The sequence below is a fragment of the Curcuma longa genome, chromosome 8 (genome assembly GCF_044706935.1).
Source record: "Curcuma longa cultivar G26 ecotype Majalengka, Jawa Barat chromosome 8, ITB_CL_G26_1.1, whole genome shotgun sequence".
NCBI classification, from domain to species: domain Eukaryota; kingdom Viridiplantae; phylum Streptophyta; class Magnoliopsida; order Zingiberales; family Zingiberaceae; genus Curcuma; species Curcuma longa.
Genome location: NC_133868.1, coordinates 12,469,682 through 12,541,770, shown reverse-complemented (window position 1 = coordinate 12,541,770; position 72,089 = coordinate 12,469,682). Strand labels below are relative to the sequence as shown.

At 34.2% G+C, this 72,089-nt stretch overlaps 3 protein-coding genes across 4 annotated transcripts; all 3 read right to left on the bottom strand.

The window, feature by feature from the left end:
• Positions 1 to 1,125: 1,125 nt before the first annotated feature.
• LOC141833375 (putative RNA helicase SDE3) lies at positions 1,126 to 15,179 on the bottom strand. Its single transcript, XM_074720797.1, has 3 exons — positions 14,274 to 15,179; positions 2,520 to 2,747; positions 1,126 to 2,276 (listed from the first exon to the last, which is right to left on the bottom strand). Exons 1-3 carry the CDS (start codon positions 15,120 to 15,122, stop codon positions 1,341 to 1,343), a joined length of 2,013 nt encoding a protein of 670 aa, XP_074576898.1. The 5' UTR covers positions 15,123 to 15,179; the 3' UTR covers positions 1,126 to 1,340.
• A 16,365-nt stretch (positions 15,180 to 31,544) lies between these two features.
• On the bottom strand, positions 31,545 to 33,639 carry LOC141833458 (uncharacterized). Of its 2 annotated transcripts, XM_074720908.1 has the most exons (7): positions 33,323 to 33,639; positions 33,193 to 33,243; positions 32,691 to 32,908; positions 32,471 to 32,591; positions 32,306 to 32,391; positions 32,117 to 32,208; positions 31,545 to 31,949 (listed from the first exon to the last, which is right to left on the bottom strand). In XM_074720908.1, the coding sequence occupies exons 2-7, from the start codon at positions 33,214 to 33,216 to the stop codon at positions 31,690 to 31,692; spliced, it is 801 nt and encodes a 266-aa protein (XP_074577009.1). In that variant the 5' UTR covers positions 33,217 to 33,243; positions 33,323 to 33,639; the 3' UTR covers positions 31,545 to 31,689. The 2 variants fall into 2 exon arrangements, with proteins under 2 accessions (XP_074577009.1, XP_074577008.1); XM_074720907.1 differs by having other exon boundaries at positions 33,193 to 33,639.
• A 16,177-nt stretch (positions 33,640 to 49,816) lies between these two features.
• Positions 49,817 to 67,607, bottom strand: LOC141833217 (RNA polymerase II C-terminal domain phosphatase-like 1). The gene is made up of 16 exons (XM_074720602.1): positions 66,836 to 67,607; positions 64,452 to 64,928; positions 64,026 to 64,236; positions 63,673 to 63,830; positions 63,516 to 63,586; positions 63,320 to 63,425; positions 63,161 to 63,244; positions 62,508 to 63,074; positions 62,364 to 62,424; positions 60,082 to 60,212; positions 59,908 to 59,961; positions 53,186 to 53,282; positions 52,599 to 52,831; positions 52,380 to 52,463; positions 50,538 to 50,639; positions 49,817 to 49,894 (listed from the first exon to the last, which is right to left on the bottom strand). The coding sequence occupies exons 1-16, from the start codon at positions 67,091 to 67,093 to the stop codon at positions 49,817 to 49,819; spliced, it is 2,772 nt and encodes a 923-aa protein (XP_074576703.1). The 5' UTR covers positions 67,094 to 67,607.
• Between the last annotated feature and the right edge of the window lie 4,482 nt (positions 67,608 to 72,089).

Sequence of the window (72,089 nt, the reverse complement as noted above, 5' to 3'; positions counted from 1 at the left end):
ATGATTCCAAGCTTCCACTACAGTTGCATTATCAACATGCTCGGGAGGTTCCTCAGTCAAGAATCGAGCCAGATTTAGCGTGATCAGATAGAAAAGCATCTTCTGCTGCCAACGCTTGAAGTTCAACCCAGTGAACTTCTCTGGTCTTTCACCATTAGCAATTGGAACATTATCAATCGAGGTGAAGGTCATAGGTTGAGTCTGTTGGACCTCAACTTTTTCTGTGACCATCTCAACAGAACATAAATCTGTTTTAAGATTGTTACAATCTTTGCCGGAGAGATTAATTCTTTGCTGAATTAAAATTACAAGACAATTCAACTTATCATGTAGAAATGGCTTGAACTGATAATTTCAAACTGCCAACAGGGGCTGGTGTTTTCCTGATCACCGGTGCTGAGTCAACCGAATGGCCAAGTGGTCGAGTGCCGAGACGCCGAGTGGATGATGTCGAGGCCTATGTTCAACGCAGTTTCCTTAAAACAGATTTGTCCCCTCCGACGGTGCTTAGAGGTCATGAAAAATGAGGCTACAGGTGATGTTCAACGCAGTTTCCTTAAAACATATTTATCCCCTCCGACGGTGCTTAGAGGTCATGAAAAATAAGGCTACAAGTGGATTTGCACTTTTTCAGATTATTCTCTTTGCTCAAGACTTGGAGTCTTATATATAGAATTTTTCAGCTATACGTTGCATTCATGCTATTAAATTGCATTTATGCATGTTCATTCGCTTGGATAAATTTTGCCCTGACCGGTCTGGCATTCGACGCGCGCAAGTCACGCTTGCACATGAGTCACCTTGCGGGTAGTACAATCCGGGCCCTGGATTTGTACCCCTGCGCACCCACGCGTAAGAGAGAGTCTCTCCGCATGCATTTATTCACAACATCAATGCTTGTGACACAATATAAACCAACAACTATGTCTTGAAAATTCCAATATGAGTTCTCATCCACAAAGGAGCTTCCTCCTTCTATCACTTTTTACTTCTATTCAAATTTCCAACAATACCATTGGTGGGATTAAGGTCAACATGCTAAATGTTTGAATCTAGATGCCAAGTAAAACTACAAAAGCAAGATAAAAAATGCTGATTAATTTGCACACATTGCATGAAAACAAATAAAGAAAAAACAATCTAACTGGAAGACTTGTACATCTCCTCTTAAACTCCATAGCAGTCTTGAGGTTTGCATATAGTCAATTGTCTTGATTATGCCACGACATAGTTTCAGTTCTCCCACTAATTACACCCATTCAATTCATCTGAGGATCAATATACACATACAACTTACTGCATAGATGAAATGACATGATAATTTTACTATATACATTCTTCTAGCCAGATCTAATGCTGGCTGCATGATTAGAATCCATAGAAGAGTAGGGCTCAATCTCCATAAGCCTATGGAACAATGATCTCACCAGTCCATTCCGTCCCCTCCCTATTCTTGATCTCACCCAACGTGGAGAGTCATCCATTGAACCTGTAATTACGATGACAGTCTTCTCACAAACTAGATTTGCAAGAGCCACAATTGCTTCAGGCTCCATCGAAGAAGATGCATCCACCAAGAAAATGTGACTGAAATGGTTGGCTTCAATTCCCGCATTGTGAAGTCTGAAGCTACTCATGTAGGTGGAAGAAACAATGCTGAATTCTCTGAGCTCATCAACGGGAGGGCAAGTGAAGCACTCCCTTTCAAACAAGCATGTTGGCATAATGTCATCCGGCACAAGTGACATGTCTCGGAAGGCAGCATTAGCTCGGAATAACTTATTCTCTGGAATCTTGTTGAGCAAACTCCTCATCAATGCATCACACGTCATGTTCTTCGGAGCACATATAAGTATTTTGGAGCTAACAACATTCCTGTGTATTTGGATGACTGCTTCTTGAATAAGTTTCCCAGTGTCAGTGAGCTCCTCCAACTTGTTGTTGGCAAGGGGTCCTTCTATGAGATAGGGTACAAGACCTTTACGGTTTAGGATTCTTCGAATTACAGGATAATGCTTAATGGAAGACTGGATGGTTGGATAAACCATGTTCCCATCCGAGCTTGCATAATCCATAATGCCTTTGGGATTTGGGAAGAGGATCATACACAGCAAAGGATTTGTTGCAGCTGAGATTGCAATATGAGATCTTTTCAAGCAAACTCTATTGAAGGAGAAGCTAACATTATACTTTTTCGTTGATGAATGTTGTTTGTGAAAATCGCTTCCAAACTCTACTAAAACAGTTCTGCTCTTTTCCACACAAACAATGACTCCCTGGTTTTTTGGATAAAAGGAAAAAAAGAAAGCAAGATATCTAAATGTTAGATGATAAACAAAGACTACACATGAATGTCGCAGATGAAAAGATAAAATTGTCTTGAACGTTGTGTGTTAAAGTATAGCACCTTCAAGACTTTCTGTAGGGCACATAAAATATCTAAATATCATATATATTGCAATGCTGGAAGTATAGCTCAACATTTCCATTGCACATTAAGAAGAATCTGAGAAACAAACCTTGAAAGGTCCAGCAGATATCTGGTCTGAGGGCTGCACAAAGACAAAATCTCTTGATAAAAGATAAGGCCTTCTTTCAGGAACAGCTTCAATGTCGAATGCTACCAAAGAATGTTTATCATTCCAACTGTTTTTTGTCTTAGAAGTCTCTCTCAAATTATGAATTTTAGAGTCTTTCCTTTCTCGCAACTCGAGAGTAACTCCTTCCAGTAAATAGTCGCTCCATTTCTATGTAAAAAGATCAGCATGGTAAATCAAGACCAATAGGATGAAAGAAACTGAATTAAACAATACATCAAAGATGGAAAACTGATTGGAAATTTTTGAGGTAATAAGCTATATATAAATGCTATATTATGGTAATGAAAAAAATATGCAAGGGTTCTGTGTTGACAATATTTCAGTTTGGTAAGAATGAAAAAATACCACTGTACCAACATTACAAAAAAATTGCTTGGAATTTGCAAATTATACAACAAGCCGCAGGTTTGCTATTCAACATTCCCAATCTTTGGAAATAATGTTCTAAAGTGTATAAATCAAAGAGAAAATGAAGGAATAGAAAGAGAGGTGGGTGATTGTTAATAGCAAACATAAGTGTAGATAATATGGATCAATATATGCACCATTTGACCATGTTAATGAACATTGCATCTTTTGATGGATACGGACCAATATTTGTAAAAGAAATTGTGGAAGGCTACAAGATAATTCTTTTTGACTACATCCTCTTGGGTTGAAGAATATCTCTATATGTGCTTGAAGGAATTAGTGATGCTTAGCTGTATTGGAAAAAACATCAAAATGGTAAAATAGTCCAAAACACAACCACACAAATTATTTTTGCAATTTGAATTGCCAAAAAATAACTCCCCCTGTAATGGTGAACAAATAACTTAAAGTGGACTTCCACCCATTCTCTTTCCCTTTCATGTTTAAATCTGAAGAGTATAATGTTATCCTCAAAGCATAGTGCTAACCTATCATACCTTTAAAACACTTGTAGATCCACTTAGCTACCTTCCTTAGATCTGAGAGCAATCTTTTTAAAACTCCAACTGCATGCATAATGTCTCATTTAATACTACCATAGTATACATGCGTGATCCAATCGAAAAGGAATATAGAATCTTTGCCATCTCTACTTCTGAGATCTCACTAGTACCTTTAGTCAACTAAAAATGACTGGATCAGAGAGTAGTGACTGCCTCAGATCTTTATGTTGAACCTTTCTAAGACTTTGTTAAACATATTTCTCTTGTAAAAGCCACAATTGTCTGGCTTTTCTATCTTGAGTAATTTCCATACCTAGCATGTGTATGGTTAGCACCAAATTCTTTATACTATATGATCTACTAACTCTTTCTTCAACTAATCAATCATAATATTATCATACCATATAATTAACATATCATTCACATAGAGGAATAGGATATCAAGATTACCATGTGAGTATAATCTAAAATATACACATGAATCAAAATCTTCTCTTTAGTAGCCTAAGCTAGTAAACGGGAGTTTACTTTTTCATATGAGTTTCTAGTTGTATGTTATAGACCCTACAAGCTCTTCTTCAACTGTATGTTTCTTCCTCTTATCTTAAAATTCATATGGCTTCTCCATGTATATCTCCTACTCAAAGTCAGTGCAAGAAAGCGAACTTGGCATCACACTGTCCAAGCTCATGATTCAAGTTAGTTTCCAGACCCAACACAACTTGAATAGATGTTATCTTCATAAGTGGAAAAAAGATCTGAACAAAGATGATGTCCTTTCGACTAAACCCTTTTACAATTGATTGACCTCGCACTGAAACAACTTGTTGTGACCTTTCTTCAACTCAATCACCCATTTGTTCTTTATAGATTATATATCATGTGGAAACTCAACTAAATCATATGTTATTCACCATAAAGAGATTTCATCTCTTCATGCATAATTTTTATCCAAAGATCTTTATCTGCGTAGCATTGTACCTCTAGCATTCACTTTGGCTCCCTTGCTTCTATATATAGGATAAACTTTGAGTTGTTATGCCTAACGATTGAATGTCATGCTCTATTCAACCTTTCTCCCTTGAGCTACATCTTTTCTGACTATATTGTCACATTTTATTCCACGCCCAGCCACTTATATATAAAAACTCTAGCTCAGTTATTGATTAAAGAATAAATTATAAATGAGTAGAAACTGCTGGGAGCTCTAGTGTTAGAATTTGTAAAAAAAAAATGCCCGACGAAGTCGCGATCGCGAGGGGCGCGATCTCTGCCTCCCTCGAACTGGAAATCGTGAGGATGCGATTTAAGGCCGAAAACCTTAGCCGCGATTGCCCTCCGCCCCGACACCGCCGCCTCTGCCCTAATGCGCCACCGCGAGTCGCGACGCCTTCTGCCCGCAACGCCTTCTGCCCGCAACGCCTTCAACCCCAACGCCTCCTGTCTTCGTTGCGACGCCGGCTTCGCGAAGGCGATCGAGTGGCGAGGGAGAGGGTCGCAACGAAGAATCCCAAATCCGTCTCTTCTTCCTTTTCTCCTTGCCTGTTCCAGCCAACGATGGTTCCCGCCGACTCTCCAGTTTCGTTGTCCTTGCACCGCACCGATCGACTGGAAACCAACACGAAGTACCTTCTGAGATCTGGCGTCGCGATCCGTGGCGAACCCTAACCAGAGAAGAGGAAGAAGAGTTCAGTGAAGAAGACAGATGCTTCGGACGCAGTCGATGTGGGAGGGGCGTACCCAAAGAAGAGGACCTTTAGGAAGTTCTCCTACCGCGATTCCTCCCACTGCCAGGATGATAGAATAATATTTGTTTGAAGGTTGGGACTGTCCAATAGAGAAGATGAAAAAGTGAAGATGTTCTGCTGGTTAGTGGGATGGAGTCGCTAGTTTTTACTAGAGATGAAGGTATTAGGAATGGAAAATATTACGAGGAGCGAATATTCGACTTAAGATATTGGTTCGAGTGAAGCACGCTATTTGTTAACATTCGGAGCTTGGTAGACAGAAAGTGGGTACATTCTATCCTTAAACTCTTATATTTTCCCTGTGTATGAATATACAAAAAAATTAAATGGATATATATATATTTAAACATGTTATAATTGTTTTTAAAAGGAGGATTTAAAATGATCTTTAAACTATTGAAACGGAGTTAAAATAATTAAATTATTAAAGGGTAAATAATTGATTTATTTCCTGTTCGCACATAGGTTCATCTAAGGGAATTAAAATGGGAAAGGATGTTTTCAAAATTTAAATAGATATTCTGACTTACTCTGCCTGTTGATATATGTCTTTATACTGCTTGATCTTTTAATTCTCATATTATTGATATTGCATCTGGTTGATACTTATCCTTACCTACAATCTTATAGTGATACCTAAATGAATGAATAGATTTGATTTGATTTGAGTTGGTCGTTTAGACCAAATCAAGAAGATACATACTGAGAATGTAACAATTATGATAATTGATAAAAAAAAAAAGATATAACGTGAAATGAGATAAAAGAAAATGATAAATATTAAAAAGTGTTAACTATGAGCCTAGTTTTATACTAGAATACTAGACCATACACTTGAGTAGTGGTGGTGTAATGTAGCCCTCGATCTAGAGCACTTGACCGCCCACATCCACATATTATTGTGGTAGAGCAGAAGCCGCGGTCAATGTTTATCCTGTCTTCTACCGATGAGGGTTGTTAGCCCGTACGTTAGATAACATATGCGACGATATATTCTGAAGAGACTGCTAGCCTAGATTATGAGATTGAGATTATGAGATTATTCTACTCTGATGATATTGGCTCCCGTTGTATTGCTTATGCACATGTTGACATTGATTATAATAATTATTCATGTTGAGATTATACTAATGATAATTTGATATAGCATGATTAAATAACTATGATTGAGAAATTATCATAATGGATGATAAATTATGATAATTAAGTTGAGATCCAAACAATGATAACTGAAGATAGTGATACAGATATATATATATATATATATATATATATATATATATATATATATATATATATATTATGTATAAATGGAGAACTTTAAGAAGAACTTAAAATGACATTAAGAATTATGATCTACTCTATTTCCTTAGCTTCTTAAATAAGATTAAATTTATGCACATCTTTTCTGATTACCCTAGTACATTCTTTGGCCTTCAGATTTACAGGCACAGACTTGATACTACCTTGGCTCAGTTTCTTTAGAGTTGCTCAGAGACTTGACATGTTGATTTTCAGTTTGGGTTACTATAGCTTATGGTATATTATGTCTCTTTTATTGTACTGGTTCCTTATTATATTGTCACCAAGTGAGGTACCTCCCGGTGTGCGAGAACGACACCTCTGGGGCGTGACAATTTTATTGGTATTAGAGCAGTTAGATCTTTCGAAATTGGTCGTTGCATTTTTGGTCTATCTGATACCAATTTTATTGGTATCAGAGTTAAGTTCGCGATTTCTATTCGTGGGTTTGGGTTTCAATTGTATTTTGGGATTTTGTTTTCTACATATGATTTATGCAAGTCAAGTTGTATCGCTGAGCTATAGGATTTAGAGGTCCTTTCTTTATTCAAATATCCTAAGTACAGTTGATTATTGAAATTTTATTTGATTTTTAAACGCGATGCCACAATGCGGACTTACCCGTGGTCGTGGTTGGGGCAGTAGTCGTACTCGTAGCCGCATCCGTAGTATGGATGATGGTAGTAGTCGAGGTCGAGGTCGTGGTCGTACACGTCGACGTGCCTCGACTACTCAGAGGGTTGATCATGGCTTGCATAAGACACCACTCTCCCCATCAGAGATGGTACCAGAGGCTCAGACTGGGCCCAGTGTTGGAGTTGATGGTCATCCTGAGGGACAACCTAATTCTGTGAAAACTTATGCGGTCGACTCAATCACCCCTACACCATATATTATGATGGAGAAGGCTCGCATTCCTTTGCTTGCTAGTTTAGCAAAGGATCGTTTTACTCTATTCCATGGGGGCACCGATCCTTGGATAGTACGTACATGGTTGGAGGATATCGAGGGTGAAATCTGTCGATGTGATATTGAGATTCCACTTATAGATTGATAAAGTTCAATGTGACTGTCAATGTCTAATGGTTGCCTTTAGGTAAGACGCGTGGACCTTTCTGGACATTATTTTTCTGTGAAGAATTTTGGTTAGCCTGTAAAATATATTCTCTAGTGATCACATTACCCTGGTATAAATATTTTTCTTGCATATAAAGATTTTCACTTGAGTTGGTCTTTTAGATCTTTGTAAAAATTTCTGGTACTAGCAGGGTGAAAACATGGCCTAGGTTTTTTTTTTCTCTTTGTAGGGTCGTAAGAGAAACATTTTCTTGGATGTTAGTCCCAACACAAGAGAGTGATACCGGTTTGGCTTTGATGAAATTTTGCAAGTAATCACTAGATAAAACAATGTGGGCAAATAAGCGATACGTTAATTACCCATGATGATGTTTGCATTGTTGACTCTAGCAGTTTTCCTGCTTTGCTTTAGGCATTCAGTTTATTCAGAAGTTGCTTATTGTACTGGGAGGTAGCATTGTTAGTGAACCATAATAATTGTGCAAATGTGGTGAGGGACCTTATAACAGCAGAAGATTTTCAGTATATGGTGAAAGATGCATAATGAAGGGTGAGACCGTTACAACTTATAACAACACATATTACTTGGGTGATTAAGGATTATGTTCGTCTTGAACAAAGAATGTCTGTTTTAATGGTTGATATTGTGATGTTTGATTAGATTTACATTGTGGAAAGAGGAAATAATGTATTTTAGTTTAGATGGCTTTGAGAATTTTCAGTCACAATGTTTGACTCAGTTTCACAGCTATTTAGGTTATTGGAATCAGGTAGAATATTAATTTCGGACACTAAAAATGTTTGGAAATTCAACATTTTTGGGCATAAGTTAATTGGTAAACAACTCGAGCAATTAGAACTTGACACTTTGCTAGTACAAAATGGCCACAAGTTTAACACTAGTCATTTCACAATATGAGCTTGTGACTTCCAAAAATATTCAAAAAAAAAAAACTTGAATTTATGGGATGCAAGCCGATTTACATTCCTAGATTTTTATTGTGTTGACACAGAATGACCACTAGCAGATTTGTAAATCAGCATGCGAGTGAAATTTGAGAAATGAAATTTTTTTTCTAAGTTCTTTTGTTAACACAAGTCTTAATATAGATTCATAACTCAGAATAGGTTAAAAAAAACTTGAATAATTGATTTCTGAATCTATTGGTTGTTACGGGTTTAATTTTAGCACCACTCACCTATGCGACATTTAGACAACTTATGCCTGCAAAGTTACTAAAATATGTTTAAACCTAATCTGCTAGAGACACACAAGCAAAGTTAAGAGAGATTGAGAGGGTTCAAGAGATATATAAAGAGAGCTTACTATTCTTGAGGATGATTTACAAATGATGGGAAGAGAGCTATTTATAGGCATCCTCCTCTCGAAAAGACGGTTGGGATCAATTTGATCCAACGGTATAGTTTACATGTCTAGAAAGATCCTATAAAATATCCAGATATTGTCATGATGAAAAGATTTTCTAGAAGTATCTAGAATGACCTTGAGGAAGCACCTAGAAGAAAAAAAAAATATGGGCCAAGAGGTGGCAAAATGGTAGATTAAGAACCTCTTTTGGCGTTCGGGAGAAAATAAAAGTGTTAGGATTTAATAGGGTTGAGTGTTTCGACACTAGATTAAAACTATATGGGTAAATGAAGTTTTAAAAAAAAATTTAGGGGTGCTTCAAAAATAATTAGTAATTACGAGGAGGAAAATAAAATTCTCTAAACTAAAACATCAAAACTGGTTATCTTATAATTAATTTTATTTATCTTATGATTAATTTAAATTTAATTGGTTATATGAATAATATTCAATTATAATTATAAAATTAATAACTAGTGAATTAACTTTTATTTATACAGTTGAATTAAAATCCTATAAGTTATACATTGATAGTATAATTAAAAGGAAGCCATAACACTAGCATAATTGTTATATGCTATATTTAACTTTTATTTAAAAGTCTTCTTAGTTGCAACCCGTTATAATGTCCAAATGTTTCAAATGGTATTCAACCATGCAATTATACATGAGTCAACTAAAATTGATTTCATATGGATGGTACATTGCAATCATGAGATACATTTGATATGGTTAACTCTTAATCTATGAGTTGTGGTTTGCAATATGTAATTGGTCAAAAAGGAGAAAAGTGATACAAAATTAAGTTTAAAATTCTGCATATAGTAGAATGATTTGTCATCCTAGGTTGGTCACTTGTAAAAGAACTTGTAGATATCTCCTATTGAAATCATGAGAGCTTTTGGGATGATTGGGGTGAATTATTGAGTCCGTTCAGAAACAGAGGAATATGCTTCCCAGAAATGTTTCTGCTACAATGTTGGAGTCAGATGTTTAAAAGAATTCTTGACAAATCTAAGCCTTTGTTGTGTCCAGAAAACCAAGCTTTCAAGTTGATAAAAAAATACTAATCTCTAATATAATATATAAATCTCCTTATGAAGAAATAATCCATAATAGACCAATGTAATTGTATGTATGGGAGTCTTAAAATCTAGATTTGCTAGATGACATCCAGGGAGAAATAGATCTTTGAGAGAAAATCTAGGTTTCTTTATTATGAGAAGTTTATCTCAGGGTTTGGAAGATTCAGTTCTATCATAAAAACATCTTGAGTAGAAGGCAATTGTAGGATAGCTACAAATATTTTGCTAGTCAGTAAGAGATTTGGATTGAAAGGGAAGTTGACTCCCAGATTCATTGGACCTTTTCAGATCCTGGAGCGGATTAGTGTCGTTGCATACTGACTTGCGTTACCCCCATCTTTAGCAGGAGTGCACAATGTCTTCCATGTCACTATGTTGCGAAAGTATATCCCGGACCCGATACATGTTCTCAAGGATCTTACAGTGACACTACAGCCGGATGCGACATATGAAAAATTTTCTGTCCGTATTCTGGATCGCAAGGAACATCGGTTGCGGAACAAAAGCATCCACTATCGTGAAGGTTGGATGGAGGCATCACTCTAATCAGGAAGCAACTTAGAAGTGTGAGGATGACATGCGCACCAATATCCTCATCTGTTTTTCTTAGTTATCAACTTCCCTTAGTTACTTTAATTTGGGGATCAAATTTCTTTTAGTGGGGGAGGATGTTAGAATTTGTAAAAAAAAAAAAAAAAAGGCCGACGAAGTCGCGATCGCGAGGGGTGCGGTCTCTGCCTCCCTCAAACTGGAAATCGCGAGGATGCGATTTAAGGTCGAAAACCCTAGCCGCCTCCTTCCACAGTCGTGATTGCCCTGCACCCCGACGCCGCCGCCGCCACGAGCCGCGACGCCTTCTGCCCGCAACGCCTTCAACCCTGACGCCTCCTGTCTTCGCTACAACGCCGGCTTCGCGAAGGCAATCACGTGGCGAGGGAGAGGGTCGCAACGAAGAATCCCAAATCCATCTCTTCTTCCTTTTCTCCTTGCCTGTTCCAGCCGGCAATGGTTCCAACTGACTCTCCAGTTTCGTTGTCCTTGCACCGCACCAATTGGCCAGAAACCAACGCGAAGTACCTTCTGAGATCTGGCATCGCGATCCGTGGCGAACCCTAACCAGAGAAGAGGAAGAAGAGTTCAGTGAAGAGGGCAGATGCTTCGGATGCAGTCGATGTTGGAGGGGCGCACTCGAAGAAGAGGACCTTTAGGAAGTTCTCCTACCGCGATTCCTCTCACCGCCAAGATGACAGAACAATATTTGTTTGAAGGATGGGACTGTCCAATAGAGAAGATGAAAAAGTGAAGAGATGTTCTGCTGGTTAGTGGGATGAGTGTTTTTTACTAGAGATGAAGGTATTAGGAATGGGAAATATTACGAGGAGCGAATATTCGACTTAAGATACTGGTTCGAGTGGAGCACGCTATTTGCTAACACTCGGAGCTTGGTAGACAGAAAGTGGGTACATTCTATCCTTGGATTCTTACATTTTCCCTGTGCATGAATATATAAAAAAATTAAATGGATATATATATTTAGACATGTTATAATTGTTTTCAAAAGGGGGATTTAAATTATCTTTAAACTATTGAAACGGGGTTAAAATAATTAAATTATTAAAGGGTAAATAATTGATTTATTTCCTGTTCGCACATGGGTTCATCTAGGGGAATTAAAATGGGAAAGGATGTTTTCAAAATTTAAATAGATATTCTGACTTACTCTGCCGGTTAATACATGTCTTTATACTGCTTGATCTTTTAATTCTTATATTGTTGATATTGCATCTGGTTGATACTTATCCTTACCTGCAATCTTATATTGATACCTAAATGAATGAATAGATTTGATTTGATTTGAGTTGGTCGTTTAGACCAAATCAAGAAGATACATACTGAGAATGTAACAATTATAATAATTGATGAAAAAAAAGATATAACGTGAAATGAGATTAAAAAAATGATAAATATTAAAAGGTGTTAATTATGAGCCTAGTTTTATACCAGAGTACTGGACCGTACACTTGAGTAGTAGTGGTGTGATGTAGCCCTCGGTCCAGAGCACTTGACCGCCCACATATTATTGTGGTAGAGCAGAGGTCGCGGTCAGCGTTTATCCTGTCTTCCATCGGTGAGGACTGTTAGCCCGTACGTTAGATAACGTATGCGACGATATATTCTGAAAAGGATGCTAGCCTAGATTATGAGATTATTCTACTACTTGATGATATTGGCTCCAGTTGTATTGTTTATGCACCTGTTGACACTGATTATAATAATTATTCATGTTGAGATTATACTGATGATAATTTGATATAGCATGATTAAATAACCATGATTGAGAAATTATCATAATGGATGATAAATTATAATAATTAAGTTGAGATATGAAATTAATATATAAACTTGTTACCTGATTCCAAACAATGATAACTGAAGATAATAATACAGATATATATATATATATATATATACATATATATATTATGTATAAATGGAGAACTTTAAGAAGAACTTAAAATGACATTAAGAATTATAATCTACTCTATTTCCTTGGCTTCTTAAATAAGATTAAATTCATACACGTCTTTTCTAATTACCCACTTAGTCTTTGGCTAACTGTCTACATTCTTTGGCCTTCAGATTTGCAGGCACAGACTTGATACTACTTTGACTCAGTTTCTTTAGAGTTGCTCAAAGACTTGACGTGTTGATTTTCAGTTTAGGTTACTGTAGCTTATGGTATATTATATCTCTTTTATTGTACTGGTTCCATATTATATTGTCACCAAGTGACGTACCTCTCGGTATGCGGGAACAACACCTCCGGGGCGTGACATCTAGAATTTTACTTTAGGTAAATTACAAGCCTTCTTTGATCTCTCTATCAAGTCCTTATGGCACAGTAAATAGAAGCCCTACAACCAAATATTCTCATATGATTATAACATATATTCTTTTCTATCTAAGCTCACTCTAATATATCAAACTAACAGAATTGATGGGGGAACTATTCGATTGATGGAGGAACTATTCAATTGATGGGGGAACTGGTCAATAAATACGCTAGTGCAATGTCTCCCTTCAAAACAACTTAGGTGATTGTGTCATCCTTTTCTCCACAATGGTCATTCATCCGCTCAACAACTCTATTGTGTTGAGGTGTCTTAGATATTATCAGCTCGTGTCCTTTTGACTTGAACACATGATGATTACATGGGACTCCATTTTTTTTCTATTTTGACCATCCATATCCTATTAATGACACATTCATCAATTTTTCTTTGTATAATCTATCCAACACTTTTAAGACTCCTCTAATTGCCATATACATCCAACTTAATATTCCCTTACCTTTCCTTTTCTTATTGTCAAAACTATAATTCATATATTATATCTTAGCTCCACTTGATTTAAATTTTTTTACTTCCTAAATTTCTCTCCACAATTTCAGCTTAAACTTTATTCTATCTATACTCTTATTAAATAAGACAACATAATTTCTAAATAAAATACACCAAAGTTGCTTATCTTCAATAGGAATAGCAAGTTAATCTAATATTACTGAAAAATAATCTGTGTTAAGCTAAATCTTTCTGTAAACCTATAATTATAGGAAGCTATTTTTACTTTCAATATCCCTCACACTAGTAATTATATTATTATTCTTATAGCATTCATTACATTGATATAATTGCTATATATTTCCTTTAAAATCCATCATAATAACTATGTAGAAAGCCTGTCACAAACCTTTTTGCCAATGAAAAGTTATGTTCAAATGAGCATATACATATTCCTTTCTCAATATTTCTCCATTAGTTATCTCTTTTAGAATGAATCTATAGTTGATCTTTTGAGCATATAGTCAAATTATGTTTCAATAGGTCATTTTCCATATCTTATTTTTCTCACGCTTTCTAAGTGTTTCTCATGATTTGACTCATCAACTTATTCCCCCAAATAATTTGAACAATATTATAGATCACCTTTGCCCTTGCAAATAAGAATTAAAAACCTTTTCCCCTAACCACATAGTTTTTTGTTTTTTTTTTTGCAAACACGTTAACAATATGTGATTCAGAATTGATAACCTCAAAAGGTTAAACTGTTAGGAAAGTGATCAACCTTCGTAATAGTACTGCTAAGAAATGAGGATTCAATTTGTGACAAGAAAGTACCTCGAGTTCATAGTCTTCTGCGTAAAGCAAAATACGGAAATAATCAGCATAACTGCGTGGGGTTAATGGCGTCATTGCAGGCAACTTATCCATCTTGATCAGTTGCTCGATATCCTCAGGAATCTCGTATGTTTCAGCGAGTGTGCGTTTTTTGAAAAATGGAGAAGCCTCGGATGAGTGGGGAGTAGTAGATGATGAAGAGTCGGAAAAGTAGTCCCAGTTGCTTTTGTAATCATGATGGTTAGTCTCAGGTGTCTGTGTCTGTTGCTTCTGGAAAAAGGAAGCAAACGTATCTGTGAAGTCGGAGGTAGTTGATGACAAAAGCGAAGATTGGTCATGGTAATTCAAGGTCGATTGACGCTTGATCCAGACTTGAGTGGAAGTCCCATGCGATGATGAGGCAGGGAGTACAGAAGAGCACTTCGATGAAAGAGGATCGGCGACTGCAGGCAGTTTGGATGAGACTGAAGAGGTCAAGGGAGAAGCAGAAGCATCTAAGGAGGGTTTGGAGGGCTTCGTCGAGGCCTGATGCATGACCCAAAAGTGAGTGGAATCAGGCACCTTGGCAGAAGTCTTCCCATTCAGTTCAGGATTTCCGTCTCTTGCGTCAGGCGTGTGCTTTTGTGTGCTCGTAGTTGATCCCGCCGATCTCCTACTGGCATCAGCCTGTTGGAACTGTGAACTGAAAGGTAAAGTCTTCGATTCCGATGGGCGAGAAGAAGACTGTGGACTGAAAGGCAAAGTCTTCGATTTCGGTGGGGGAGAAGAAGATCGGGAAGCTCCGGAAGAGTGCTCGGAAGAAACTTTTGGAGCAGAATCGTTAGGCAACACACTGAAGAAGCCCCCCATGCTCGAACTCGATCTCTAGTCTGGAGAGACTAACAAAGGAGAAGACCAGAGATTTAGCGGAGAGGGTGACTGCTTTTCCTTCTGCATGAGAATATGCTTCAGCGGACTTAAAACAGTAAGCCTTGGCGGCGAAGGAAGAACAGATCGCCTGTTTTAATTCGATTACCAAACATACAATAATGATTTCTTATTGCTCAACTTTTCGATGATCATATTCTTGCATTGCCATCTATTTGTGTTCGCTGTTGTAGATGTAGATGACACGCTTCGTTTATATTTAATGTCAACCTCGAACATATTCTCGGCTTGTTTTTTTTTCCGATTATATTTACTTTATATTTAATGTCAACATCGAACATATTCTCAGCTTGTTTTTTTTTTCCGATTATATTTATTTTATATTTAATGTCAACATCGAACATATATTCTCGGCTTGTTTGTTTTTCCGATTATATTTACTCTTCAAATACTGTCTAATCTTGCACTCTCACCAGCACATAACGATATTCAAAAACAACAATAACGCGTCGTCGCGTCATCACCTACCTACAATTGTTCTACGCACTACGTTCTTCCGTTATTTTTTCGAACTCTAACTTTCGCCTCTTTTTTTTTTTTCGTACGTAAATAAGTGCAAAATGAGGTTAGTATAAAAGAAGTCAATAGAGAATATTATTTCTCCTAGAGTTCATACATAAACGAATTGCAAAAGAGGTTTAGTATATGATATATCTTTGTATATCTGTTTCAAATATTAACCGCGCGAGAAGTGTGTCGTCCAAAAAGCACGCTGTACAAGCCACACATTCAATCGGGCATATGCCAAGATAGCTTAGTACAATTTTACATAGGATTGGATTTCAACTGTGCATTTATTTTAGAAATATCTCTGACTGAAAATATTTTTAAAAAGATTGTATAAGACTTCAATCATGCATTTACTTTAACATTCTCGATTAAGAACATCTTTAAAAAATTACATAAGATTTTAATCGTGCACTCACTTTGAAAAATTCTCAATTAGTAATATCTCCTGAAACATTATACGGAACTTCAGTTATACCCTCACTTTATAAACATCCTTACTTTGAGGATTTCAATCGTACACTCACTTTGAGAATATCCCTAATTAGGAACATCTCGGTAGCAAGCCATGCTACAAGAACATCCCGATAAAAAATATCCTCAAAACAGTCCACTCATGTTACAAGAGCATTCCGACCGAGAAGATTCTTATCAAGACATACTCCTCCGATCTAAAGGTTCAACCATTCTTATTAGTATAGCAACTTCGATATGGAGTTACTAGTAACTATCATGGACAAGACCAACAATAGTAGATGTGACTCACAATGGCTTTTGCATAGAGTTAAGTGTACGACGTCAACGACACACCTCTAACACTCCATGCTTTTGACGTGCGTAGGCAGATGTGGCTCCATGCGGCCCATGCTTCTGAAAATCTACAAGCAAATGTGGCGACCCACATGGACATTGAGATTTGGCAGTAAAAGGGTGGGGTGACGGTGGTTGAAGGTAAGTTTTTTTCTCTATGAGAACACAATCTATTCATTCGTACTCTTCTACGTTCTTCTTCTCAACTGAGCACTAACTTGACCGTCAAATGGATCACGCCAACCACATCGACACCCACTAATGTGTGTTGATGTTCAAGTACAAGAGCCGTCCAAATATAGAGAAGCAAAAGCTCTACCAATTCAAACCGACAAGGAGGGTGTGGTCAAGTAGTATCAATCAACATCAATATAAAAAGTTTTAAAAAATTCAATAGGGAATTACTTTCAATGTTGAGAAGCATCATTGTTTCATAAAGCATGCATTTGAAGACAAGCTAAGAGAGAAAGAATGAACCTAATCTTATATGTTAAGTATTAGTATCAACCATTTTGGTATGTAATATATAGCCAACATTGGTGACGAGAATGCTATCTGGGCGCCTCCTCCTTACGCGACCCGTGAGCGTCTCCTCTGACACATCGCCGTTCCCGCCGGCATCGCGACGCCGTCCGGCCACCGATGGCCGCCGGACCGGACCCGATGGACGGCCAACTCACCGGCGGTCCGGATGGGCCCGGATTCCGGCCCTGATTTGGCCGGCGGTGGCCGGAATCTCAGCCGAAATCGCCGCCAGAATCGGGCGGCCGATTCCGGCCAAAATTTGGCCGGCCGCCGGCCGAATCGGGGCCGGAATCTGCCGCCCGATTCTGGCGGCGATTTCGGCCGAGATTCAGGCCGCCGCCTGTCAAATCGGGACCAGAATCCGGGCCCATCCGGACCGCCGGTGAGTTGGCCGTCCATCGGGCCTGGTCCGGCGGTCGTCGGTGGCCGGACGGCGTCACGATGCCGGCGGGAATAGCAACGAGTTCGGCGAAGACATACTGTGCATTCCCAAAAATGGACGGTTCAGATTTGGCGCGCGATCGAAATGGACAGTTGATTCGAAGTCGCGCACAGGCGCTCAGGGAGGAGGCGCCCAGGATAGCGTTTCTCACATTGGTGAAGGTCACAAAGGTTAGTCAAGAGCATCTTCAAATGCTGAGGACTAAGAATTTATTGTTAATTAGTACACGGAGAAGGAGATGGAGAACTCATTCATGAAGGCTTATGGATGTGAGTTTTCAATTTGACCATGAAAAATTATGATTATAATTAGAATATATCTTTTGCTGATCTTGCAATGATTTTAAAAAGTTCAAAGCAAGGGTTGGCTAAATGATAAAATTAAGTTAAGTACATTATAATCAGTAAAAGAAGAAATTTGGATTGACTAGTTCATTGTGAACTTAGAGTACTTCTGAACTGTTATTGGCCCAATTACAATGTACTATGACAACAATTAAGCCATTGTACAAACTAAAGAACTGCAATCTCATCGATGATCCAAGCATGCATTCCAGTGATTTTGCATAGTTAGGGTGTTTATTAGGATCGGAGTTATCACAATAAAGATAATATCAATGACATGTTGTGATCGATACATCAAATGGCTAAAAGGGGAGGAGTGAATGATGACGACAAGAATTAAGTTTTATTATACTAAGTGGTGTCAGTTATATGGATATATCATTCTGTGTTATTGAGTTTTATCCCCTATTATATCATAATATATATTTAAATAAATGCTATCTTATTTTATTATTGTTAATCAAGATTTTTTTATCTTTCTCTTCCTAATTTGATATGTGTGTCATAGTTCCACATCGCCTAATTGGAGTATTTATTAATCGTTTAAGTACATATTTGTGTCATCTTAAACATGTCTCTTGGAGTTTTTCTTCAATAGGTGTAACCTTGGCTTAATCTCTAAGATTTTTATTTCTTATCTTATTAATCTTTGTATATATGTACTATAGGATCTATGCTTCTTATCTTATTTATCTGTGTATATATGTACTATAGGATCTATGCGGTCAAGAAGGGAGGTGAATCTCGAACATTCACTTTTTCATTCGTTCGATCGAATCTATCAAATTAGTATACAGTAGAATACACAAAGTAATAATAACAAAGCAAAAGGAAAGAACTTGCAGGATTTACTTGATTCCTAACCCTCAGGGTTGGTACTCCAAAGCCTATGTACGGGAGGCGCCCGTCCAATAGTGGTCTTCTTTTCAAAACTTTTTCAAAGGCGGAGAAACCCGTCTTACAGTTTAGAATAAGCATAAAGATATGAAATTACATACAAACAGTTTGTTAACTAAATACAAACCAACTTCTTTTATCGTCGATCAGTTCAAAAGCCCTTAAACACAACGCACCCTGTTTGGAACTTTTCTAGTCGCATGCATAGAGATTTGGTAACGTTCACGAGCATACTAGAATATGAGAGTGGTATTAGAATTGAATTTTTGAAGCTCTAGCTGCAGCTGCTTAGAAAGATCCTTCCAGGCACCTAGAGCCCTTTCGGGGTCCCCAGCTTGACTTGATCTAATCTGATGCCATCGGGCTCTATCCATCACTGCGTCTTATCTTGGTCCAGTGCCTGAAATCATTCAGGGCGCCTAGACCATCCGAGCACCTGAAAATTGATCAAGATGCCTGGAGTTGTTCCAGTCCAGTTCGACCCTAGTCGAACTCAGTTCCCTCCAGACTTGGTTTAGTTATGTCTATCTGTTTCCTTAGTCCTATATTCTAGCTACAAGTACCTACAAGACAAGTATACAACAACCAAGCTAGCCTAGCCTATTCCTGTAAATCTTCCTGACCTACTAGTCTTACCACCTAGGGCTCACTTCCTCAGAATTTCTTTTTGCCAAGCTTTCAGTCATCTTTGATCCACTTGGACTTCCTACTCAACCGTGATCTTAACCCTCGGGACTTTCCGCTAGACCTCCGACCCTTGACCCCATCTAGACTTTTGCTTGTTGTCCTCGACCCACAGGGCTTCCTACTTAGTTTCCTCAACCCCTAGTGCTTTCTATCAGATGTCCTCGATCTGCTAAGACTTCCATCTAGTCCCTCCACCCAGGACTTCCTTACCCAATCCTTCCAACCATGACTTCCTTGCTTAATCCCCCTGACCATGACTTCCTTACCCAATTCTTCTGACCAGGACTTCCTTTGCTAATCATCTGGTCCCGACTAGACTCTTATTAAGTTCTCCTCACTAGTCATGACCTGACTAAATGTAAATCACATTCAAATATCAAGTCTTGTTTAGATTAACCCTTGGTTAATCTGTCCAGACTTAGGTACATTGTTAAATATTAAAATCCTAGAGGATGATTGCACCAACATATGCATTCACCTTAATATTCTCATCTTTGCAATTCTTATCTTTTACTCATATGCTCGAGTTATAGCTCAACATTCAACTTCATATAATATAGCCGGTCTAACCATTGTTTATAAAACTTTTCTTTAAGATTTAGAGCATTTTACGATCACAAAAAACATAATATTCTCCTTCATTCCAATCATCCTGCTTGTATTTTATATAAGACATCTCTCTTAATCTCTCTATCGTGTTGTAAAAATAATCTTAAATACTTAAAACTATTAGATAACTCATCATTTTCTATTTTAATAATTTTTATTACGTCTAATATTACAAAATTAAAACTTTATATATCTGTCTTTACTCTACCAAATCTAAAATCTTTCATTTTTAACATTTCTTGCCAAAATTTGAGTTTACATTTACACCTTAACATGTCTCATCTACAAAAATAATATTATATGTAAGCAACATGCATCGCGGTAACGTATTTTGGATGTGGTCAGTAAGTTCGTCCATGATTAGTATAAAAACATAGGGACTTAGAGTTGATTCTTAATATAACCCTATCTTTATGGGAAACACTTTGGTTAATTTGCTTGAAGTCTTCACTTTTGTTATTACATCCTCATACATATCTTTAATTCGTTCAAAATATACTATGCTAATATCTCTCTTTTCTAGAATTCTTTGTATAATTTCCTTTGAGACTCTATCATAACTTTTTTCTAGGTCGACGAATATTTTATATAAGTCTTGCTTTTGTTTTCGATACTTTTCAATTAGAATTGCTTGAGAAGATGTATAACTTCTATTATTGACTTTTCAAGCATAAATCTAAATTAATTTTTGATCATTGTGATCACCTTCGTTAATTTTTTTTATTACTCTTTTTTAAAAGTTCATAGTATGACTCATTAGTTTAATACATCTATAATTTATACAATTTTGTATGCCTCTTTTATTCTTATATAAGAGAACTAGAATACTTATCCTCCATTGATCAAACTTTTTTTTGATTTTCAATATCAAGTTGAAAACTTTTGTAAGTCATTCAATACTTTATTTTCCTAAGCACTTCTATACTTCTATCAGAATATTATCTAATCCAACTACTTTTCTATTTTACATCTCTCATTTAAAGCTTGTTCTACTTCTATAGTTTAAATTCTATGATAAAATTTAAATTTCTATACTCATTTGACTTACTTAAATTACCAAAATTAAGTTGGTTACCTAAATATTCATTAAAAAGTTAATAAAAATACATCTTTCATCGCTGTTTTATTTCTTCATCATGTACTATTGTAGAATTGGTGGGATCAAGAAAGGGGGTGAATCTCGATCATGCTTTTCTTTTCGTTCATTCTATCAATAGCGTTAGTAGCAGTGGAATATAAAATAATATTCAAAAGAACAGAAGACACAAGGATTTTTTACTTGATTTCCAATCCTCTAGGATTAGTACTTCCAAGGTCTATGTAATCAAGCATGAGTCCACTATGTGTATCTCCTTTTCAGAACTTTTACGAAAGCGAAGAAACTCTTACACTTTTATCTATAATCACAAATAGATGAAAGATTAAGCACATATGTATAATAAAAGAAAATTAAATGTTACAAGCCGATTTGGAAGTCCTGTGAGCACAGTGCACCTCTCCTAGAACTTCCCCGTTTCGCTGACTTCCAGTCACCTGGAACCAATCCGAGTGCTTGGAGGTCCGATCGCCTGGATCCAGATAAGGGCACCTGGAACACAAAGTTTCAGCTCCTCCTTTCTTGCATTACAAGTTAGTGCAAAACAAAATCTGGCAGGAAAGAACAATAATTTTAATAAAGTATTTTGGTCTTGACTTCGAATTTTCAGTGAAACTCTGGGTCAGACTGACGCCTACTGTTCCCCTTACCGAGAATGCGCCCTCACCCACTCCACTTGGGCGAATTTGCACACTTAGATTAGCTTACTAGTAAACATCACATAACTTAAACCTTTTGCCATTTTCAAAACTAAGGTTTAATCATCTGGTGCTCCTTGCACCAATAACTCCCCTTTTTTATTATGACAACCCAAGTTTTAAGTTAAGAAAAAATATTTATAGTGAAATAAAATAAACAATTAATGTAAGTAATAAAGCAGTCAATAATCATTTTTGACTCCTCTATTTTCAAGACCCCTCCTGAACTTGTGCTTGGGTTAAAAAAAATATTTGAAATTAATGTATTTTTCTTCTCGCCTCCTGAACTTGATATGATTTTGTTTTGTAAACTTGATGTAAAACCATTAAAGTCCTATTTAATTTTGAAAACACTTTAAGAAGTTGATACTTATTTTTTAAAAATTATTTTGAATTAAAATTGAAATATCTATCTCTCCCCCTTCCACATAATTAAAAAATAATTAATCACATTTTTAAAAAAAAATAGGTGTGAGTCTAAGCATGTTATATATAAAAAATATTTAGATAAAAAAATATCCTTTTGGGCACATGTTCAATTTAGGTTTTAGCTACCTACTAGAAGATAGTAACTTGACCAAGTTGGTCATGTTTAAGTATATCATTCCTGTTAGCTTATGCTAAGTAGAAACACTTAACTTGATCGATTATTTGTGTTTATAGCCCAAGTTTTGGTTTAATACACAGACTTAAGCATCTGAAACTTAGGCTAGAATCCTATGCATTTCACACCATTCTAGGTTTCACAATATACAATCAAGTTATCTAATATGCTTTGTGAGATGCGTCAAACTAGATCTATAGGCTAAAACATTCCTTCTTACTTTTAAAAGCTAAAATTTAAAACTAAATTTTTCAAAAAAAATAAATTTTTTTGAAATTATTTTGAAAAACTAAGTAATAATAGATTAAAAAATATGAGTTTTTAAAAATTAAGAAAAATTTAATCTGAATCTATTAAACACCGTCCTAATTACAAATAATTATTTAAACATAATAACTGAAGTATTGAAATAGAGATACTAGTAAATCAAAGGTTCAACAATAAGGTCAATAAAAGTTAAATGAAAAAAAATCGAGATCTACTAGGGAGGTGATTGAGGATGACCCATGCTCCAAGATCTGAACATATCCATCAGCTTAGAATGTCTAGCCATACTCCTCTCCTCCTGACTCTGAAACTGATTGGTCATAGACTGATGTTAAGAGGTGACAGACTCATGTAGACTATGAACTGACTCCTCAAGTCTGATCACTCTCTGCTCCAGAGTGATAGGAGGTGAAGGTAGAGGAAGCTGGAGAAGGTCAGCTAGGTCAAGATCGTCGTCCTCCTCCTCCTTGGCGGTTGCGGCTGGCGGTAGCTGAGGCTGGTATCCTCGTCTCTAAGATAAAACCTCATCCTGTCCTAACATGTCAAACTCACTAGCTAGTTTGACTTCACTTGTAGTGAGATCAAATCTAAATGATGCTAGGAGCAATGTTAAAATATGACAATAGGGTATATGTATCCTTCTACTAGTGACAATACCAGATGAAAAAAATGGTAGCATGAAAAATATGTAAACTAATATCTATGCCTAATCTATGAATCAATGCATATAGAAGAAATGTATGGAATGGTCGTATCATCATGACGTCCCTGGTAGTCGGAGGTAAAATGCATGTTATTAAGACTCTGTACAGGACATAATCCTGCACTCTGAGTCTAATAGAAGAGAACTGGGTCACTATGGAAACCTCTCCTCTCCAAAGAAATATGAATACATGAGGTCTAAGGTGATGTGTGAGTAGGGATCCCCAAAAGGCACATCCCTAGGGGTAGCAGGTAAATAGATATGATGAATGTCTAAGTCCTAAATGCTCTCTAATGATGATGGGTGATATGATGATATCCCTCCCCACTACTCGGGTGGAATAGGTCAGATCGTCGATCTAAACTAGATTATTGTACAACTTGGCATATATACAAACTCGTGTTAACCAAGCTAGTACAATACACTAGCTGCTGAAGGTCATAATACTCTACAACCTCCATGGATGGTATGCATGATCGTGCAGAAAATATTCTACATATATATTTAGAATGCAGGGGTACAAATGTCAACTAATCCTATGTTCCTTAAAGGGGAACCTGGGGTGTATACTAGCAGTACTAGAGGTACCAGCCTCAGTGGCCTTCCTCTTAATCATAATGCATAAAATAAATCCTTAATTAAGAAAATATTAATTTAAATTATTTTAGAATTATTTTAGAGACTTACCTAGGCATTTTCAGTGAAGAAATAAGAACCTAACGACCTATACGCTTGATGACGATGCAGAAATAAGGGATTTTGAGGTTGGGAGAAGGGTTTGTGAGGTTTGGATGGTGGGGCTCGGATCTCTCTTATAAATTGATTCCGAGTGCTTGGATTTGAATCGGGGCATCCGGATTTTACGCGGTGCAGGGCGCCTGGAAAGAATATCCAGACGCCTAAATCCTTAAAACCGGGGACACTTGCGCAAAACCATGAGCAGTATTCGGGAAGCGGTTTGAGACGCTTGGATTTTCTATTCGGGCACCCGGATAAGATTCGACCTGGCTTTTAAGAGATTTGGGTTTTAATTAATTTTAGGATTTGATTTATTGAAATAAAGAAAATCTTTAAAAAGTTAATTAGGCTTTTAATACTTAAAATTATAAGAAATTCGTTAATCAAAATTAAACAGATTTTAAGGATTAGTTAGTTAAACTTGTTGATATTTAATCAGTTAATTAAAGTTTCAGAGATTTAGTTAATTAAAATTTAAATCTTAATTAAAATTTAAGACTTAATTAATTAATAAAAATTTAAGTTAATTAAAATTTAAAAAAATTAAATTAATTTAAATTTTTTAAAAGTTAATTAAAATTTTAAAATTTTAGTTAGTTAAAATTTTTAAAAGTTAATTAAAATTTTAAAAATTTAGTTAATTAAAATTTTTAAAAATTAGTTAATTTTGAACATTAGAATTTTGTTTAAAAAATTTAAGAATTAATTTATTTAGAGATTTTAAGATTTAATTTAATTAAAAATTTTAAGAATTAATTTAATTAGAAATTTTAAGAATTAATTTAATTAAAAATTTTAAGAATTAATTTAATTAGAAATTTTAATCTTAGTTTTATCTCGTCCATCTCTAGATTATCACACAGTTAATCCTATGGGTTGTATAAGATAATTTTTCATTTTTATATTGATTAAGGTAATTAGTGATTTGTTTAATATTTAATTAACCTTAGATTAGATTCAAATTTAATCTTTTGACTTACTAAATATGTATTTCAAAAATCAACTTCTAGGTGGTAGCGGCGAGGCACAGGGGCCTTCTTGGTTATCAGAATAACGACCACTTTCTAAAATAAAGTTGGTTCAAGAAATTGCTTATTTAGCTAATCTAAAGAGAAACTTTGGTCTAACTGGTCTAGGATTCGACGAGATAATTTTGATCAACTCCACTCAGCTAAGTAAATCAATTAGGGTACTCCTTACCGCACTTGATCACTTAAACTAGGATTTCCTAACATACTAGTGTCTCGACTCACCCTGATACTATGTTGGATAAGTATTAATCAAATTTTAGATCCTTTACCTAGCTTAGGTTCAATCTAAGAACATAAAAAAAATTTAAAAAAATTAAAACATATAATTCTATTTAACATGCAAGGTTTTAGATCCTCTGGATCATAACCCCTATTAGGTATGATCAAATAATATATTTAATCCTTGGAGACCTGGTCATTGTTCGGTCCAACTGGAATGGTCAAGTTAGACTTAGCAACCCACGCTTGGACTCTTGATTTCTTGGGTTGATTCAACAAAAATATATATGATTTATGTTTGACTTTATGTCCAAGCCCAGATCTGTTGTACCCAACCCTTTAAATTTCAAGCATTATGTTAAGATATTTGGAGCCCGAAGTGAACTTTTCCAACGATATTTTCAGATTGTCAATCTGGGGTTTCAACCTAAAATTCTCTTCCTCAAATTTGACTTGAGTTGAGTTTCTAACTTGAACATTTTTAATTGGCGACCTGGAGTTGACTCTTTCCTTAAGGAGTGTTACCTCCTCTTGGAGTGATTCATCTTGAGTGTTGGACTTAGCCAGTTTCTTAGATAAACTATAAATGATTGAATATAACTTTTCAATACTTACAGAGGTTGTTGGTCCTTCTAAAACAGATACGGATTTGTGGCTTATACTTAAGTCGCTATCTAATTCGATTTCTGTTCCAGTTGGTTCGTCTTGAGTTGGAAGTGCTAGGAAGTTTGTATTCTTCTGAGTCCTCTGAAGATGACTTGTCCCATGTTGCTTTGAGCGTCTTCTTTTTGGTCTTGCACTCTTTCTTCTAATTAGGGCATTTAGACTTCAATTGTCCTTTCTCCTTGCATACATAATAAGTGAGTTCTGTCTTGTTTGTAGGTGGTTTGTTGGAGTTGGCTTTCTGTACCACCTTCTTCATCTCTAATTTTCTAAGTCCACGCTTCTTCCTTAGCATTTTTCGAACTAGATTTACTAGTTCGGTGGTGACTTCATCATTGCTCTTCGACCCTGATGATTCGTCGGATTCCTCCTTTATTTGTTTTCTGAACTTTTTCTCCTTAGTCTGTCCTGCAATAAGAGTGATTCCTTTCTCGGCCGGATTGGCTTTACTTTGTTCATGTAATTCAAATTCAAAAAATAGTTCGTTGAGCTTAATTATTGAAAGGTCCCTGGAGACCTTGTAAGCATCAACAATGAATGCTCAAAAAGTGTTCCTAGGGAACGCTTTCAATGCGTACCTGATTATATCCCGATTTTCAATAGGTTGACCGATTGCATGGAGACCATTTAGTATGTCTTGGATGCGCGCGTGCAGCCCACTAGCGGATTCACCTTCCAACATCTTGATGTTGTAAAGTTAGTTGAGAAGGAGATCACGCTTGTTGACTTTCATGTCGAACGTCCCTTCGTGGAGTTCGATGAGCTTGTCCCACAAATCTTTGGCGCTGATGAACAACTTTGGTCAACCCACATTAGAGTGTTTAGGTTGGCTTGGCGTCGGCTTTGATTTTTCTCTTGGTAGCCGCATCCCATTTTTTGCATGATTGTGGAAGGTCATCGTTATCGGTCGGGATCGTGAACCCAATTTGGATCACTATTCACATGTCCACTTGAGTCTTTAGGTGGTACTTCATTCTACCCTTCCAGTAGATGAAGTCCTCCCCAGAGAACAGAGGTGGTCTTATAGTGTTGTATCCTTCCTAATGGGCCATTGAAATCTTGCACACAAAAATAAAAATCCTAAATATACTAAGACTTAGTCTTGGATTAGCAGTGCGGGAGAAAGTATAATAAAGTGAAAAAAAAAATTGAAAAACTTGCTCGATCAGTGATTGCACTGTGTTCGAGCACCCCTCGCTCTGATACCAATTGTATGATTGCTGGGAGTACTAGAGGGGGTGAATAGTATGTACGTTGCGTTTTCACAATTTATATAAAACTCGTAAATCCTTGTGTAGATAGAAATCGAGAGGGCAGCGAAAAAGAAAAAGAACACAGGAATTTACTTGATTCACAGCGACAGACTACTACTTCAAGGCCCACAATCAAAGAATCATTCTCGACAAACAATCAACTAAATAAGTCCCCTCTTACGAAAGGGAGTTAGCTCTTTACAAAAAGATGGGATTGGTAACAAGTATATCGACCTAGTAAATTAAGAACAAAGTAAAGTATACCGGCAGAGTAAAGATCGCAAACTCTGATGCAACTCTTCGGCGTGACGACGACATTCCTAGTTAAAGATTTGAGTGCAAACAGTCATCGTTTGATTGCAGAATGATGCTTCAAGGGCACTCTCTCAAGGCTCTTTTATTAAGCTATCCGGGCGCCTAGAAGTCTTTCTGGGCGCCTCCACGTTGTCCACTAATCCACTATCAACGTTGCTGACTCAGCACTTCCGAGCGCCTGCATCCCTTTTCGAGCGCCTCTATACTGACGTGGAGGTTCCAGATCAACCTTGACTCCGCAACGTCTTATCCATATAGAGGCGCCTGGAATCACTCTAGGCGCTTAGAAGCTGAGGTGTCCCAACCATTGATACTCTGCCACCTCATTACTTCACTAACCCCGTTCCGCTGACGTCCAATCGCCTACAACCAATCCGAGCGCTTGGAGATCTGGTCACCTGGATCCAAATAAGGGCGCCCAGAACATAAAGTTCCAGCCCCTTCTTTCATGTATTATAAGTTAGTGTAAAATAAAATCTGACAGGAAAGAATAACAGTTTTAACAAACTATTTTGGTCTTAACTTTAGATTTTCGGTGAAATCCTGGATCAGACCGACACCTATTGTTTCCTTTACCAGGAACACCACCTCACCCACTCTACTAAGAAGAATTTATCTTTTTACCAATCGAGTCCTCCAGATTTATTGGACTTTTGCTTAGCATCGATCCTCAGCCCTAGGATTTCCACCGTTAGACATCTTGTCTTACTGACTTACCTAGTCTTCCACTTGGTGCACTTAATTTGTTAAGTCTTCCTGTCTAATTCTCCTGATCAGGACTTCCTTACCTAGTCCTCCTAACCAAGTCTTCCCACCTAATCTTTCAAATTAGGTCTGCTCAGCCTCCAGTCAGGACTTCCACTATCTAGTCTTCACTAAGACTTTCCTATGTCTAGCCGTAACTAGGACTTTCCTGTGCTACTTGCATACTTAGATCAGCTAATCAGTAAACATCACACATTTAACTTGAGTCTTTTGTCATTATCAAAATTAAGGTTCGATCATCTGGTACTACCTGCACCAACACTAGAACTCTAGTTCTCTTATATAAGAACAAAGCAGGCGTATAAAATTGTACAAATTCTAGGGGTATTAAACTAATGAATCATACTATGAAATTTAAGGAAAGAGTAATAGGAAAAAAAACTAAGGAAGAAGACCATAGTAATCAAAAATCAATTTGAATTTATACATGAAATGTCAAGAATAGAAGATATGCATTTTCCCATACAACTAATTGAAAATATCAAGTACAAAACAAAAGCAAGACTTACATATGACATTCATCGACCTAGAAAAAGTATATGATAGAGTCCCGAGTGAAATTATATGAACAATTCTAGAAAAAAGGTATTAGTATAGCGTAGAATGAACTAATTAAGGGTATGTATAAGATGTGATGATTAGAGTGAAGACTCCTAATGAACTAACTGAAATATTTTTTATAAAGATAGGGATACATCAAGGATCAATTCTAAATCCCTATCTTTTTTACACTAATCATGGACAAACTTACTAGACACATTAAGATACGGTATCATGGTATATGTTATTTGCAAATGATATTATTTTGATAGATGAGATATATAAAGGAATAAATCATAAACTCAAATCTTGACAGAAAATGCTAGAAATTAAAATTTTTAGATTTTAAAGATAGAATATATGAAATTTAAATTTAATAATATTAGATGTAATGAGATAATTGTTAAGATATAAGATGATGAGTTATCTGTAAGTGAGAATTTTAAGTATTTAGGACTATTTTTGCAAAAGAATGAAAGCATTGAGAGAGATGTCTTAAATAGAATACATGCAACATTGTTGAAATAGAGAAAAATATTAGGTATTCTTTGTGATCGTAAGTACCTCTAATACTTAAAAGAAAATTTTACAAAATGGTGGTTAAATATACTATGTTATGTGGAGCTAAATATTGGGCTATATGACTTGAGCACATGAGCAGATGAGAGTTGAAGAGATGAAGATATTAAGTAAATGTGTAGATATATAAGGATAGATAGGATAAGAAATGAAAATATTAGAGAGAAAGTTGAGATTGCACATATTGAGGGAAAACTCCGAGAGACACGTTTAAAATGGTACAAACATATATTTAGACGGCCAATATATGCTCCAGTTAGGTGATGTGAAACTATAATAAATGTCACATCAAATGAGGAAGAAGACAAAAAAAAACTTGGTTAACAATAACAAAATAAGATAATTTTTTAAAATATAAATGATGATATAGTAGAGGATATAGCCCAATAACGTAGAAGGATCCATATAGCTGACCTCATCTAATAAGATAAGACTTAATTGTTATTATACTTGTTGGAGCTCATTCACAATCATTTGCATGGCTATAGAAGGTGAGGCAAGAAACTCAAAATATAACATTGATACAACAACTCTCTTCTTGCTATTGTTCTCCCACTATATAATTAGTGTATTTCTTTTTATCTTGCTTTTATTTTTGAGCTTAAAGTCTTTACCTTCAAATTCCATATTTTATAAATTCTTTCATTGAACTTTATTTCATATTCATTGTAAAACAAGTTTTTGTAAAAGGTTTTTCTTCCTAAGAAAAGTTTTTGAGAAAGAGAAAATTAGTGGTCTCGGAGAGTTAACTTAACATATAAGTACATATAAAAGGGTTCCAAACCAAGTAAATATACCGTGTTCCTTGTATTTATATTTCCACTACAATTATTATTTTAGTTTTAAATTTCTCCTATTACACTATTCACCCTTCCTATATCATCATACTCATCTTACATTTGGTATCAAACTAAATTCTCCAAAATATTAAACTCGACATCCAATCGAAATGGCCAACTACTTTTATCTTCAACCTCTAGCATAAGAAGAATTCTCCTTTGATCAGTAAAAGATGATAGCGTATTACATCAACATTCACTTTGAATGTTAGAAAAGCACAAAAAAAGGATTTCAAGCACCAAAAGACAGGGGAAAGCACTAAAGAAGAAGAATATGAATGCTCAACAAATCCAAAAGTTTTAAGGCAAAAGGTAATGAAACTATTAGCTGGTACTTTGCTTAATAAAGGTTTGTGCATGATTGGTGAATGTGTGGGCACAAAGTAAGTTGTAGGACAAATTAGTTAGGCTTCATGAAAATCCCACATTAGTGCATGAATCACCAAAAGAAGTGCTACAAGAAGAACCACTTGTTATTGATGGAGTAGTCGAAGACGAAAGACCATGGACTCCGACCTCCACCTCTGAAGACGAAAGCTAGTAACTTTCAATCTCATCGAACCAGTCGTAAAGGAAAGCACCATAGTTCTTTCAAATCTCACAGTCTCAACCATGGAAGGCACTCTAAATTTCGAAGAACATATTATATGCTTTGCTCACAGGGGAAAAGATCACTATAAAAATAAACATCCTCAAGTAAAAAAGGCAGACTGAAGAAGACAGAATAAAGGGAAACTATGAACCACTACAAGTAACAAGGAAGATAAAGGAACAGAATCACAGAAAAAGGAAATGCGGACCCGAGAAGATATACAATTCTAATTTTAAACAAAAAAATGAATGATTTAGTTTTGCAATGGAAAGATCTAGAAATATGATTAAAGGTTTGGAAGATCAATTGAAGAACATCTTTGATTTATTGCACAAACATGAAAACAAAACATCTTTCAAAAACATGCATGTAATTTAGCCACGATAGAAAGGCACATGACTAACTATCATGGATTTGTTTGGGTTACGAACCAATACCCAAAAGGAAAGCCTATGCCATAGAATGTTATATAAGTGCAACAAATCTCAGTTCATTGGATTTAGCATCTATGAACGTTATTCCTAGACTATCTAATGAATTCAGTTGTGACCAACTGTTTTTTGGTCCCAGAGAACCACATCTGTCGAAAAGAATGAACGAGATATAAAACAAAATGGCCTCTACTTCAGAAACTGCTTTAAGATTTAGTTCAGAATAGCTGCAATGGAGTAAATCTATAAAACATATCTAGTCTAGAATTATCTGTTTCCTGTGATTCAAACACTCAATTATAATCTAATAGATTCCTTTCACTAATTCTATATGCTCAAAGAAAGTGTGTGGTAAAGTAAGTGAAGTCATGGTGTTGGACTTTGAGCTGCTTCAGCCATGAGTCTGCAGCAGTAAATAGAGAGGTGATTCTTTCCTGGTCTCCTGATTCTGGCATTGTCCAAAGGTTCCCCTGAAGCTTGTAAGTTGCCAATCCAAATGGAGGAAGATAGATGCGGTTGCACTTCTCCTTGGATCTGAATTCATTCTTCCCAGATTGGATAAAATCCAAATCAGTTGTGCTTCCATGAACCTCATCTGTAAGATTTCAGTAATTCAGTTGATACTTATTTCATATCTCATACACTTTACTAGTCACAAACTAGTTGCACCAATAAAATGTCAGTCGATAGAAGGTTTTTCCGAGATGAATAATTACTCCGCCTTTACTAAGTACACACCTTGATCTCAAAACAAAGACATACCTTGAAAGAAAGAGGACAAGGTATGATAAGTCAAGAAACACACAGACAACTCCTTCACGCTACGTCTTGTTGGGATATGATAAATAGGATACCTATTCGACAAAAGTTATTGAACCTTGAAGTGAAATAATGCTCATTTATAATTTTCAGATCCAAGCATTTCCTTGAAAAATTGTAGGTATGGCATACCAGGCTACAGACATCCAACTGGCTGGTGAGAGTTCTGTACTCTTAAAAGAAAACAAGCCTGGGTGTGACTGAGACAACTCGAGTACCTAGCACAAACAAGAGAAGAATTAGAAAGCAAGAAATTGAAAATGTTTTAGAGGAATACACCTCATAAGCACAACCTACCTTGTCTAGAAGAGGAACTCTTCCATAAGGGGAAGTACTTTCAGAAAACTCGAAGTTTAAGTGTCCAACTTGCTCACCATTCCAACTAACAGTATTATTCCTACCACTCTCCTTAACATGCCTAATCCATAAGAACAACCAGTCCAACTAAATTGCAGTCTTCCATTGAATCTGAAATTATAATTACTCAGTAATTAATGAATAGGTATAGATGGAGAACCTGGCATCCGTAGGAGCTTTGTTAGTGTAAATCTGAACACTAGATAGGTATGGCACATAATATTGCACAACCATCTCCCCACTTTGTAGGCAGACCGGGACGCCGGCGCCATAAGCACTCCATTCATAGTACTGCTCCCATAAGTCTCCAAGGTTGAAGAACTCGACACTGTCCTTTCCGACCAGTTGCCAAAGGTTGTTCAGGTCTCGGCACCATGACTGTGAAGAGTTGTAACTCAGATAACTAAAAGCACATGAATTGTGTGTAGTAGAAGTAACAAGTAAGCATCAATCAGATAGCTTCAAATGTTATTCTTAACTAGTTAAACTATGCGTTCTTACACACACACAATAAAGAAAAGAAAAGAAAATTGATAGATTTCATCATAAATTTGTGCAGATATGCGAAGCGTCTTAGCAAAACCAAAAATCTCTTAGGCGAAAGATCAAACAGTGCGGAGGCATGTTTATGAGATACCAGCAGGTCAAGAAAAGAGTGAGACCTTGGGGAGTTTGTGGGACGGCATCGAAGGAGTGGTGGAGTCGAGGAAACTCTGGAGATTGGAGCGGCCTCGCCATTTCGCCGTCATTATGAGAGGGAAAGAAATAGACTAGCGTTACAGGAGCGCAAACCTTACGCAAGATTCAACCTTGACAAGCTACTCGCCTCCCAGCGTCATTCTCGTCTCGCCTTTGGAGCAAAAATTGAATCTTTCGCTCCCCCTAACGAGAAAAAGAAGAATTGGAACCAAAAAGAGAGCTTTTTTTTTTTTTTTCGTTTGAGGGATTGAGGAATACAGCTCCTCTCTCTTATTATTCCTTCAGAGTTGGGAGTGAGATTGAAGCTGCTTGACCTTGTCTCCGATATTTCCCCCAAAAGTCAAATTTTGGAGGAAACAGATTGGTGTTTGGAGATTGGTCATTCGCTCAACGTGGAGAGAAAGCCAGAAAAGCTCACGAAGTAGTCAAATCTTTTCTTTTCTCCCTCTTAAACTCGCATATAGGGGAGATGGGAGGTTGCAGGAATCCCCGAGTGTAAACGTTTGACTTTGGTGCAGCATACGAAACTGATAGGTTTGAGGAACTGCTTTTGGAGAGGGAACAGAGACGGAAGTGGAGCCATTAATGGCGTCGACAAGTTAGTGGAAAAGGAGAAGAGAATGGAGTTGAAAAACCATTAATTAATGCTGGTATTTGAATTGAGAGTAATCAAACAGGATAAGATCTTGAATCATATTTTTTTCTTCAAATTACCCAATGATTTGGATTAGTTTCTTAGAGAAGTATTATAACTTGTTGGAATGTATATATATCCTCTAGAAGAAAATTTCATGAAAAAAAAAAGTCAATAAACTCGGCTGGAGCTGATATCTATTGAGTTGCCATGGCGTATCAGGTAATTCAGAAAGGAAAAAAAAAAGAGAGAGAAAGAGATTTGCTCTTGCTCAGTATTAATAAATCCATTTTGACTTTGATCCTGCTGTTTTTAAAGTACATTTTTTATATGGATTGATATCTAAATTTATACAAAATTTTAAATGCAATGTTTTAGATTTGCATGGATCATCATCAAATCAATCATCAAGTAGATCTATTTAACAAATTATAAAAGGACTAAATTCTGATGACCGTAAGAGATTTAAGCTTTAAAAAGCATCTTTTTATGTTATCCATCTGGTTAAAAAGTATTTCTTTTTTTTAATTAATAAAATAGTACTCTATCTATATTTATACTCTATTTTAAAATAATTTTTAATTAAAACTACAGCACCATCATCTTAAAGCAGTTTTAGCAAATTGACCAGCTTTAAGAAGTTATATCACCTTAGAATAATTTTGATCAAAAGTTGTTACTCCACGATGATGAAGCAACTTTAATCAACATTGATCAAAGTTGCTGCTCTAAAATGGTACAACTTTGATCAAAATTGCTTCCACCTTGAAGATATTCTATTCGATCTAAGGGCACATACAATTTTAACTAAAGTTGCACTACTTTAGAATAATTTTATTCAAAGATTTTTTAAAACGAAACATTAAGAATATTTCAAATGAATAAGAAACTGTTTTATTAATTTTTTAAAAAATAAATACCCTGTAGATACAAATAAAGCATGCTCTTTTGATTTTTTTTTTCAATTTGGAATGAGTGTAAGGGATTTAAGTTTTGGAATTCATATATATTAGTTTTTTAAAATAATTATCAATATATATAATCCTAAAATCTTGTCAATTCATGCTAAAAATTGTAATTAATCTGCTAGCCTAAAATACAATGAGTATCCATTTCAGTAAAAGATGGAATCTACCACTCTAGCAGCCTCACACGATCGATCTCACGACCATATATGAGGAGGTACATCAAGAAGTTGTAGTTGACCACTATGAGGGAGGGCATTGCTTCGACATCGTCAAAATTCGACTTTTGCTCACTTTAATAATTCTGCTCCGCAATAACCAAAGACGGAGCCATGTGAGGACGGCCCTGGGCTATAGCCCAGTGCTCACGTGGTCCAAAATAAATAAGTCCCACATAGCTTATTATTATATTATATTAGGTTTTAAATTTTTAATAAAATAAATAAATTAATTAATTGAATCATCGAACATGAAATGAAGGTATTGGATTAAAATCGGATTGGGGTCTAACAAAATTCATCAGGTAGGTGTGAAGATAAGAAATATGTTGGTCCAAATTAGGATTAATTTGGATTTGATTTGATCAAGTTATGATTGACGCAAGTTTAATTAAATTAAATTGATTTAAACAATTTAAAACCAATTAGGAAATTTTTGAGAAAAATAGTGTCTCGCTCCCACCGCCTCACGGGCAAGCCTCCATGCACCAGCTTTTCCTTCTTCTAATCTTCTTCTTTTCTTTTGATTTTCTCCTTCCTCCTTATTTTTTTTCTTCCCAACTAACTTAATTGTTTTTGTCTTTTATTATCGTCGGAGCTACCTGAAACCATCGAAAAAGAGGATAAAACTTCCGTTTTCTTTTCCTTTCATTCTTGTAGTTGTTTTTGTTATTTATTTATTTTTCCCTTGGTCAGTTTAAGCAAACCAACAATAGTTCCTACTATTCTGTTTAATTTATCTTTTAGTCTTTTGGCTTACTTTATTTCTAGTCTTCAGCCAAATGCCAATAGTGGGAAGAACAAGTCACCATAATAGTTTTTCATCCCATAATAGGAAGCTCCAATTTTTATTTTATCTAGCCTTGTTGTCCTTCGCCCTAAGTCCAGCAAACAATAAATAGTTTATTCGATAGTAACAAATATTGAATAGTAATTTAGAATATATCAAGATAATGAGATCAATATTCGATAGTAACAGATGTTGAATGTCGTCTTTGGAGAAGACAAAAAGCAGTCGGCTTTGCCGCCTGCTGGCAACGGTGAAGTGAGAAAGAGGAAGAGAGTAAGACGTTGCGGTGAAAGTAAGTATTCCCATCAACTCTAATTTATGCCTCCTCCAATTGTATAATTTCTGGATCCGTCTTTGATAGTAACCAATTCAATCATGTCCTAGGGGCTACAATGAGCGTGCATATTCCTTATGGAAGAAGCATCATTTCCCTCATTTGATTCGTCACACAATTAGTGCTTGGCCGGCCGGATTCTACTCCGCATCAATAATGAATTATTTAGCATTACATATCGCTATCATGGGAATAGACAGTGACTCAAAACCTAATCAACATGTTAATTAAAATCCATAATAATTGATATATATAATAATTAATTTATTGGACGAAACAAGAACGGCAAGACAATCCATGTACATATATATATTGGAGCACTTGTCATGTTTTAGAGCACGAGTAGAAATTGGTATATTTCTTTATACTTGTTTTGAAAACACAATAATGAGGAAATGGGAAAATATATTAATAAGGATAAAAGGAAAAATAAAATGGCTTTATAGCTAATTTCAACAAGTATACAATTTTTATAAAAAAAATAATAAATCTCAGTCAGTCTCATACTCAATCTTGGCCGGTCTGATCCCACGGAAGTTTCCCACCGACCACCAGGGTAAATCGGGAAGCGCATACGACGGTCAATCCAGATGCCCAGCATCCTTTGATTGCGTTCCTCATTTGGAAGAAAATTCTTAAAATACGTCGTAGTTGGGGATCGAACCGCGCGTCCCTTTGATAGTAATTTTTGTTTGAATATACTTATAGATCGATCAATTTTATAGGCTTATTCACTGTACACCTACGCATTTCTATGGCTTTAGATCTAGTCGATAAGCATTTAGCTAGCGCTGTGATAGAGTTGAGACGAACCAGCTGAGAACCTCTTGAAGAAAACTTTGACTATATGCTCCTTGAACAAATCGGTATCAAGGGATGAGTAGCATATGTTTCACTACCAAACATATCCGGTAACAAATTGTAATGAATGACGATTTTTTTTTTGTTCTAGCTCGATTAGTCCATAGTTTGCAGAAAATTGCCTTGCTTCATTAAAGATATTGCTACTTGTGTGCACATGCAAAACCACGTTACAAGCTACCCGAGCTATAGCCCGGGGGCCCGATGGTGTAAAAGCTTGGATTTACAAACGGGAAAAAGAAAATTTTAAAAGAATAAAGAAGACAGTCTGAGATGTCTTGTCGGCGTAGCCCACAATCTGAGATCAGTCCGGATAGATCACCTAGGTTGGCTCCTCCATTACTTGTGTGTCTCCTGACGCGCCAAGGCCAAGCTTACCATAAGAGTTAGCATTTATATCAATTAATGATATTAAATATCATTAATGCACTTAGAGGTTTATAATTCAACATAATAAATTCACAAATAAAAACTCAACCACATGTAATCAATATTTTTATTATATTTCAATTATTAAAATAATATTGATATATAATAAGTTTTACATATTCCTTTATTTAAAAAACACATTTAATTAATCCATGAGATGTTTTCTATTTATAGATAGAGAGAAATATTATATATGTATAACTTATCAATTATGATAATTATTATTATTCACATCAGTTATAATTATTATTAGTTGATGGATGGGTTATTTTATTATCAGTAACCCCTCTTCATTTATGAAGTTACTTATAAGCCTTGAGTTACAATTTCAATTTTTTTAGTTGAATTATTTAATCACCAATGTTGTCCAACCACTAGAGAGGTTGCTAGATTTTAGGGGCATTTTAAAATTTTGTTCTTAATCTAATCTCAAGTCTCCTATTTATAAGGATGATTTCAAACCATCTGTTAATCCTAGTTGTTGATATAGATCTTATTTATCAAAGACTACATTAATTATGAATAGTTTTACTAATTTATATCAATAACAATATTAAATTTTATTTTAAAATTTTTAAATCTTTTTAAAAATATTTATATCTCTTATAAAAATAATTTTTAATATTATTCTTGACCAAAATTAATTCATAAACTCTTATAAAATTAAATTGAGTCTTTTAAATTGAGTTTTAATTAAATTACTATAACTATACTTGCAGATATTCAATAGTATATTTGTTATGCTTTAGGATCATCTCATGATATTTGATATTTCACTAAAGTAGTAATATTATTAGGATCTTTGTAATTATAATTTATTAATCACAAGTAAAATAATGAGACCCATAGTGAAAAAATAATTTCAGTGATATCAATAAGCAATTATATTATAGTAATTTTCTTACCAAATAATTGTGCCTTAACATGACAGACTCTCATTTCACTAGAGCTAATTGCTCATTTATCTCATACACATGAATCAATATGATTTTCATGTTTTAAATCAGGACAATACTTTATTGAGTGAAGTAATAATATTCTCTATATTGTAATATCTTTATGCTTGATAAATGCTATTATTAATTAAAGCATTTTGAATGTGTGCTTGAATTTTTTATGAGACTATAAGAATTAGTGTGTGATTAGAGGAGGTGAATAAGTGCAAACTTATACTTATTTGCTATTTTTTTAATCATTTTTTATGTCATTGTTTGTTTTCAAAACTATTATTTTCTTTTGATGTATGTAAAAAGGGAGAGAAAAGAAAAGTTAGCAATACACTCTTGTGGGTAAGTTAACAACCTAATCTGGTGGAAAGAAGAAAGTTTGAGATTTTTTGGAGGTAGTACTTTATCTTGGTTATAGGGGATCGAAGGTATTAAAAAGAAGAAATGATACTTCACCCTTTATGACATGTTTTTTTTTATTTGAGCTAACTTAAATAATTTATTAAATATTAAAAAGGAAAAGACTTTTAGTGCAACCAATTCTTAAAAACTTGACTTAAGCGAAACATTATTAATATAGTGTGGGTTGGTTTTGATGTGATTAGAGAAAAACTATTAGTAGAAAATTTAAATTAGATATAATATATTTTCTGACATATTTCAAGAATGTAGATGCAGAAACTTAAATAGAATTATATATTATTGCAATTGGGTGAAAAGTTCAAGTGATCCTTAGTAGATGAAGTTATAAAAATGAGTTCCTAATAGAAGAAGTCCCTGAGAGTGAACTCTTTACAAATGAAAGTCTAAGGAGATTTTAACAGGTCAGAAGTCCTAAAGGAGTAAACTCCTCAAAGATAAAAGTCCAAATGGATCTTGATAGACGAGAAGTCCCAAAGGATGTGAACTCCTAGTAAATAGAAGCTCAAGTGGATCTTGGTAGATGAGAAGTGATAGAGATGCAACTTTTAGTAGGTTTAATGGATGTTAAAAATCATCGATATGTTTCAAGAGGTCCTACCTCAAGCAACCCATATTGAGCATAACCTAAGATAGAAGCTCTAAGTGGTGGAGGGTTGTCAAGGAGATCTTGAGAGATGGAGCATGATTAGCCTGAAAATACATGCAATGAGAGAAATATAATTATGGATTTTGAGTTAGAAGTTTTCTACTTAAGTGCATATTCAATTATAGAACAGGTATTCTAGATTGAATCAACAAAATAACTTCAGGTCACGCTAGTTGACTGATGACTCGAGTCAACTTTATAGTCAATTATCAACTTGTTCCTTAAAAAGAGAAGGTTTTGTTCTAGTGTGAATTGATTGAAATGAAGAATAGTCGATTGAAATTACTCGAGTCGACTAGGCACTTAGTCAATCAGTTTTATAATTTGAATTTGCAATTGACCTAAAATAGTCGTGTGACTTTGTGTATATGGATAAGGTAAAGGGGGGTGAATAGCTTCGATCGTGTTAATAAATTATGCAACAGAAAACTTCAAATAAACTAGACAACATATACACAACATCAAGATTTGACATAGTTCATCGCCTTCTAAGATGGCTACTTCAAGATCTAGTTCTAACTATACTACCACCACTAAACCTTTCCTTCTCGGATATCTTTCAGAGGTGAAGAAACCTTTTACAAGACAACACTACAAGAAACAAAGATACAAATACAAATACAAATACAAATACAAATGAAAGCAAAAAATAACTTTACAATTGATAAACTTTGCTTTGGATGTTTGTTTAGTGCTTTGGATAGTCCCTTGATCGTAGGAAATACAATAGCACTTCATCTCCAAACCCTCAAGGACCAGTTATAAAATCTTCTCGAAATCCTTCTTTTATAGCGATCAGGTCAGGACTGATTTCTGCCTATCAGTTGACTGATGTTACCCATTAGACAATTGATCAACTGTAGATTCTAACATTACTCTGACCTGCCAGCTCAACGACTCCATCCATCTTAACATCAGTCGATTGTCCATTACTATCAATCGATTATTACCTAATCAATCGAATTTTATAATCGAGTTTTGAACTTTCTATTCGCACGAACAGTGGCATCAGTCGATTGATAAACTTTATCAATCAACTTATTACAATCAATTGAGTTTTCCAATTGATTTCTAAACACTATTTGCTACAATAATATTTGCAATTAATTGCTATAACTTAGCAATTGATTGGTAGCATCACACGTGCAATACAACCCTAGCTTGAGTGGGCCCACTCATGGTTGACTGTCAAAGCCCAAACTTGAGTGAGTTGAGGTCATGGATGACCGTCAAAGGTAGAGTGGGTTGTGGTTGATTGTCGATGCTCGAGCCCGAGTAGGTCATGCCAACTACCATGTCCCGACCTGTATGTGTCGCGGTTAACTGTCATGTCCCAATCTCGAGTGGGCCTCAGCCGACTACAGTGCACCGAGCTCAAGTGGGTCACCGCCAACTGCCTTGTCCTCACTCCAAGTAGGTTCCCAAGATCTAACTTGGTCGAACATCAACTCCCAAGCCCAAGTGGGTTCATGAGTTCCAACTTGACAAATGCCTTACCTGAGCAGTCCAAGTTCGAGTGGGTTGCTAAGCACGAAAGAGTCATGACTCAACATCACTCATGCACGACCGAGCACCCTGATCCATTTTCTTTCGCTCGAACCTCCTAACTTGAATTTGAGGTTTAGGGTTTGTTAATCACTACTACCTAGCAATCGACTGTTAGTCCTATTTCAATCTTTTCAACGTTTTGCTTGATATCCAATTGACCTCAACCTACTAGGACTTTTTTTGCCTAGCATCCGATCCACCTTGACTTATCGAGATTTTCGTTGCTCAATATTTGATCAATCCTGATCTATCGAGACTTCACACGTCTGACATTCGGTCACCCTTGACCTGCTAGAACTTTCTTTGCTCATGTCAAACATCTAATATTTCTTAACTTATTTAATTTGGACTTTAGCATTCACTTAACATTCAGTTCTCCATGACTTATTAGGACTTTTCATACTTGCCTAACATCTAGTCCTTCCCGACCTATTAAGGCTTTCATTTACATGTCAAGTGTTCGATCTTCTATAATCCATTTGGTCTTCACCCATTTCACGCTAAGTGTCGGTCAACCTCAACTAACTTGGACTTTGCTTCTTATGCCAAATGTCCAGTCCTCCATAACTCACTTGGAGTTTTCTCTTGTTAACTCCTTATTGGACTTTCGATCATGTATCCAATTAACCTTGATTCACTTAGACTTTCCAACTCATATCAACTCCCTATTGGACTTTCAATCATCATGTATTCAATCAACTGTGACTAACTAGTATATTGATCAAATATTGAAACTCCAACTCGAGGTCAACATGGTCGATTACACTAATAGATTTGAGTCAATTGAAGATACTTAGAGTTGATTGAAACCACATCAATATTAAAGAAGGGCGAAGGATTATCTAAATGAGTTGACTAATGGTCCAAGAAATATACTAATGATATATGGTCATTTGAAGATCCGATCACGAAGCTATCCAATGGAATTGAGTGGAGGTTAAAGAAGTCGATTAAAGACACAATCATCAAAAGACTAAATCAAAGCCAGTTTAGTGGAGTCGGTTAATAACACAATAGTTGTTGATGATTAATTGGAGTCAACTAGTTATGAAATGGTCACTATAAATAGAGTTTTGAGATTGGTAATCAGTTAACTGATTGAGATGATTGAGTCGGCTAATGGTCCATAGACTTAATCTATAAATAGTAAGAAAAAACACTTCAAATAAAAGACATATGTCATTCATGTGCATCTATTGCTATTGTTCTACTGTTTTGAAATGTTATAATCAATCCCAATGAAGAGTTAGTGTTTTGTTCAGGTTTGATTTACTTTTGTTTTGTAGTTTCTCTCTTATGTTGCAATCAACTCTAACAAAAGGAACTAATTTTATACGAGATTTCTCTAGCTCTATAAAGAATGAATCATTTTAATTATTAGTTTCAAAAAGTGACACGTCTATTAAATCATAGGTGATGGACTAAGAGTTTAGAAATTTCGAACTACCTAAAATATTTGTGTTAGTATTGCTTTATTTTCATTGCATTATCTATGATATTTAAATTGCAAATAAGATTTATATAAGATCTTGCATTTACAAAACAGAGAAAAAGAATTTGAATTTACAGGTTATGCCTATTCAATTCCCTTATTTAGACACACGACATTCCTATTAAGCCTGATTAGCCTTCTTAGAAAGCAATCCATTGAAGTTTAATTTCAAGCCCACTCATGGGGCTCTAGTGGTTAATCCTTTGAACCTTCAGAGTAATCCGATTTCTTGTGCAATACGATCATTTGCGCATTTAAGTTAACGCAGACATTCACGTCTATGGAATATACTCGTATATAAGCTAATACCTCTGCTAATTACATATGAACCCAAATCAAAAATTACTTGTGCTTTTCTCTATTTCTCGAGTAAATTGGAATCAAACATTAAATTTTCATTCACTTGAAATATACGTTTAATTTATAACAATTTAGTTATAGAATAGATCATTCATGTTCCTAATCGACTTCATGAGTGCTTAACATTTTAGTCTCTTGTGTCTCCTCTTTTGCCTCTTAAGCAAACAAGGAAATAAAAGGCTGCATTAGAAAAGAATTAACTATCCACACAAGCTTGTTACTCCCACCATAAATGGAGAACAATTTCACACTCAATAAGGTGAGAACACCTCGTGATCAAGACTATATAATAGATTACAACAACAATAGGCCATTCAGATACACAAACTCTTTACAACTAAAAATTCCATTTCATCTCAATTCACAACTCTTGCAACTAAAATTTCATCTCATCTCAATTGATCAGGTTGCTCCAAAAGGATTCTGTGCGAGATCTTCATAATCCGAAAATGCATTTGGAGCTGTAAAAGTGCATATGATACAATGGATGTAAATTCCAAACCACACCTAACTGAGCTTGCCACCAGACTTGAAGACTGGAAGACAACTTAGAGATGCTGGAATTATGAAGGCAAAACTAGCACAATCCTAAAAGCAGAAAATGAGAAATCTCTCAAGCGCCCCCTGCCATAATTTTTTTGGCAAACAGACAGCATTGTAGACTGATCCCAAACATGATGGCAGGAAACTAAAAATACACTCAACATGAGATGTATATATACATGGTTCCTAATTATATATATTCCACCTACGATCGTCAAGAATGGACAAGATTCAGCTCTTTTGGAATCCCTGATTAGTCAGCTCGTTATGCCTCTGCCTAAGCTTCCTAGGCAGTGGATAGGCTAGGAAATGACCAAATGTGTAGCTTAGTCATGGGACAGGAGTTTCATTTCTGGAATATTTTCAAGAAGATGGAAGTCGGTGAAATGACCAGGAAATTCCTTGCCTGAAGCGCTTATGTGGAACTGTAGATAGTGACCTAAAATTAAAATGCAGTAAAAAAAGATGAGGAAGTTAATAATTGGAAGTATGGTCTTATTACATAATACAGAAAAAACATTTCAAAAGTAGCATAGAAAAGGAAGGAAAGAACAATTACTAGCAATTGAACCTGTATTTGTTACTATGAGAAGTAGGGGTATAAACCAGCTGAGCCGAACTAAACTGTGTTTTTATTTACTTATTGAGCTTATTCAAGATTGTTTATTAGAAATGTTATCAAACTCAAGCTTGCTTTTTATCGAGCTCAACTAAGACAGTCGTTATCCTTATAAATTGGGTTAAATGTTTATTTAATACATGAAACTTACATTATTTTCTTATTTTGAAATCTTATTGAGCTCGGGCCAAGCTCAAGCTCTTTATTGAGCTCAACTAACAACTTTATTATCTTTATAAATTGGGTTAAATGTTTATCTAATATATGAAATTTGTATCATTTTCTTATTTTTATCATATCATAAATAATTTATGAATATAAAAAAATTATAAATTACTATATTTTTATATATTAGAATAAAAAATGTTAAAATAAATTTAAGAATAAATTTTGCATAAGTTAATAAATAAGTTTATTCATAAATTATTAATGAACTTTAAACTTGTTTATTTTATATATTCTTTTACTATTGAACGAACATAACCAAACTTTATCGAAGTAAACACCAAACTTGTTCACGAACTATTAGTTCATTTACATCCCCAATGAGAAGCATTGATTAAAAGTACCAGCACTTAGACAGTTTTACAAGTATAAAACTTAACAAAAACTCAAAATGATTCTTATCAACTTTCCAGCAATTTGATAACTAAAAGGAAAATTATACCAATTGAAATAGCAACCTAAGTATTCATTTAATTTGAAGCATTAATTGCAGATGAGACGGTCACTATTATAATCAAGCACATTTAACAGTATAAAACTGACAATGCAAGTCAGGTTAGTCTTATTTTAAGTGAAGTCTCATTGTTGAACTCCTGTAGCATGAAGCATTCAGGTTATGATAACCAACATTAAACATTATCATGGCGAGTACTAAACAAATATAATTTGACCAAAAGTAGACAAAAGCATCTTGGTGAATGCAATTATATTAATGTGTTAGGATTTTCAGGAACCTAATATTTTGTTTGTTTGAAACAGGCTTCTTATCACATATGAAGGGATAAATGAAGCTCAGAAAAAGAATTCCGGATCTCCTATCATTTGTTGATAACAATTATGATTATGATTGTAATTCCTTGTAACAAGAAAATACATGCTGGGTATACAACTCTTTGCAAACTATTATAAGCTTTAGGTTTAATCACTCCCTATATAAAATAGACCCATTCAATATTTTTTCAAGGTGGAACAGTCCCAATATGAATGCTTTCAGTTGCATGGTAACTTATCCAACTAAAAGAACTATAATATCGAGGCACATGACATCACTCTCTAGGTCAAGGTGCTTGCCCTTCCAGTTTGGTCAACAGGTGTGTAACAAGGATACAGCATATGCTCCTTGTCACATCTGCTACCAATTTAGCCACATCAACATTGGATAAAGAGTTCAATAATAATATCAGAGTTCTATTAGTCGTACTAGGATATATAGACATAAGTGGATTTAGACATTGATTCTGACCTAGCATATTTATTGCATGGTTGAGACTTTTATATCCATATATGCCTTGGTTCCTTAGAACCAAGAGATCCGATTAAGTTATAGGTGAGATGTAAAAAAGTAAACAAATGCATTCTTGTTACAGTGATCAACTAAACATATGTGCAGTCCTCTCGAGAACTTAGAATGTTAGCAATCCACCAGTTCTAGGGGTGAGCATGGATCAAAACCATAAAAATAATATATAATAATAACAAGCTAGAATTTTTTCATTCATTTGAGCTTAGGTTTTTTTGTCTCCAAGTTTTTCAGATGCAGTCAGATTTACATTCAAGTTTTAAGATACTTGTTATTTAACAAAAACATATTATAATATCATATTGTTACACAGGTATTATTCCTACTATTACTGAATTGGATGGGATTCTTATAGGTCTTGTAGCTTGTAGCTAGGAAAACAGATCCAAACTTGAATTTGAACATACAAGTCTCAAAACCCAACCCTAAAAATTCCTGAATTTTCAGGTTCACTATGTAGGTTTTTATTGCCCGTTCCTAACAAGTCCTAATTATCCCCTCCACCTTGGACAGATCATTGTTCATGCCCACCATCTCCATTGCCTATGCACAGATTATCACTTCGGGCTTTCAACCAAGCCCTCATGGGCAATCACAATTGAAGCAACTACTGAGGAATCTATTGCAGCAACAGAGCCCTAAATACATTCACTCCCCGCCACTTTCAAAGTTCATAGTAGCACTATCCTCATCAACCACCGCCACCAGAGATTCATCACCATTCGATACTCATCATCTCCCTTTGACAAGACTGGGATAAGAAAGCTGCTGGTTGCCATTACCACTTGCCAATGAGAACCATGGCAGACTATCTACCCTCCTATGAGACAAGGTTTGATCAACGACTTGCATGGAGACAAAACCCACCTCATTGCAAAACCACTTTCCTCTTGATGAGAAGGCCGGAGAACGATGGTTAGCTACCAAGGCGATGATTCTCCATTCACAAGACAACATCACTTCTATTGCTAGGGATCATCTGGGTAATGTATTCTGTCAGCAACTAACATCTCTTCACCTGCACCCACCAAGGTTGTAACTCTTGGTCGGTAGTAAACCGATGCAATCTCCACCTTTCCTTTGCTGGAGACAAGTGTACATGAGTTAGCTTCTTTTTGCTGTAGAATTGGAACCACATGCATCTAAGGCTACTCACTTAAGACATTTTGAGACTTGTATTACAAGGATTAAAACATTGAGTTGTACCAAATTTTGATTTCTAATTGATATGATAGTTTTAGTGTTGAAGGGGAGTCTTGGCGCAACGGTAAAGTTACTGTCGTGTGATATTGAAGTCACGAGTTTGAATCACAGAAACCTCTTGTAAAAATGCAAAATAAGACTACGTACAATTGATCCAATGTTGTTCGACTCTTCTCCGAGACCCCGCATTGACGGGAGCTTCGTGCACCGAGTAGCCTCTTTTTTATGATAGTTTTAGTGTTGTATCATGCTGTGTTGGTACAGGCTTATTTAATTGTATTATCAATAATAACATGATTAATTTTATCTAATATAAATAGTAACTTTTAATTGCAATTAATTATTTATAAAATAATTAATTAGATTGCTAATACATAATATGTTTGTTATTTTGTTTATATTTGTTGATTAATTTAATTCCTTTAGTCTTTTAACTTGAAAATATTTGCAACTAACTAATTTAATTTTTAGCTTTAGTCACTTGTGCACTCTAAACTACTTTCATTTTATAATAATTTACCCTTATAATCTATTTAACTTTTATAGGTAGAATACTAGAACAAGCAACAAGAGAATGAAACTTTCCATGATTTTATATAAACTGAGGCATGCTTTGTTTTCAACTTCTGCAACATTGAAGCAGTTCATATTTAAAGCCTTGAAAAACTTTTATTGTTAAAGATATATTTTTATAGGTTTGCATATTACATTATAAATTTGTTAATCAACATTTGATAAATAAAATTTAGCATTAAATATTATTTTGTTTATTGTAATTTGTTTGATAAAATCTAAACATAACTTCTGGATACAATGAAATAACTCAAAATTATGTCATTAGATTTTAATTTGTTTTTTTCCCTTTCACATGACTACAATTATTAGAGTCCAAAAAAATACAGAGATTGAGGTGTAAAATATTATATTTTAAATTCAAATAAAATTTTAAATTTTCTAATTTTATTTGTTTAGTTTTATAAGTATAAATTTTTTAAGTAAACAAGTATGAAACTCAACTCAAACTCGTCTCAATCAAATTTGTCAATTTTAAATTCAAGATTTTTTTAGAAAATCAAATTAGAATGTGAATATTTTTTTTATCCCTTTATATTTAGCTGAACAGATTTTTTTTTTTCAAAAAATTAATCTAGCATGATCAATGCACACATATTGTAACCATCATCTATTTTCAATGATATTCCAAGAAATGAAATAAAAATAGTAAAAATAATAAATGAATTATTTTCTTAACTTAATCAAATATATTTTAAGCTAATCAAAGTGTTATGTCAAAACCTTAGTTGTCGTTTAACGTTCGACCCAAAGTTGAGAGAAGATATAAAAGAAGAAGAAAAGGAGAAGCTCAACACAATCTCATTGAGCCTAATTTTCCGGTCACTTTCTTACACAATCTTTAAGTGTTTCCTGAAATGTTCACTGATGTTAGATACCAAATTTTATAATGTTTATTTTTTTTAAAGAAAACTAATTAAGCTAAATCAAACTAATATTTTGAGTTTTAAGGTTGGGTAGAAGTTGATTTAGGGTTAGATGTAGTTCATAGAGCAAATATAGTAATTATGATCAAGTGAGCTCAAACCGAACTAGAATTGGATCTATTTTGGCCAAATTAACATTGAACCAAGTTTATATATGGAATGGGTTGGTTGAATGTATTTAATTAAGACAGTGGTATTTTAAAAAGTTAGAAATTATATTTAATTCCCTTTTCTCTCTATATATGCACTCATCCTCAATCTCCCCCCATCCCTTAGCTCTTCCCTGATCCATCTTATTGCCCACAGAACTCATCACCCATCTTGTGCTCATTGTGCCCACTGTTGCCCATCTCTCTCCAAGGTACTCTTCTCTCCCTCTCTCTCTCCCTCACTATTTCTATCATGAGTCATTGGTTTAGTACAACTTGGTACCTCAATCCATGCACCATTTTATTCTCAAATCTCACATATCATATTAGTAATTGGCTTAGCTAGATCATTTGGTGGAGTTATATATGAACAACTTCAACTGACTTTTAGCCTTTTGACTTAGCCTATACAGCTAACTCCTATGGACTTTGGCTACAATCACCTATATTAACCTGTCACTATATTGGTCCATTACCAATCAAGATCGTGATACAAGACCATATACAAATTATTTCAACTAAAATCAATTACAATTATGGCATAGTAACTTCAAATTAAAAAAAGTTTTAAAAAAACAAGTATTAAAACTATGGTTTGAAATCTCATGTCATATTGGATGAAATGGAACATTTCATTCCATTCACCGCCCAACACCGGCACGTTCGGCACAAGGTTCGGCAGTGGCGGAAGGGTTGCACGACCCTGTCGGCCGCGGCGGAAGGGTCATGCTACCTCGTCGGCCACGGCGGAAGGGTCGCACGACCCCATCAGCTACGCGACCTCATCGACCACAGCGGTGGGATCGTGCGACCTATTGACCACGACAAAGGGTCGCCCGACCTGTGGGCGCAGGCGTCACGACGAGGGGGGCTAAATATTTTTTAATTAAAACTTTAGGTAAATAAACTAAATCATAAACCCTAATAAAATTAAATTATCTCATTAATTATATGTTTTATTTATTTTAATTTAAAATATATAATAAAATTTTATTTATTTTTATTACAATTATATTTTTAAATATTTTTTTAATATTTTTTATTTTTAAATATTTATGTTAAATATTTTATTTTTAATTAATATATTTTATATTTAAAAATACCGAAATGATATTGGCATGGCACGATACGATACCAAAATCGTATCATTTCAATCATAAACCGAAACTCCGATATGGCTTAAGATTTTAAATCATGATTAAAACACACCACAACAGTGTTGTGTAAAAAAGTTTGAAAATTAAGGTGATATTTCTCAATTAGTTTTCCATGTGAGTTCTTTACCAAATAAGTAATATATTGTGTCCTATGACCAATTGCAACTTCTCTCTTGAGAATTTTCAATTATTAAAGTTGAAAAAACAAAGTACATATCTTGAAACTCCATAATAAAATAATTTTCTCACCTTGGTGAACTAGAGAATTTACGAGTGAATTGACCAAGCATGGACCTCAACATTCCATGGGCTTCCTCAGCAACCTATAGGAAAGATGCAATCTTAAGATTGGATAAATAAATTTATAATGATGAAAAAATATACAAGATTATCCCATGGAACAGCTGCTGATACTAGCACATGAGCCTCTATAACAGAACCATAGAACTGCTAACTCACCTCTCCCCAATACACACGTTTTTTCAGTACAAATAAGAGGCAAAACAAGAATAGTGACAACAGGAATCCCACCCCCACCCCCCAAATCACACATAACTTAAACATGATTTGAGTGACAAGCATGACTTCTCAAACAAGAGATCAGGTTTATCTAAATTATGAGTTGAACAAGAAACAGGTCAAACGCTACCAAGTAAGGACAGGTAATGGAATTATGTTTAATCCGACTTGACCAACCAAAATTGAACCAAGAGTAGATACAAAAACATCAACTTTGCCTAGTTATGTAAATAACATAACTTTTCTTGAGGATGCCATGAAACAAGAGTAGATACAACTCATCATCATAACGCTAATTGCACTAAAAGTGGCAAAGAAATGAAGACTTGAATTAACTGGTCATTGGCAGAGCATGGTACTGTTGACACACACACACACACACAGAGTGAGAGAAAGCATCCAGGCGCGCACACACACACACACACACAGTGAGAGAAAGCATCGTGCCTGGATCTTAGCTTCATCCCAAGTTGTTCTGACTCCTTGGGACTTAGCTTCATCCCAAGTTGTTCCGACTCCTTGTCCCAATATCTGACCTGCTATTTCTACCTGAAACAAGTAATTACATTTTAACTTAAACTAACTATTTTGTTTCTCTTTTACATACAACTAAAGAAACCTTTAGAAAATTTGTCTACAAATCGTAAATTGAAGAAGATTCCAGAGATAAATCTCATTGATTGACATTTGAAGTTCCTATCAAAATGACCTAGACAATTCATACATGAATCAATTTTTACAACAAAGGCATCTTCTACTGTATACTATGGTTGGAAAAATCAGCCCAACCCTGATCTGGATCGACTGAGTTGGATCAAGATCGGACAAATCCGATCCAATTCCTACTGAGGCAACATTATGAAATCAACAAATTTGCTCAAATCAGCAAAAATAGAAGTTTTACAGATGGAATTGAATAAGATGGAGACAAAAAAGAGAAAAAGGGAAAGACATGGTACCTTGTTTGAAGGAAGTGAATTGGAGAGATTGTGGAGTACTTGTTCGAGGCATAGGAAAAGTCCAGGGCACCCTTGTTTGCAAGTTCTGTTCCGGCATGGATGTGTATGAGTCTGGCTATTCACAGGATGGGGCAAGTTAGAGAAGCATTGTTCATGAGTTTGATGCATGAAGGCAAGTTAAGAGTTTTATTTAACTTTTAGTAATGCCAATAAGTAAAATAATAATTAAATTATTAATAATAATAAGAATAACATAAGTGCTTTAATAAAAATAAATTAGAGTTTTAAACAGATTAAACTAATTTAATTAATAATATTTTAAATATCATATTGATTAAGTTAAATCAGATTTTAACTTAATTAATTTAATTACAATTAAATAAATTTAAATCGGATTTTGAATCTAATATAATTAACTAACATTAATAAAATTGATTTAATAAAACATTTTATAATCTAAATAGATTAAAACATGGATTATATCAGACTTAAAATAAGAATTACCTTAAATCAGATTTTAAATTATTAAAGTAATTTAATTAATCAAATTTTAAATCATAGATTAATCTGATCGATTGAATTTTATTCTAATTAATCGAACTGCAATTAATTAACTCAACTCAGATTTTGAATGTAATGTTATTGACTAAAATTAATTATATTAAATAAATTGAGTTAATTAGAATAAAAATTGATAAAAAATTATTGTTTTATTATATCCATATTTTTTATTTTTTATTACCAATTCCTACTACACTAATCTGATGAGGCTGAAATATAAGTTTCTTAAATTTCCAATACTAGCACTGATGTTGCCAACCATGCGTATACCCTCAAGGAATGATTTGAAAGAGAACCTGAAATTTTGGGGATTTACTAGTTGTGAGAACCCAGAAAAGAATAATTTTGGTTAATCACTGATTGACAATTTGACACAGGAAAATCTTTTAAAGGATGTTTACAGAAACCATAACAATTAGAAAAGAATGGATTCGGAGGTTTATTAGCTTCATACAAAATACCAAATGTATTCCAAAATACTTGGTCATAAAACGGTCCACATTTCTACTCATAACTTGCAATACTAAGCAATCTCAGAAATGATATGCAGCAGGAGATCAGACACAATTTCGTATCTGGTAAATGAGTTTCTAGGAATTTCTCAAAGTATTTACTATGTGGTTTGCAGTTGACATAAGATGGTAGCCATGATGACAATGTAGTTGACATAAGATGGTAGCCATGATGACAATGCAGGTGAATAATTAGTCCATTATTTATTTACCTCAAACTAAAATATCAAAAATAAAGTTTAAGGTTGGAGAATAACCTGTGTAGATACTTCTTTATTAACTGCAACATTTGAAGCTAGAGACTCGTCTTTAAAAACAAGGCTAAAGCCCTCCATAATGCACTGAACAAATAGAACAATAAAATAATATGAGGGGGGGGGGGGGGGGGGGGGGGGGGGGGGGGGGGGAGGGGGAGTGAGAGAGGGGAGGGACTGGAATACGCAGAGAAATGGCATTCAAGAAGTGGTGATACACACAAGTTCTTTGAGGGAAGTGACAGAAGATGGTCGTTGTGAACCCAGTGCTCTTTGATCCATTGTACGAGAATCTTCTGAAGTACTTGCAACTGGAAAAACATCATTTCTGGGACATGACTGATAACCAAAAGGACATGAATCATTTATAAGCCCATTTTCCTTGTTCTCTGAGAACTTGTATGTATCTCCTTCTGTAATATTTGGGCCAGTGAGAGAAGTCTTCAAGTATTTCTCTGGAACAAAAAATGAGGATATCATTATGTGCACAGAAAAAATTAGCATATGATGACTGCAAAAGAGTAAAATGAAAAAAAAAAAAAAAAGTAAACAAGGTTTCAAAGATAATTTGTGTAACAAGGGAAAACTTCTGACAGGGCAAGGGTTAGAATTAGATTAAATCGATAAATAGTAATCACATTAATACAAAGTTTGAAAAGGCTAATAAAATACATTGTAGGAATTGGCACCACTTCATGAAATGGAAACAAGGTATTATGAACTGGAATAAAAATCAGTAAATTGAACGTCCTCTAGCATTAGGTTAGATTTTGATAATTCCAGTAGAGCTACTGTAGCAGAGGATGTACCAGCCAAATATCTAAGGGATATCTCAGCAGCCTGCTGCAGAGCTTCCTTCCTTGTTTTTCCAACTCCAACACCTAACTTTTCCCCGACAAACCAAATCTGGGAAGAAAATGAATGTGTCTCAATATACTTAGGAAAAGAGCAAAAGTCATCAATAAAATCCTTCAAAATTTTCATCATTACATATTAAGCTACTCAATTTTCCTTCTTCTACCATATGTTAGCAATAGTTAAGAACATGAGCTTAAGCTATCATTTGATGAAAAAAATGAAGAAAACAATAATATTGATTTTAGTAATTTTCTATTTTAGGTGTTGGTATCTTTTAATTTGGTAGTGATCTTTCATGGGATTACGTTTTTTTTCCTATTTGGTTAAAGTTGAGTCTATAAAAGAGTTGCCATATCAATATAATAGAAAGCTTTAATTAATTGAATTTTGTCAATTCTTTGTGTGAAATTTCTCCCCTTTATGAGATTCTTTTTCTCTGCCAACAAAATTATTCTCTTTTGTTTTATCAACTTTATCCCAATTTTTTCATTGTATTTTAAGAGTTTCATTTGGTATTTACATTAATTGGTATAAAAGTCAAATGCCTTATTCATCTCTTCTCACAGTATTCTCATCCATCTACAACCTCTTTTGCATCTCATTTACCTTCACCATCTTTCATTATCAAACTACTCCACCAGCCTACCACCTCCATTGTCAATCCATCCATAATCACCATCACTAAATCCCTTTCAACTAGATCCGGCCTGGACTCATAACTGGGTCAACAAGCCAATTATCCATTAACCGGTTTGCCCCCAAACAGGTCGGTTGCAGTTCAAGCCCAGCTTTAACAGTGAACCGACGATTCAAACTACTAGTTCATGCAATTTTTTTTACCATTAGAACCAGCTTTTTCCTCCTTTTTTGAAAAGTTGAGATTATTTCATCGTTTTTATCAATGGCTGCGATTAACTTACTGTTATTCCCCAAACGCTATAAATAGGCTACTCATTTCATTATTTTTACATCAATTACTCTACTCTACTCTACTCTTATCTTTAAATTCTAAAATCTCGATTGTTTTCAACTTCAATTCTTTAATTCTAATGGAGTTCATCTCGATCTTGGAAGAGCAAGGAAATAGCAATTTCAAATGTGGATCTCGACGATATTCATTTTACCGATGATGAGCAACTTCTGATAGCTGAGATGCAAGAAAGTATTGAAACTTCTAAGATTTAGGATACTCCATCTTTAAAATCGATTAATTTTACTACATATTTTGAAAAAACTACCTTTCATCTGAAGAAATACATGCAAAATATAAGTATTGCAAAGTCTCTTATAAATTTCAATTGAGTGACAGTTACAAGTCATTGAAGCGACACGTCAAAACAAAGCACCCAACTGAGTTTGAAACATTTTCAAACACAACTGTCTAAATTTTCACTGACTAGTTTATTTAAATATTCTGATATTAAATTAAGAAAATTATTAGTTATATTTATTTTTGTAGAACATGTTTCTTTTATACACATTTGAAAATTTTTTCCATGAATCACTTAACTTAATTGTTAAACGTATTCCCATAACTACACTCACTCATACAATTAAAAAATTAATAAGACAAGATAAAAAAGATTTATTTGAAGAATTTAAAAATTAATAAAGTATCCTTATGTTCTAATATTTAGAGTGATCATTGGCAAACTCATTCATATATGAGTGTGATTTGCAATTGGATTGGCAACTCTTAGTCAATTTAGAAACGTTTATTAGCATATTGAGTCTTTAATGAAGCACACACTTCTCCCAACATATCTCAATTAATGTGCTTAATTTTAGAATAATATGGATTAACTTCTAAAATATTTTCAATATTATCAAATAATGCTAGTTCTAATACTACAAGTATTAACGAACTTAAATTTATATATCAACCTGCTATTGGTAGTTTATTTTTTTATATTCGATGTATATGTCATGTTTTAAATTGATGGATTAAAAATTTTAAAAAATTTTAAAAATTAAATTAAATCAAGTAAAATTGTTATTTTTTATTGTGGTCACATCCTAGTATAATGAAATAATAGAGTAGATTTTGTAAAATTAATGGAATGAGACCTAAAAAATTTTCACATGATGTACCAACACATTAAAATTCAACATATAAAATTATTACAAGATTCATTTTAATATAGAAAATTATTATATTTATTTTTTACACAAAATACTAATAATAGAAATGTATATTTATTTTCACACTAATAGAATATATGTAGTAGTATTTGTGAAATTTTAAATGTATTTCATAATGCAACTAAACAACTATCCAATATTTATTATCCTACTTCTCATTAAGTTGTAATGACTTTTTAAAACATATCTTTAATTTTAAATAAATATATTACAAATGAATCTTTATCTCCCTACGTGTTAGCAATGAAAAAAAATATATTTTTATCATATTTTTAACATTTATATAATTGCATTTGTTTTAGATCCTAGACTCAAATTAAATTAGATGTTTTGCATGAATTATTGATTATATATTATGATGCTTTAATTCTATTTCACGATTTTTCTTCTCCTGATCCTCCTGTTAATAATACAAAATATTAAAAATAATTTATAAAGATTATAGTTTAAAATATGGATTAGACAGTAATGTGTCTAAAACATAGAATATTAGTAACCCTAATTTAAAACTCACAAAAGCACAACTTTTATTAAGAGAACGGACAAAACATCTACGAGGATCCTAAGAATTATTTTATGACTTTTTTATTTTAGTGAAATGATAGAAGACGAATTTCAATATTTTAAGATGGTAGTCGCAGAATACTCAAATCTCATCCTCTACATCATAACAAAGAAAATTCTAACTTGTCCAATGTTGACTGTTGTTGTAGAATAGATATTTAATTTCAGAGGTAATATCGTGGATGAAAGACGATCTACTTTGTCTCTCGACTTTTTGAAAGCACACATTACTTGATGATTAGATGAGAATTGTAAAAAGAATATAAGGAATATAACTTTTAGATGACGAGATAGAAAAGTTTGATACCAAAGGAACAATCACTACAAGAATTGAAAATGGAAGTAACATTACTTTCTAAGATAATAAGGGTAAAAAGTAAGCGAACTATGTGGACTTTGATACCCCTATACCCTAAGGGTGCGTTTGGTTCAAGTTATGATATATAACCTTGGTTATGTGATTACCAGGTAATCACATAACCAAGGTTATGAGACATAAAACATAACCTAATGTTGTTTGGTTTACTTTATTTATTTGGAGGGAATAAAACATAACCAATTTTATATTTACTATATTACCCTTCATTCAATTATATTTTAATATAATTCATTAAATTAATAAGTATAATTTGTTAATTTTATTTTAATAAAATAATTCATTAAAAATAATTATTTTAATAAAAAAATTCATTAAAATAATAAATATAATTTGTTAATTTTATTTTTTAAATTTTAAAATAAATTTATATATATTAATAAAATAATTTATTAAAATAATTATTTTAATAAAATAATTCATTAAATTAATAAATATAATTCCTTAATTTTATATTTTTAAATTTAAAATAAATTTATATTTCTTTTAATAAAATAATTTATTAAAATGATTATTTTAATAAAATAATTTATTAAATTAATAAAGATAATATGATAATTTTATTTTAATAAAACAATTCATTAAAAATAATTATTTTAATAAAATAATTTATTAAATTAATAAATATAATTGGTTTATTTTATTTTTTTAAATTTAAAAAATATATTTTTTAATAAAATAATTTATTAAAATAATTATTTTAATAAAATAATTCATTAAATTAATAAATATAATTCATTAATTTTATTTTTTAAATTTAAAATAAATTATTTTTTAATTTATAAATATTTAGAATAAAATTTATTGAATTAAATAATTTGATTTTAATTAGATTTCATAGTACTTTTTAATTGACTTGGTTTTAAAATCGGAGGGTAATCATGGAAAAAATTTCGTTAACCTCAGAAATCGTAAAAAACCTTAGGCTGCCAAGGTAATCACATTACCGGGTTATAATCCATTTGCTGATGTGGCGGTGATATTGTATTACTTGGGAATCAATCATAACCTGAACCAAACAAGGTTATCGACGATAACCTTGGACAGATAACCAAGGTTATCAATGATAATCCCCAACCAAACACCCCCTAAAGGGATACATAGACAACTTAAGTTTAAGTTATTTTTTATATTTTATTTTTCAAATTTATAATTTTTTATATATTTTTTTAAAAAATTAAAAAATAATAATCTTAAACCATCACAACCAGTGAACCAAATTATAAAACCAGCAGTTCTAAATCACAATTCATAACTACCTTTGAAGGTTAAGATTAAGGGTCAATATTTTTCGAACTAGAAATTCTGAATAATCAAGCCGTCGATTCTGAACCATCAGGTCAACTTTCAACAACCATTGCTACCTTGCCCAAGCTCAACATCTATAGATTCCTACGACCACATACCTTCCAAAGAACATAACCTAGACCAAGTTCGTCTTTTGTACATCTAATTTTTCCATGCTTCTCTAAGAATTTGCTCTTGAAAGAACTCGAGTCACTTGTGATCTCCCTTGTTTGTTATCATTCCCTATTGACGTCGTGATCTCTAGGTCCATGGCTTCACCCCATCTTACAACATGTGGACTACACTTCTACCTAGAATAGAAGCCACTTGCCTTACCCATCCCTCCAACACATACATGCTTCACCATTATTGATACATCACTTGCACCACTAATGTCGGCCCCCAAACCCAATAAATTTATGAATTGAATTTATAAACCCAAAACATCCTTATTTAAGTGAATTGAATTCTAAAATAACATCCAAAGTTCCTTCACTCACAATCAAAGAAAAATTTTATTTGAAATAAAGAAATTGAGCTTAAAAAATCCATTAATAGCTTATGCTAAGAAATTCACACCATTACATTTTAGTAAAGCCCTCTAATATAGCATCTCAGAAGAACTATCTAATAACATTTAAAAAAAACCCTCTGATAACATCTTAAAGGTAGCCTCTACCTTAAATGAGCCTCTTGATAATGCAACCTCGGAAAACAAGGTTACTCACTTAACTCTTTCGAGATTAACCAACTTAATATAATCAAGACTTAGTCCCACAAATTATTACTTGTTCATGTTAACCAAAAAGGCCCAAAAAATTTTGAACAAAACAACCATAAACTAAGAATGCAAGATATCAACTTAAAACTTGTAAATCAATTATATTTTTCTTATATTTTTTAGTTTTCCTATTTCTATCTATCAAATTGAGAGATTTACTTTGTATATAAGAGTTTTATCAACTAGTACTAGGAAGAAAATTATAGTGAGAGAAATGATTATTATAAATTGTTTAGTAATATAATAAATTCTCATTTTGTATTCATGAACTCAAATTGTCTCATCTACTTTAGAAGCATTTGCATAATTCATATCAAATTTATTTGAACATATTAAGAGAAAAATAATTTGTAATGTTATTTTATTTGACAAGTCAACTTATCTAAAGACTAGTTCTATTTTTACATTGGACGATATGTTGATTTGCTTGAGAATTACTAGCCTTTGTCTCCATATATTGATTTTATCACAGATTATGCTTTAGCAGGTTCATTCTCAGCATTATGAGTACTACACAAGCATGGACATGATCCACACCCTGCGATAAACTAAGATTTTTCTCTACGATTGAAAAGGGTGACCAAAAAGGAAAAGAACGAAGTCTAAATCCATAAGAAACCAATTTAGGTGTTGGTATCTTATAGTTTTTATTTTTGTAAGAATTTAATAGAATTAAGGTCTTTCACTATTGAATGTGGAGCTACATCATTGTACATGTTAACAACCATCACTAATTTACATATAAAGCCAAACTATATCCTAAAGGAGAAACAAACCAAGGCACAATAGATGTAATATTATATTGAATAAGATACCCCTACTAGAAACAACAATTACTAGTAACAACAATAGCACCAAAATAATAATGCAAACCAGGAACTAATTTTAATTTTGAATGATGAACTTGTAATTTATTCATGTAATTGCCCTAGTTTAGGCATAGAAAATTTGGTATCTTTTAGCTTGGAAAGGGTTCTTTTAATTTGGTGCGAATTTATTTATATTTTTAAATTAGTGATATTTCTTTTCTAGTTTAATTGATAATATAGAATATCATATATCTTTGTATTAATCAATTTTCATTTAATAAAATTTTCCTTTGATTAATCTCTGAGATGTTTTCCTTTGTGAGATTCTTTTCTTTCTCTATATGGTTATCCCTTTACTTCATCAATTTTGGCTCAATATTTTTAAGTAATTTGAGGGTTTAATTTTGGTGTTGTGTCAATTTAGTATCAAAACATTCTTGTGCTACATTAAATAAATTCCTAAATCTTGATATATCAGTTATGCTAACCAAAGCATAACTGAGGTAAGATGGCATGAAACAGCATGCCCCTATTAAAAGAAAAAAAAAATAGAACCAAAATAGGAGTCCTAAATCTTTATATATGAATAATGCTTACATAGATTAACTTAAAAGAATCGCCCGAGATATGAAACTAGTGCAAGAGGATATGAATGAAAATAAAACAAAAATGGTATTTGGGTCCCAAAAACAACATTGTTGACCATATTCTTACCTCAATAGAAAACTGCAGTTCTGTCGTATCAGAAAGAGCAGTTCGAACCTCCATCTACATAAAGGTATAGAAAGAATAGTCAACTCCTTGATATCAATATTTACCATTTGAATATCTTCCTTTTCAACACATCTTATGTTAATATAAGCAGGTATATAAGCCATTCAGCAACACCTTATTTCCACATTTTGTTGCTATTTCTTGCAAAACTCTAGCAGGGGAATCTGGTCTCTCTATGGTAGTTTGTCTTTGTTCAAATTGGGCAGCCTTGTGACTTGAAGTATTTTGTCCCACCAGCATCTCACCTTCAATATTGCAAGTTTGATTAACATGGAATGGTCCATTGATTCCAAGAGTCTCACCAACTTAGTTGTAAGCAGAAAAGGAAATATTACAAACAAAATTACCTTGGAGAAGTCAAGCAAATTTTGAGGGTTAAACAATTTATCTTAAGAAACAAGAGATAAATAAGTGAATGTGTTTCCAGCAAATGTACATCTATGATGTATACCACCATCCATTTGAAAGATAAATTGCTAAATCAATGAATGGAAACCAAAGCAAGACATTATTTGATAAAGAAGAAACACTGTGCATGATAGTCAAGAAATAAGTGACATAATATATAAAGGGGCATACTGTCCAACAACCAAGTATGGGTGCATCATTAGTAAACAGAGAACAAATTTGCAAATTCAGATGTCTTCCAATGGCAGGTATCCTGACTGGTATAATAGGCTCATCTGCTAAAAAAAACCAGCATGTTTGGACAGAACTCCCTCCCATTTATAAGTGTATAGCCTTCAGAAATTAGCAATTAGAATAAAGAGTCAAGTTTGCATCACTAGGTAAATCTATCAATGCAATCAGTGTGTTTACAATAACATATTAGAGTAACAACCTGGAGTCATGTCAAGAAAGACATGACATCACTCTTCCACATTCAAACCTCAAATCATCCTCGAACTTGGCCTAGTCTGTCCTTCCAAAATGAATTGGACAGCAATAGCCACCTCTCCAAGAGGAAGCATCGAGCATTAGGCGATGATTGATGCACTGTTTTGAACAGCAAAACTTTTCAATATTATATTGTCCGTCTCATAAATGATCAAAAGTGATTGATACATCAAAAATTAAGTGCTAATAAGACCTAAGGTTACAACCTTTCCCCTTTAATCTGATCCCTACATGTATCATTACCATTCAATTGAGCTCAACCAATCCAATATATACAACAAGCCTAGATTCATTGAGCATGGATCTATCTCAAATGGTGAGATAAGACCTCTGTAGCCAACTCAATTAGTAGGGATCCATGGCTTATTGTTGTTGTAGAGATTTGGATGGTTGAGTTCAAAGTTAGGATATTGATAGATGTCAGGCTGAGATTAAAGAGGAAATGTTAACCTTAGGCCTTTATAACTTTTTGATGTATCAGCTACTTTTGATCATTTCTGAACTCAACCAGCCACTTTTGTTCTACACAACAGCAACAAACCATGAATCCCTAATAATTGAGGTTAGCTACACGGACCTTAACTCACCATTCAACATAGATCCATGCTCAATCAATCTATCATCACATGCTAGTACAAGAAAAGGGCTATACAATAAGAGGAACAATAAGAGAGCCAAGGTTCAAATCCCAAATGGGACGAATATCCTAGAAGTCGGCTTCTAAATGTGCATAAATTGTGTTTCGGATTTACCAAGTAGAGAAAATAGGAGAAACCGTCTCCCTTAAGGATTAGTCAGGTGACGCCCAGACAGTTGAATTATAAAAAAAGGCTATACAAGTAAGACCCTAAGTGTAGGAAACTAACATGTTAAAATATAAAATATAAAAGGTTAGTATGTTCCAACTTCAATGTCCTATACAAATTTGACTTGACTATGGTTGTGAACATTGTCAATACATATTTTGTACATAATCACACTTTTATGGTTTTTGTGTTGCACCAACTAATTAGAGCTGCTTTTTTTACTTGAAAATTATTTGGACAAGAAAGATAATACTCAATATTCATGAACAAATATTCACATCTAACAACTGGTAGCCTAAATATTGATCCCTAGATAAGACATGTGACAACAATGCGGCAACTTCAAAAGCAAATACAAGAGAATGGACAGAAATCTAATAAATACACGCAGGCATAACAAGAGGCAATATATTATTAAAATTAAGTTTTTGATAAAACATAGTTAGAAGAAACTAAATTTGACAACCTTGTAAATCCAAATAAAAATTCTTAACTTTTAAGCACAAAAAATTAATTCAACATAGAAAGTTGCACAAGTAGAGAGCTATATGGTCAACCAACAAAAGTTGGAACAAAAAGAGCGTTGTCAAGCTAAAAGAGCACGAGTAAGATCAAAAAACTGTTTTTTCAGAAATATGACAAAAGTCAAAGAGGGATCAGTGAATTAATGCAATCTTTGATCATGCATAGTACCTTGGAAGGAATTGAAGTTTGGTGAGCTATTTGAGCGAACATGTTTGCCTCCATTGTGCAACTGAGAGTCATTAAAGTAGTAAACATAAATTACTCAATTTGCACGGTTCAAGACAAATTTGCCAGGTCAATACCACACACTACCTGCATGGGAAACCTTCTAGTTTCATGAAGAACTCTATCTGAAGGAACAGAGTTCTCTCCCCCTTGCATGAAAGATGGATGCCTAGAGCGTTTTCTGTATCTTGCAGGATCTGGGTCACTGCTAAATTCTTTAGATGTTCTGTTCTGTTGTCTTGGGGTCATCTCTTCCTCCAATGGAAACCAATTTCCTTGTGGATGTGCAGGAGATATTGAGACATGAAGTGGGGGGCTCACAGGAAATGTAGCAGTAGATTCTCTTGTGTCTTGACCATGTTGCAATATAAGAAGTCTTCTCCTTGTGTCTGGATCTAATTCGGATTCAGGAACTTCACCCTCTTCTCTAGCAGGAGAGCTTTGGAAGCTAGTTTCTGGAAAGGTTAATTGAATTACAGGCCTACCTACTGTAACAGGCTGAGCGACTAGATTATTTGGTAACGGCACCATCATTTGCATAGCTGCCAAAGAAGTGGTCCCTAATGTAGGAATTACATGCTGTGGAGAAGATACTGGCATTGGCCCCAAGTTAGTAACCATTGGCTGAATTACTTGAATGCTGCAGCTTGCTTCCTGAAAAATTCAAATTGGCAATGCTACAATAACATCTTTTATGCATGAAATATCAAAACTAAAAGAGAAAAAAGAAAGAAAGAAACCTTCTGTTTCCTCTCGGCCTGAGCGTCAGCTGTACCATCAAAACCTAACTGGTCTTTGTTTATATTCAATGTTGAACCATCATCCTAAACCAGACCAAACAAAACTAAAATAGAAGTGAAAAAGGAAACACGAGTCCTAAAGTTGGAAACCAGGTTTACCTCAGATATCAAGAAGTTGCCCACATCTGGAGCAGCTGGAAAATCTCTCATTTCATCTTCATAGGATATTTCACCAATCCGTGGTAGTATACCCTCATCAAATTGCCTAAGGAAAATAAATACCTGTCAAATGAAGGATCTAATAGTATGATAGCTGGAAGCATACATAACAAATTCAACTTAATGAAATGCTTACCTGAAAAAGCCTCCTCTAACGTTGCAAGCAACATTTCTTGCAACATATAAAACTGGGATGGTGATATTTGTCTATGAAAGGTTGAATCACTTTTTAATATATAGTAAGAATGATTACAATATATAAAACAGCTCATCCATAAAGGGATTCACCATACCTCTGCTTGAGGAGCATAATATGGGGCAAAAGCAGGAACAACATGAACTCGTGGTTGATCTTTTTCATCCCATACTTTCAGACGATCATCAATTACAAGTGCCATCTTTGGATGGCATATCCCATCGTGAAAGACATTAAGCAGTGACTTTCTTGAGCCTATGGTAGGATAATCAAATAACACCAATACATAAATAACACAATCTAGGCCTTTGGAAACCGAGAAAAATCAACAGATACATACAGAGACCCTCAACAGTTGTGTAACAAGTATTGTTAAGACATGAGCTTGCAAATGATAGAATACGAAAATAATATAACATGTACTACACTAGCAAGATGTGTGTAACATACCTGACTTAACACAAATTATGCGGTCAAGGAGCTTTGATGATTTAATCAAGTTCGACTCTGGATCTAAAAGCCTCCACATTTCCAAAGCATAATCTCTTTCAGCCATTGTACACACATAGACCTCAAAGCGCTTGCGACCTCTTGCCGTTAGATAACTTCGAAGATCTTCCCAAGAAGGCCTCAATCGTACAAGAACACTTGTATCTCTTATCTAAAATAGAATTAAGTAAATTTGTGCTATTTACTCAAATTGATTTTATTGACACAGAAAAGCAAGGAGATTTTAAAATAAAATGATGTAATGATTCCATTATCAAGCAGAATATGTTGCCAATGAATCATGATTAACTACTATTTTCAAAGTCTAGAAAGAGCTAAAGTAAAGAAAGTGCAATTGGATTTTAAGTGGCAGTATAAAAAACATACCAATGGATTTACACGTGTCAGGATAATGTTCTTCTCTTGTAACCTTATTACTGGTCGTTCAATCAAGTGATGGCTATCAGACAAAGGGGAAACCATCTCGGCTTGAACCTTGTAAATCTTCCCATTCTCAATGACTTGGTCATTTTCAGCATATTGTTTCAAGAAAGATTTGTCCTCTTGGTATCGTTGGATCTCCATTACCATGCCAGCAATGCGCTGAGGATCTGTCCCATTGTTTACTTTTCGTTGAAGTGCATCAATTCGATCCTCAAATGAGTGCATTGTATTAGCAACTAGAAGTGTTTCATCCAGATCAAACACTATACCGAGGCACCTTAGATTCAACATTGTTAGAGATGAATCATATAATCTTGATGGAAGAATAAACCCCCAGAAACAGGGTATTGGAATAGGATTCTTTTTCGAAGCCATAGCCACAAGGTGCAACTCTGCTTCACCTATTGGAACAACAGCAGTCTGCGAGCACATTGAAACAAAGAATTCAAAAAATGTACAGCATTACATCATAAACTTCTTTGCTTCTTCTCATAGTTTCCTAGGTCTTCCTCTACTCTCCTCACAAGTATTAATCATAAGCCTGGATAGAAAATTATGCTACAGTCTATGCAAGCTTATTGAGCAAATAAAGCAATGTTCATAATTTTCAGCATGATCACCATATGAAATATTGACGTGTTATGTGCCTTTTCGATTTCACCCAATAAAAAACCTTCTTGAGTTCTGCAGAGATAAGCAATATGAAATTCGAATACCCCATTGGTAGATCCAAAACACCTTGCATGCATATGAAGTTTACTATGCAAAACAAAACAGGAAATTTACTTAGCAAATCTAAGAGTAAATATGCAACCAACTAGGCCACAAAATGTACTAGTATTTTTCAGCATTGGCGTAAAAACAAAACAATATAGGATTCTAAAATAAAAGGAAAGAATTTACAAATATATTTGAAAATATAATTTTTTATGTATAAACTTTATCAGTAGTGAAAAATAATATTGATTTATTCCCAGAGTATCCATCTAGAAAAAGATTGATGACATTGGAAATATCAAAAAATTCTTGCACAAGGCAGGATAAGGAAATTTACAAAAAACACACACACTTGTACATTTTTGTTTATATCAAGAACAATCTTTAATTGGCAACAAAGAAATCTAAATCAGCCAAAAAGTAAACGCTTTCATTCTTTTTTATCTTTAATCACGTTTAAAAATGATTCTGCTGAACAACAACCACTTGCTATCATTCTTGTTTACACAGCCATGAGAATTTTATCCCCTTCATATGTTCCAGCTGTCTCGTGCTTCAAATTTTAATGCAAGACACTGTGATAATAGCGAGGAAATTCACAAGGAATGGATAAAGTAAGTCAATTCCTCTTATTTTTAATCTTGTTAAAGTTCATACTAAATGGATTATAAACACTAATTTACCTGAAACAAAATTTACCCAGTCTTAGAAGTTTTATAATAATTGTTTAAGATAGCCTCAAAAGGGGGGAAAACCAAATAAAATAGAAACTATTAACAAAAAGTTGCAACGGATGCAATCAAATGTCTTTGGTAGCTAGTGAATCTTCACTTTTACCATACTCAACTAATAAATGCGATCTCCCATTATCTCTCATACAAGTTAAATGTACAAATTGTACATACATGCAAGCAAAAGATGCCACAATCAATCACAATGCATATATTGGTCGTTTCATGTTTATCAATGGCCTGCAATGCACAAAAAGTGTGCATAAAATAAATAGAAACAATTTTGTAAACGATAAGTCATTTCCAACAAAAGAAAAGTTTAGCTATAGTAACTAATAGATTTGATTGTTAAAACTCGTGGCAAACATCTGCAAAAAATTGATCATTTTTACTGCACAAGTATCAAAACACTTCACAAATCAAGCAATCAACTTAAGTGAATATTAATAAAACTTATCTTGAACATCTTTTTTTCCCCAGTTGTGGGCACAGCAACTAAAGAAATTCATCTTTAAACATCTTAAAAAGGATCACTCCTAGATAATTAATGTAACACATCACAAATCAAGCTATCAACTCAAGTGAATATTAGTAAAACTTCACATAGTAATTAAAGAAGATTATCTTTTCCTCTTTTATTATCGTATCATCATTTATTCAAATAATCCAAGATGACGAAGTTTTGCTAGAGCAGCATTTGTCTAATCAGATCATGAAAAGTGAATTTCAGCAGCTTATTCCCTCCCCAAAAAGCACGATCTCTAACAAGTTCATGTGTGTGATATTTTTCACACAGTGATATGACAAGATTCACTCTTAATCGTCCAGTTGTCATAGAAGTATTTTGGTGTGTGTTTGTTTCCATTTGGGGAATATTACCTTGTTCTCAGTGTCGAGAGTAGCGTGCAAAGAGAGCAACCGCGAATCGTCGGACAGTGGCGACTTTGACTCCAACTTGAAGCAGACGCCTCCGGAGGCAACAGTGTGTAGAACGGCAAGAGGTGGACATCGTTCGCCAGGAGGGGATAGATGGGAGATCCGGATCTCCCTGATCCATGAACCAGTGTTCGAGTTCTGGGGAATGATTTCCACTTCCCCAAGGAAGGAATTTTCGTAGTAAACAGCCGATTTAACCATTTTTACAGAATCAAGATGAGAATTTGATGATCAAAAACCAAAATTTCTTCAACAAGATCAACAAATCTAGGTCCGATCGTTCAGTAAACACTCTTGAAATTCAAAGTCCGGTCTCAGAAAGGAAAAGCAGAGAGAAAAAAGTGAGTCATGGATCTTTCAGCAACCAAGGAAAAGGAGTTCAGTTCTGATCTTCACTCCTGTATGAACAGACCAAAACTTTCTGAGGTCCGAGTTCGTCTTCCAAGTGGTGCAAATCTGTAATTCGAGGTTTCTCCGAGGTTAGATCTGTTCCTACGAAAAGGTTTTCTTTAATCTGTCCTGCCGGGAGAGGGGCTATCGCCGGAGCTCGGATTCATTACGGGAAGAGGGGTTTAATGGCTCCGCCGTTTGGGATCGGAAATTTACGGTTGGTTTCGCAAGGGAGGCGATTCGGGGGGTTCCTAGGTGTTCTTCCCCGTTTCGTTTCGTGGCTCTCAGGAGCCAGCGTGGGGGATCTGAAACCCTAGCGCTACGATCGATGAATGGATTGGAAGAGTGACGAGCAAAAGCGATCGCTTTAAAGACCAAATGGCACTAGCTAAATGTGAAAACAAATATAATGGCTGTCGAGGGTGGGGGCTGACGTGTCTCGCATTGGAATTAAACGCGCTTTATCACGGACCATGTCACCATCGTTACTCGAATGGCATAGGCTCAGGCCCCACTGATTTGTACTTGTGTGACAATTGAGGCCTGGGTCCACCAGATTAAAAAAATATTATCAATAAATCAATAATAAAGAATATAAAATATCATTAAAAATATATAAAAATTAAAAGATATATATATAATTAACAAAAAATAAAAATAGAGAAATCAATATTTAAATAAAAAATTATTATTTAAAATTTATATTATTGTATCTTGATAATATATAATAATATTAAATTATATATTATTAATACAATTTAAAAGTCGAAGAAAGATAACGTACAAATAAAGAGTACTAAATTGATATTGAAGTAACTTTAAAGTAATAATCTAATGCGATTAGGTTACTAACTCAATGGTTCGAGATATGTACAGAATACCCTCAAAGAAAGTTACATAAGACAAAATAAAGAAATAAAGGATGGTAAGACAAAGAAAATTGAGATAGAAAGTGAACTTCATAAGTGAATAATGAAGGATGGTATATAGAGGAACTAAGGGCTCATGCACATCAAAGGGACTAATTAAGCAACATGATAGGTGATGGTTAAGGGGAGAAGTCAAATTGCGATGGTAACTCTTGTTGTCCCCGGTAGCTTCGGGAGTACGCAAACTGATATGTATCGTCGAGGCTAGTGTTCGACACTATCTCCGTAAACGATATTGCTCCGCTACGGTGCTAACGGATAGCAGCAACTCGTTCCCAAGATACAACGACGATCGTCTCGGAATAGTAGCACTCCAAATTCCGAGACCAGCGAACCTTCTCGTAGACTTTTTGGACTCTTTATGCAGAGGATGCTTGAATGCTATGCTTTGGATTGCAAAGATTGAATGGGATGAGTTTCCAATAGAAAGGGGATGTATATATACTTGGTGAAGAGGTAAGTATCCTTTGGTGAGGGTTGATCTGGATCGTTCATTTTGAAAGGGTATAACCCTTTAAAGATTTTTTAATCTCAGCCATCAGATTTGAAGAGTTATAACTCTTCAAATGACTTTTGATCTGATCCATTGATCTGAAGAGTTTTATCTCTTCATATTTATAATATGATCTCGTCCGTTGGATCTGAAGAGATTTAACTCTTCAGCCTAACTTGATCTCAGCCGTCAGATTTACTCTATTAATCCGACACTTCAGATCAAATCCCCTCATCAATGGTCAGATTATGACCCAGAGCCATCAATGCTCCAGATCGCATCCACTGCGATCTATTACCATCTTCGATCCGACGGTCGCCATCTGTCTGCCCATTATTTTGGACACAACTTTAGCCAATTAATTTCTCATTCATCCGTAATCGGTTTTGAGCAAATTAATAGTCTAGATTTATCTACGCGAAACATAGATTTCGATTTTGAAGTCATATCAGACTTCCAACGATCGATGGCACCTTAATTTTGCCTTGCAAAATTATATCCAACAACTCTCTAGTAAAATATGACTGACATATGTCCATCAAGACAAAGTGTAAAACTCATCATAGATAAACTCAACTTCAAGGTTCATGGTTTGAATAATCAACTAATGATGAAGAGTAGTCAGCTAGTGGATCATTTGATTAGATCCGCGGAATTATACAAAATAGTTTTGTTTGTGGTTAAGTTAATTGAGAAGTCAAGTCAATTGATGGTAAGTTATCAATCAATTGTTTATTAATGCAGAAAGCAAAAAGAAGCCAAACTACATGACAATGGTTATATCACCATATTGATGGTGCAGAAAGTTGACCATTAGAAAGCAAAAATAAGATATATTAAAAGATTGAAGGTTATGAAAAGTGTTTGTTGGAGGCTTCAATTTTATCCTAATTAAAGAGTTCAATTTTATCATAAATTTACATCGTTACAGTACTCATAATGGATATTTAAATTTATCCATATATTTTATTTTTAAATAAAAATTATAAGATTACAAAAGAACGTTAATAAAAATAAAATAAGATAATAATTATTATTTTTTATTTTTATCCTTTTTAATAGTTAATTACAAGAGAGAGAGAGAAAGTGAAACAATATTAAAAAGGAAAAATTAAAAATAAAAAATTATCTTGGGGCGATACTTTAGTTAAAACAACATCACTTTGGTGATGTTTTAAGCTAAAGTAGCAACACCTTTTGTTTTGATCAAAACAATAACATCTTAGTGTTATTTTAGTGAAAGCAACTCCATCTTATTGCTGCTTTAACAAAAGCAGCACCACCTTGGTAATTAAAGTAGCACTACCAGCTTGGTGATTCAAAGGTGAAATATTAAAAAATTTATTCCAATAAATTTCTTTCATGTCTTTGAGTTTTATCATACCCAACAACTCTTGACTTATAACTCTATCAATCTAAAGAAATTATTCAAAAAAATCCAATTTTATTACTTTTGGTAAGATATATATTATATCTGACGATAGACATTTTTGATTTACTTTAGAATAATACTAAGAACTTTTATATAGTCTCCTAATCTTATCTATGTTAAAGTTTTAAGATTCAAAAAAATATTTAAATCATTAATGAATTTTGATCAAAACTCATTAATAGATCTAAACAAGTTATATTTTACCTAAACTAAATCTAATAGGTTATTTTCACTCTCTTGCATTTCACTCCCCACAAACTCATGAGACTCATGATCTCATCAATCTAGAGAAATTATTTTTTAAAAATTAACCTTTTTTTTTTACTTTTGACACAATATCATATCCAAATCTAAATACCTTTGATTTACTCTAGAAGACCATAGCTTCTTTGCACTTTTTTAATTTTGTTCATGCTAAAATTTTAAGATTTCAAAAACATTTGAACTATCAATGAATTTTAATCAAAACTAATTAATGAACTTAAACAAATCAATTCTGTCTAAACCAAATCTAATAGATTTCTTTCATTCTATTGAGTCTCATTGTTATATTAATAAAAAACTTTCAAGGGTGTAATTGTAATTCCCAAAACTCTTTGAACCTTTTCTTAGAAGTGCAATTAGAAAATGTAAGTCTCGTTTTCTTCTCCCCCGATGAACCTGCTCTTTTATTTCCCTAATGCTCCTCCTTCCCTTTCCATGCTTTTTTCATCCAAAACACTAACCCCCTTCCCTTGCGTCATCACACGCATCTATCGTCAATGTTGCCACCACCGTGTGTCAGCATTGTTGCCACCACTGCAAGACGTGGTTGTGTCACTATCGTCACAAGTCGTCACATTCAGCTAGAGAGCATAGAAAGCCTCGTCCTTGCCCCTTCCCCATTCCCCGTTGCCACTCTCATAACCTCCTCTTTGCTCTGCGACCAATATACTCTCTTTACAATGTATTTAATATTAAGTGTATTGCAGATCGTTCATCCTATGCATATATAATATATTTTTATCAAGTGGATTGTAGGTCGTTTATTATGTATATTCATATATGATTATGATACATTTCATTTTGAAGGGAATACACGTTATTCATCCATATATATAATGCATTCTTTACTAGGCAATTGTGGGTTGTTTGTAATATAATATGTGGATTAATTAATAAATTAAATCAAGAATACGTGTAAATGAATATAAGAGAAAATATGAGAAATGACGATTTAGTTTAAAAGCTAATTTAAGAGAAATTTATGATAAAAGATTAATACTCTTAAATTGGTTTGTCCCTTGAATTATATTATAAGATATGTTTCTTTTTTATATCATGTACTTCTTTCTTATACTCACTTTGTATTGTGTGCTAACTTCTAGATAATTTGACCTTCAAATTATTTGCTAAGATGTGTGCATAATACTAGTGGAGTTTTCTTCAAAGGTATGCATTTAGTTAGTTTAGTTAATTTTTGTTTATATTTTGTTATGATACTATTATAGTTCACGTGCGGTGAGTGAAACTAACGTCACATCAAGCTTAACTCATATGGAGTGTGACACACAATGCCTAAAAACTCATGACTCATGACGTCCATTGGTCTAGAGAAATTATTCAAAACATTTAACCTTCTTTACTTTTAATACAATATCATATGTGGACCTAGACATCTTTGATTTACTGTAAGATAACACCAATAGCTTGCTTCCTTGCGTACTCTCTTGAACTTGTTTATGTTTAACTTTTTAAGATTTTAGAAGTATCTAAGTCATCAATGAGTTTTGACCAAAACTCATTGATGGACTTAAATATGTCAGATTTAATCTAAACTAAATCAAATAGAGTTCTACCACTCTCTTGAGTTTTACAAGGCCCACAAACTCATGACTCATGACTCCCACTAGTCTAGAAAAACTATTCAAAAAATTCAATTTTTTTTTACTTTAACACGGTGTTATATCTAGG

Excerpts from the sequence above, each read along its gene's own strand:
- LOC141833375 (XM_074720797.1), bottom strand. The coding sequence starts at position 15,122 with ATGGGGGGCTTCTTCAGTGTGTTGCCTAACGATTCTGCTCCAAAAGTT. Across the intron at positions 2,748-14,273 it reads CAGAAGACTATGAACTCGAG|AAATGGAGCGACTATTTACT; the intron begins GTACTTTCTTGT and ends CTTTTTACATAG. Across the intron at positions 2,277-2,519 it reads TATCTGCTGGACCTTTCAAG|GGAGTCATTGTTTGTGTGGA; the intron begins GTTTGTTTCTCA and ends CCAAAAAACCAG.
- LOC141833458 (XM_074720907.1), bottom strand. The coding sequence starts at position 33,279 with ATGACGGCGAAATGGCGAGGCCGCTCCAATCTCCAGAGTTTCCTCGAC. Across the intron at positions 32,209-32,305 it reads AGTTGGATGTCTGTAGCCTG|GTATCCTATTTATCATATCC; the intron begins GTATGCCATACC and ends TTTGTCGAATAG. Across the intron at positions 31,950-32,116 it reads CTTGTCCTCTTTCTTTCAAG|ATGAGGTTCATGGAAGCACA; the intron begins GTATGTCTTTGT and ends GAAATCTTACAG.
- LOC141833217 (XM_074720602.1), bottom strand. The coding sequence starts at position 67,093 with ATGGTTAAATCGGCTGTTTACTACGAAAATTCCTTCCTTGGGGAAGTG. Across the intron at positions 64,929-66,835 it reads CTCTCGACACTGAGAACAAG|ACTGCTGTTGTTCCAATAGG; the intron begins GTAATATTCCCC and ends ATGTGCTCGCAG. Across the intron at positions 62,425-62,507 it reads CTAGAAGGTTTCCCATGCAG|TTGCACAATGGAGGCAAACA; the intron begins GTAGTGTGTGGT and ends AATGACTCTCAG.